Source organism: Schistocerca americana, chromosome 5 (genome assembly GCF_021461395.2).
Source record: "Schistocerca americana isolate TAMUIC-IGC-003095 chromosome 5, iqSchAmer2.1, whole genome shotgun sequence".
NCBI lineage: Eukaryota > Metazoa > Arthropoda > Insecta > Orthoptera > Acrididae > Schistocerca > Schistocerca americana.
The window spans coordinates 650,381,842-650,453,930 of record NC_060123.1 but is presented as its reverse complement, the minus strand read 5'-3'; positions in this window follow the sequence as shown (position 1 = coordinate 650,453,930).

Below are 72,089 nucleotides of genomic sequence, written 5' to 3'. Positions count from 1 at the left end.
AAAAGCAAAGAGAAACTCTTTGTCTTCAAAATGTTACCTATCTTGTTTGATGTTTTCCCTATAAGAGGTAATTGCAAAATTTCTTTCCCAGTTTGTTTTTTTCTTTCATTGGGGCAACAGGGACCTGGCTACCTTCTTCATCTTATTACCTGTTGTCAATGACACTGGGGACAAAGTCATTATTTGTGGACGTTGTTTTTATTGTATTAAGTTCCTGGTCAACGTCTTCTTGGGGCATAGGGAGAGAAGGGAGACAGTGGATCATTTGGTGGAATGCTGCATGTTTATAGGCCTACGGTGTTGGAAAGAAGCTGGTATGAATGTGTCAGTGAAGGAGTCTTTTCAATAAATTTTAAATTTATGGAGAAAAATAAAAATAGTCATTGAACTAACTTTACATTAAACCAAGGATCGATACATTAAGAAGTTGAGGTGATTATCTTTGTCTTATCATCATGTCTATCACTGCATTATCGTCTTTGGAATCAGTAATGTACTTGAAAATGGGTTTGTAACTCGAAACCTAGGTTGTACAGTAATCATAATAAAATTTGTGAAACAAGGCAAAAAGCAGTCTCTGTTTAGTTAATTTACGTTGTTTCACTAAGAACCCGCAGGGGATTCAATTAAAATAAATTAAAATGGATGCAGTAATGACGTTCAGACTGTGAGCTGCAGTATTTGCGTTGTCGGTAGTATTAGTGTCACGAATGCCCGTTAGGCGCCGACACTAGTCGGCGACGTACGGTTGAAACACGAGCATCAGTGTGCTTTACATTGCAGACAGTCAACAAGTGTGGGGGCAAGGTGGGCAGAGCATTGCTAGTAAAACTGTTTTATCGAAACAGCGGCAATAGTGCTTCTGGTGTTCGCGAATGTCGACGCATTAAAGTGATAGAGAAAGGTTGAAGAACATAATTCAGGAATTCGAATTAACCGGCCACAGAAATTATTAGATTTGAACGTGTTTCGGGCAGCAATAGTGCAATTTATCGTCCAGTTCCAGGCTGTGATGGATCCAAATGGTGGTCACACTGAGCGCATTTGTAATCTGGAACTTAAACATGGTGCGCAATGAATAAATGTTACCCTCCCAAGTAGAAATTAAACTGTGTTTCTTTCAGTGTTTTATTCGTTATTTCTCCTCCGTATCTCCGTGCAGGTATTTCTACAAAGTTTCGTTGCCCTTCGATCACTTGTTGTTCACCCGGGTCCTCTCAAACAGTGATAGTTTTTGTCATCCTATACTGTACAGTGGAGCGAATGACGTTTTCCAAATACTGCTATGATATTGGTAACAGGCTTTGTTCATTATGTCAAAGTATGCGCTATCTAACTTTTAGCGCCGGCCGGAGTGGCCGAGCGGTTCTAGGCGTTACAGTCTGGAACCGCGCGACCACTACGGTCGCAGGTTCGAATCCTGCCTCGGGCATGGATGTGTGTGATGTCCTTAGTTAGGTTTAATTAGTTCTAAGTTCTAGGGGACTGATGACGTCAGCAGTTAAGTCCCATAGTGCTCAGAGCCAGTTGAACCATAACTTTTAGCTTAGGACCGATACATCTTTGCTTTGAACATTTTCATGTTACGATTCACAAATGCAGTGTAAACGAATCAAACACATGAGCGTGTCATTAAAGAAATGGAAGAGCGCTATTTCATTATTAACACTACTGGTGTGCGTTATTTTCTTTCGATTTTAAAGCTGGCACTGTTAAAGTACAAATGCAGCAGATGGGCTATAATTTAAGGTGATTGGCATGATGAAATTGAAAATCTAAAATAATTAACTTCATTTAATACTAATCCTCAGTTGCTTAGGTTCACTCATTTTCGTTTTGAGTTGTAAATATAGCTGCAGAATGTCAATACGAGAATATTATTAGATAATATTGAACGTGTATGTTGGCGAGACTGAAATACACTGGTAGGGAAAAAAGACGCACGACGAAGGAATTATCCGAATGGGCCAAAAATCGGTAGATGTGGTGCATCCGTATAAAAAAACTACTTATTACGATTTCAGAAAAAAATGTTGATTTGATCAAGAGAATGAGCTTCACAAATTGAGGAAATCAATAACACTTTGGTAGAAAAAAATGATTCAAATGGCTCTGAGCACTAAGGAACTTAACATCTGAGGTCATCTGTCCCCTAGAACTTAGAACCCGCGACCGTAGTGGTCGCGCGGTTGCAGACTGAAGCGCCTAGAAACGCTCGGCCACATCGGCAGGTCACGTTGGTAGACCTATGTCTCTCATGCTAGACGTTATTCGGCTTGGCATTGTTTGCTAGAGAGGCAACGACCTTGCCACAGTGGATACACCGGTTTCCGTGAGATCACCGAAGTTAAGCGCTGTCGGGCGTGGCCGGCACTCGGATTGGGGGACCCTCCACGCCGCCATGCGCTGTTGCCATTTTTTCGGGGTGTACTCAGTCACGTAATGCCACTTGAGGAGCTACTCGACCGAATAGTAGCGGCTTCGGTCAAGAATACCATCGTAATGACCGGGAGAGCGGTATGCTGACCACACGCTCCTCCTATCCGCATACTCCACTGGTGATGACACGGCGGTCGGATGGTCCCGATGGACCAGTTGTGGCCTGGACGGAGTTTTTTTTATTGTTTGCTAGAGTTTTTGGATGTCCTCCTGAGGGCCGAATTCTGTCCAATTGGCGCATCAAATGGTCAAATTTCCCTGATAGTCGGAGAGCCCTGCAGATAAAGTTCTAAGCGTTCTCAGTTTTGGATAGCTCCGTCGATCTTACTGGCTCAGATATGATTTAGCTGGCACGAAGACAAGCAGTAGAAACTGTCGTCGATTGCATGTGGGCATTATCTTGCTGAAACGTGAGAGCAGGAAGGCCTGCCATGAAGGGGCAACAAAACGAGAGGTGCAATATCGTCGACGTACCGCTATGTTGTAACTGTGCTGTGTATTACAACCAAATGGTTCCTGTATCCCAGGTCACCGCTCCAGGTTGTTGGGCCGAATGGCGGGTGACAGACACGTTGGTACCCCAACTCCGTCCGGGGCGTCCCTAGACACACCTTCGCTGGTCATTGGGGATCAGTTAGAAGCAGGACTCATCACTGATGAGCGGAGCGAGTGACAAACAGCTGGTGTCTGCGAAATTTGAAAACTGCACATTCAGAAGATTAGGAGATTAGATGGGTAGATCACATAACTAATGAGGAGGTATTGAATAGAATTGGGGAGAAGAGGGGTTTGTGGCACAACTTGACTAGAAGAAGGGGTCGGTTGGCAGGACATGTTCTGAGGCATCAAGGGATCACCAATTTAGTATTGGAGGGCAGCGTGGAGGGTAAAAATCGTAGAGGGAGACCAAGAGATGAATACACTAAGCAGATTCAGAAGGATGTCGGCTGCAGTATGTACTGGGAGATGAAGCAGCTTGCACAGGAAGGAATAGCATAGAGAGTTGCGTCAAACCAGTCTCAGGACTGAAGACCGCAACAACAACAACAACATTCAGAAGGTCATAACTGCCTAGTGTCAGAATTGTGGCCAACATTTTCGCGCCGAATGTATCGCTGGAGCTGATAGGAGATTAGATGGGTAGATCACATCACTAATGAGGAGGTATTGAATAGAATTGGAGAGAAGAGGGGTTTGTGGCACAACTTGACTAGAAGAAGGGATCAGTTGGTAGGATATGTTCTGAGGCATCAAGGGATCACCAATTTAGTATTGGAGGGCAACATGGAGGGTTAAAATCGCAGAGGGAGACCAAAAGATGAATATACTAAGCAGATTCAGAAGGATGTAGGCTGCAGCATGTAATGGGAGATGAAGCAGCTTGCACAGGATGGAGTAGCATGGAGAGCTGCGTCATACCAGTCTCAGGACTGAAGACCGCAACAACGACAACAACAACAACAAAAACATTCAGAAGGTCATAACTGCCTAGTGTCAGAATTATGGTCAACATTTTCCGCCGGAATCTATCGCTGGAGCTGATATCTTATAAATGTACTTTTTTCTCTTTAAAATATGAGGCCAAGTTGATGATGTTTCCTTGTGAGACGATGGTTGTCTCTGGACAGAGGAAGGGGAAACAGGGGTATGCGTGCTATCAGCCGAGCCCGCAACAGACGATATCGAAATGTTGACGCAGACAGCTGCTTTTGAATCGAATAAATACTATGAACAAAGATTTCCCATCTGAACTCGCATGCTGATATGACGTCTTGTTTCTCGCCACTGATGTATATCAGTTTCCACTTTGATGGTTCTTCACCAACCAACATGGACTTTTCCATCCACGAAAGAGAGAACTTTGATCTGTCTGTTTTTTTCATCACCCGTCTGCAACCTTAATCCCTCGCAATACCAAGTGATGGGGGAGGGGTACTTTTCACCCACCTTTTTACAATATTGTAATGTAGTCATAGAATTATTGTTTAAAAATTCTGAAAAAATATTTATTGTTATTGATTTTTTATAGCAAATTCCGTAAATGTTTTGAATTTTTCAGTTATACATAATCCAAAAAATTTAAGTCTTAATAGCAATAATGAGTTTTCAGAACCAATGTCACGTTCATATTTTTAAATTGTGGACTCCTCTTACACATCTACACATCTTTATAAAGTATGTTGTGAACGAAACTTTACGACAGTTAACGGAATCTGTATTTTTTGTCTGTGTACACAGGAAAAGAATCGGTGTTGCTAATATTGTGCTAAAAGATATTTTCAGGTTCTGAAGCCGAGTTGTATATCAGTATTTATTTGAAATGGATGTTTTTAATAAAAGTTAACAATAGTTGACTACAAACTTTTGTAGTGGGCACAAATTACCCCCTTCCGTTCCCTTGGTAATACACGTTATTGAAAATACATTTTTTTGTCTTATCGCTAGCACTCTGGTTTTATACACTCACAGATTTTGGTTTCATCGGCGCCCATTCTTGGCGGATGTAGTTTTTACAAATTTTATTTCATTAGTCTAGATACAAAGTACGATTAAGAACTGGCTCAATAGAATAACATTAGTGTAATCGGAGTTCTGATTCAGTAGATACTAAGTGCATATGAACAGACCCAAACTGTTCAATAACTTACAGGAAAAGTTAAATTCCGACCCTCTAACCACAGAAATTGTTATGGTGTGTCTAGTTAGCTGTCATTCTCTTCGTATTGCGTCACTGTTCTGCATAGAATCGTAAAATAAACTCAGTTCTTACTAACCTTCTTTATAGGAAACAGTTATTTTAGTAAATGGCCTGCGTAAAAATGAGGCACCTCTAAGAAAATTATCTAGTTAATGGAACGATTAAGAAATTTCCATTACCAACCGCCTACAGTCTCGTAAATGTACACCTTTCTGCAATTACCGTAATACCTCACCGATCTCGGAAGAAAATATCGTTCCAGTCACTATTTTTTTGCTGGATAGAGTGAGAACTTCTTGTGTGCCGTATGCAAAATAGTAATTGCAGCAAATTCCTTGGGCTCGAGCAAACCAGTAAAACTGGAAGAGCACGGGGATGAAATTATGTTCGAAGTCTTAAGAGACTGCTTGGCAGAGAGGTTTACGTTTTAGTACGCAGTTCTCCCTCCTCACAATGGCTCGAAACTTGAATACACTTGCAGATGGGCTTTTTGTCTTATCTTACGCAACAGGTTTCCGCGGGCACAAGCCGAGCCAGGCAGTAAACTCAAGAGCAGTAACGCTCAAAGAGCGCCAAGTAAATGGAATGAAACTAGGAACCTTGTGACAACTTTTGCTCTCCCATTCTTGAACACCACATCCACCGCGCAAGTTTAACACAGAAAAATTCCTTTCTCTTACCTTCCGCCTTCTTACTGAGTGTGTATGCCTGTAAATGAGACTAAAGAGCAGGAATACCGATGCACGGCATCCGAAAATACTGCCACCCGATTTGCAATCCACAAAGCGTACAACGGTTTCAGCAGTAAAGTGTCCGCCATCAAATCGGAGTTAGGAAAGACTGTCAAACTATTGGCAAAGTGTTACAGGCTGACATTATAGTTTCATTGTTTCTTCTCGGCTCACTGGCTTTCCTTGAAACGAGAACCAGCATCGTCGATTCAGTTAGGACGCGCAGTTGTGGGACATCGTCCAAGGACACTGTTTACAAGGTACAGCTCATTCATCTTGCAGGAATTCAATTACTAGCTCGTAGCAGAGTTTTTGTTGAGGTCAGAGAGGTTCTCTGGCAATATTCCCGCTTGATTTCGGGGTCGGCAACTCGCATCGTCTTAGCCGTTTACTGCGGCTGGGACGACACCGCCTTCTCCTCCGTCATTACTGCCATCTGCACCATCTGCAAGGCCCAAATCCATCGCACTGTCGACCTCACATCGCGAATTTGTTGTGACTGTTATTTCAAGAATGACATATCTTCTGCACAAGCGACATGGAATAGTCTTACACTGGTCTGCTGATCATTAAAATTCCAGCATCATGATGGCAGCATATAACGAACTTCAGTCTGACATGAAGTGTATTATTGTTGTAGTAGTAGTAGTTGTTGTTGTTGTTGTTGCTGTTTTCTTCAGACCAAAGACTCGTCTAATCAAGCTCTCCGTTCTAATCTCGCCTGTGCAGCCCACTTCGTCTCCGAATAACTTCTGCAACGTTATGTCTATATTCGATATTAACAGATTTCTCGTCTTCAGAAACGCTTTCCTTATCATTTCCAGTATACATTTTATATTCTTCCTACTTCGGCCACCATCAGTTATTTTTCTGTACAAATAGTAAAACTCATCGAGTGCTTTTAGTGTCTCCCTTCCTATCTAATTCCCTCAGCATGGCCTTATTCAGTTTGATACATTCCATTACCCTTGTTTTGATTTTATTAATGTTCATCTTATGTCCTCCTTTTCAGGCGCTGTCCATTCCACGTAGCTGCCCTTCCAAGTCTATTGTTGTCTCTGTTAGAACTACAGTGTCATCGGTAAATTTGACGGTTTTTACTTCATCTCCCTGAACATTAATTTCTTCTCCAAATCTTTCTTCAGTTTCCATTACTGCTTGCTCAATGTATGGAATGAATAACATCTTCATTTACGTCTTTTTTCCTTACTGTATTATTTCCTTCAAATTCGTTTCCCTTGTGTAGTCCCTCTATAAACTTGTTCCACCTTTCATCTTTTCTTAGTACTAGTTTTCCACCTGAGCTCTTGATATTCATATAGCTTTTTTTTTCTCCAGACGTCTCTTTAATTTTCCTATAGGCTGCATACATCTTTTTCCCTAGTACTATGTGCTTCTATATGTTCATACTCGTACCGAGCGAGGTGGCGCAGTGGTTAGCACACTGGACTCGTATTCGGAAGGACAACAGTACAAATTACCGTCCAGCTGTTCAGATTTAGGTTTTCCGTGGTTTCCCTAAATCGCTCTAGGCGTATTCTGGAATGGTTTCTTTGAAATAGTACAGCCGATTTCCTTCCACATCCATGCCTAACCCGAGATTGTGCTCCGTCTCTAATGACCCAGCTGTCGACGGGACGTTAACTACCAATCTTCCTTCTTCCTTACATTTGTCTTCTATCCATTCCAGCTTAGCCAATTTGCACTTTCTGCTAATCTCATTTTTTAGATTATTTTCTTTCCCCTGCTTCATTCGACGCATTTTTATATTTTCTCCTTTCATCGATTAAATTCAATGTCTCCTGTGATATCCAAGAATTTATACTAGGGCCTGCTTTTTTACCTATTTGTTCCTGCCTTCCTTCACTATTTCATCTTATTCTTGTACTGTACTACTTTCCCGTGTTGCAGTCAATCGTTACCTAATAACCCCTCAGAAACTCTCGATAACCTCTTGTTCTTTCATGTTATCCAGATCCCATCTCCTTAATTTCATACTTTTTTGAAATTTGTTCATACATGAAACTCATAACTGATAAGTTCTGGTCAGATTCCACTTCTGCTCCTGGAAATGTCTTACAGTTTAAAATCTCGTTCCGAAATCTCTGTCTCATCTTCGTACACTGAGTTGACAAAAGTAATTTGGTACCTCCAAATATCATATCGAACTTCCGTTTTCCTGGCGTAGCGCACAAACTCGACGTGGCGTGGACACAACATATCACTGGAAGTCCGCTGCAGAAGTACTGAGCCACGCTGTCTCTACAGCCGTCCATAGCTGCGAAAGTGTTGACGGTGCAGGATTTTGTGCCCGAACTGTCCTTTCTATTGCATCCCATAAATTTTCGAAGGGATTAATGTTGGACGATCTGAATGGCCAAGTCATTCGTTCAGATTGTCCAGAGTATTCTTCAATCCAATCGCGAACAACTGTGGTCCCATGAGATGGCACATTGTCACTCATATAAATTCCACCGTTGTTTGGGAGCATGATGTCCATGAATGGCAGCAGGTGGTAACCAAATAGCCGAACACAACCATTTCCTTTCAATTATCGGTTCAGTTGCACCAGAGGACCAGTGCATTCCATGTAAACATAGGAATCATGGTATCATCAACAGGTTGCACAGTTCCTTGTTGACAACTTGTGTCCATGGCTTCGTGGGATCTGCGCCACACTCTAACCCTACCATTAACTCATACCAACGAAAATCGGGACTCATCTGACCAGGTCACGGTTTTCCAGTCGGCTAGGGTCCAACCGATATATCGTCTGCTGCCATAGCCCATTAACGCCAAATTTCGCCGCACTGTCCTAACGGATAAATTCATCATAAGTCCCAAATGGATTTCTACGGTTATTTCATGGTGTTTCCTTCTCTGTTAGCACTGGCAACTCTACAAAAACGTCGTTGCTCTAGGTCGTTAAGTGAGCGCCGTCCGCCACTTTTACGTGCGTTGTTAGAGGTAATGCCTGAAATGAGGCATTCTCGGCACATTCTTGACACTTTGAATCTCGAAAAACTGAATTTCCTAACGATTCATGATATGGAATGTCCCATGCGTCTTTTTCCAATTGCCATTCCGTGTTCAGCGTCTCTTTATTCTCTTTGTGCGGCCATAATAACGCCGTAAACGTTGCATATGAGTTACCGGAGTATAACTGATAGCTTCCCCAATGCACTGCCGTTTTGTACCTTTTGTAAGCGATACTACCGCCTTCCCTGTATGTGCATATCGCTATTCCATGAATTCTGTCACCTTAGTCTATAACTAGTCTGAAACCTTCCTGTGTCTCTATGACCCTTTTACACATACGACCTTCTATCATGATTCTTAAACTAAGTGTCAGCGATGATTAAATTATGCTTCGTGCTAAACTCTACTTTTTAGCTTCCTCTTTCGCTCCTTTTCCCCAGTCCATGCTTATCTGCTATTTTAGCTTCTTTCCTCGTCCTGCTATCGAATTCCAGTCCCCACCACGATTAGGTTTTCCTCTCCGTTAACTGTCTGAATAATTTCTTCTTATGTTCATTCATTCTTTCAGTCTCTTCATCTGCAGAGCTAGTTACCACATAAGAGTGTACTACTACAGTGGATCTTTGCGTTGTATCTATCTTGGTCAAGAAGTTACGTTCACCATGCTATGCATAGTCTTACCTGCATTCCTTATTCATTATTAGAAGCACTCATTAATGATCCCTACTTCATTTTGTGTTTGTAACTCTGTGCTTACCCCACTAGAAGTCCTGTTCATCGTGCAACGAAACTTCTATAATGCCCGCAATATTTAACTTCAACCTATCCATTTCCATCTTTCAATTTTCTAACCTGCCTGCTAAATTAAAGGATCTGATATTTATTGCATTTATGACATGCTGGGCTGTGCAAATGATAATCGTTTCAGTAGAGTAGTGCAAAGTAGGTAACAGTAACCCCATCTCCATTCTGGGTATAAGGAAACATTATGTAATGTTTTTCAAATTCAATAACCGCATTTGAAATTTTTGTTGTTGTGTCTTGTGTGAGGAGGAGAAAGATCTGCCAGAGGTTGAAATTCAGCAGATGCAGAGCTGTGGCCAACCGTGACTGCTATTGCACCTCACGTTGGTAGGGACACCAAATCTGTCATACGGAATCGGTGAGTTCAGGTGGGCTGTACCCAGCGTCATAAAAGGTTTCACCGGTCCCACGTGACTAGAGCTGGAGAGGACAGTCGCATACTTCATCCGATCGTGAAGGTTCATACACCCATCGGCACGTTTGCAGCAAAACATATTTCCAGGCGGACAGTGCAACAGCCCAGGAACATCTCGGACCGTCAGGACTGCGTACTCCACTGCGGCGGCCGATGACGCAGCAACAGAAAGATGTGCGTCGGCAATGGTTCACACATCGATAAGACTGGACTCTGGCGTCGCACCACGTTTCCTTTAAAGTCCTCGCCTTGCGTACAACATCCCGATGGACGTATCCGTCTTAGCAGGCACCGAATGAATCTAACATTGCCAAATTTCATACTTCTTTGTGATAAGGAACCACCACCACGCGCGAGGGATTGTACGGAATGCCATAAGGCTGTCAACATGACCACTTTTGCCTCGCATAGCTCGAAATTTGGCGTGATAAGGTCGGAATCTGTGTCGTGTCGTCGAGGGCTCCATGACCTTATCATTACAGGAGACAACGCAAGAGAGTGTATTGACCGAGTTGTCCAGACGTGCTTCGATAGGGAGGGTTTCTATGGTTGTCCAGGACAGCTCGTTCTCCAGATCTCTCGCCCACAGAATACATCTGGTCATTTTTTGCGAAGGCACTGCCATGCCACCACTCTACGGACGCAAATACTGATTTAATCTGGCGTGTATTTCAGTTATAATGAAATGACGTACATGTATCTGTCATCTAAACTCAGTGCAACTCCAGCCGGGGTAGAGCCGTTGTTGCTAGCCAGAGTTGTCAGAAATGTGTACTAAATTTCGCACCCTGTAGGCTATACCCCAAAATCAGATGCAAATGTACTGATCATTATCCCTACTACACTGTATATGCATAATAAATAAAATTTCGCTGTTTGCTATCATCCCCAGTGTTGCATATTTAATAGCTAGTATTGCATTACGAAATACTAAACTCGTATAATGAATATGCACCAAAGGAACTAAAGGCGAAATTTGTGAAGAAAATTAAAGTTCAGGAAGAAGGACTTTAAGATTTGGTGATGACAATGCTTCCCTGTTAGAGACTGAAAAGGATTTGAAGGCTCGGTTGAACGGAATCGACGTTGTCTTAAAAAGACATGATAAGATAAACGTTTATAAAAGCAAAACAATGGTAATGGAGTGTAGTAAAATAAGTAAGGGGATGCTTCTGAACTTACGTTAGAAAATTTGACATTAAAGCGGTAGACAAGTTGGTTATGAAAGGCAGAGCGCTCTGCACAGTCGGCTATTTTCTTCTCAACCCGAGGTATTAAATAACCACACAGCAAGGTGGCTGGTACAGTCAGTCTCCAGAACGTGTAATCCTACCGTTTAGGCGCCATACTGAGACACTTTAACTGAGTGCTACAGGTACCACAAAGGTGATAAAAGATTGCCACACAACTCTTAATCACGATCGCACCCGCACCACCGACGCCCACATGTCACCGCTTAGGTAATTTGCCAGGTTCTGCTATCACGTACCATCATCAGATAGTATCCCTCTCGATCGCTCTCATCATGCATTTCATTTCTTCATTTGTACGTGACCCTTCATTTCTTATGTGTGTGTTTCCCTTGATTGACTGAGCATTGACCTCTGGCCCAGTAATAATTATCTCGTTTACAGTAACTCTTGCCTCATGTTTCTAGTCTGTTTTCTTGTTCAATCATGTGATCATCGTTATTAATATATTTGCGGTTCTTCATCGAAATATACACTCCTGGAAATGGAAAAAAGAGCACATTGACACCGGTGTGTCAGACCCACCATACTTGCTCCGGACACTACGAGAGGGCTGTACAAGCAATGATCACACGCACGGGACAGCGGACACACCAGGAACCGCGGTGTTGGCCGTCGAATGGCGCTAGCTGCGCAGCATTTGTGCACCGCCGCCGTCAGTGTCAGCCAGTTTGCCGTGGCATACGGAGCTCCATCGCAGTCTTTAACACTGGTAGCATGCCGCGACAGCGTGGACGTGAACCGTATGTGCAGTTGACGGACTTTGAGCGAGGGCGTATAGTGGGCATGCGGGAGGCCGGGTGGACGTACCGCCGAATTGCTCAACACGTGGGGCGTGAGGTCTCCACAGTACATCGATGTTGTCGCCAGTGGCCGGCGGAAGGTGCACGTGCCCGTCGACCTGGGACCGGACCGCAGCGATGCACGGATGCACGCCAAGACCGTAGGATCCTACGCAGTGCCGTAGGGCACCGCACCGCCACTTCCCAGCAAATTAGGGACACTGTTGCTCCTGGGGTATCGGCGAGGACCATTCGCAACCGTCTGCATGAAGCTGGGCTACGGTCCCGCACACCGTTAGGCCGTCTTCCGCTCACGCCCCAACATCGTGCAGCCCGCCTCCAGTGGTGTCGCGACAGGCGTGAATGGAGGGACGAATGGAGACGTGTCGTCTTCAGCGATGAGAGTCGCTTCTGCCTTGGTGCCAATGATGGTCGTATGCGTGTTTGGCGCCGTGCAGGTGAGCGCCACAATCAGGACTGCATACGACCGAGGCACACAGGGCCAACACCCGGCATCATGGTGTGGGGAGCGATCTCCTACACTGGCCGTACACCACTGGTGATCGTCGAGGGGACACTGAATAGTGCACGGTACATCCAAACCGTCATCGAACCCATCGTTCTACCATTCCTAGACCGGCAAGGGAACTTGCTGTTCCAACAGGACAATGCATGTCCGCATGTATCCCGTGCCACCCAACGTGCTCTAGAAGGTGTAAGTCAACTACCTTGGCCAGCAAGATCTCCGGATCTGTCCCCCATTGAGCATGTTTGGGACTGGATGAAGCGTCGTCTCACGCGGTCTGCACGTCCAGCACGAACGCTGGTCCAACTGAGGCGCCAGGTGGAAATGGCATGGCAAGCCGTTCCACAGGACTACATCCAGCATCTCTACGATCGTCTCCATGGGAGAATAGCAGCCTGCATTGCTGCGAAAGGTGGATATACACTGTACTAGTGCCGACATTGTGCATGCTCTGTTGCCTGTGTCTATGTGCCTGTGGTTCTGTCAGTGTGATCATGTGATGTATCTGACCCCAGGAATGTGTCAATAAAGTTTCCCCTTCCTGGGACAATGAATTCACGGTGTTCTTATTTCAATTTCCAGGAGTGTACATATTTAATAGAGTCTGTTAAGTTGTGCTACCCCTTTCCTTATTCATAATCTTACCAAGGCTCTTCTGCTGCACTGTGACTGTAAGGGATAATAGAATTCTTCTTGTACCAGAACATGAGTTCGATGCTTTCGGCACAATCAAGGCAGCAAGCAGGTTACTGGGTGTTCGTTTCCAAGCCACACAGCTGTAAACGAGGTCATAACTCTTCGTAATGCCTAGTAGCGATGTGCAGCCGATAGGACGTGGTGTCTTTCAAGATGATATCTGCAGTGCAGAAAACCAAATGGCTCAGACCATTCTCGCCGATTTCTTTACATTATTTTAAAAATTTCCGTGCAATTTTTAGATGCTAACGGTACCACGTAGCTTATGATCTGCAATGTTAAAAGAATATTAGGGAAAATATCAGGCAGGTAAATTAAATGAGTCACTTCCAAAAAGTAACTGTATGCAGAATGTTCCAAATTTTTGGGTCTACATAATAATGAAAACTTGCACTGGAAGTAGCATATTACTCAACTTCTCAAACTATTAATTTCAGCAGCTTTCATCTCTAGGTAGTTGTTAGTGTTGGAAGCAAACGAATCTGCCTCCACACAAAATTTGCATATTTCCCCTTAATAATATCTTGTGCAACAATTTTCTGGGGTAACTCATCACTAAGAAAGAAAGTGCTGATTGCAAAATAGCGTGAAGTAAGAATAATCTGTGGTGTTCATCCATGGTCCGCATGAGGGTACATGTTCAAGTAGTTACGCAGTTTAGCCGGCCGAAGTGGCCGTGCGGTTAAAGGTGCTGCAGTCTGGAACCGCAAGCCCGCTACGGTCGCAGGTTCGAATCCTGCCTCGGACATGGATGTTTGTGATGTCCTTAGGTTAGTTAGGTTTAACTAGTTCTAAGTTCTAGGGGACTAATGACCTCAGCAGTTGAGTCCCATAGTGCTCAGAGCCATTTTTACGCAGTTTAACTGCACCATCACAGTACTTATATTCGCTAATTAATTTGGTCATAAATAATCTTTAAATAGCTGTCAGTATCAGAAAGCAGTTCAATATGCAACAGCAAAAGCTTTTGATCATTTGTCCAATAATATGACATATCTGGCGGGTAGTAAAGCAAGTTTTGAATCTAACCTAATATCGTTTCTCCTGGAAAACCCCCTCTATCGGTGGACATTTTTGAATTTAAAAACTGATAGCTATGAAAAACCTAGTTTTTATGTGTAGTTGCATGAGCAGCGTTAATAAGTAAAGTTTTCATTGATGTTGCCGCTAAACGTGTATACATATCCCGTGAACTGACTCGTTCCACGCCATTTCCATAAAATAATTGTTCAAATGATAGCATATACTGAAAATGTAACTAATTAAATTTGAATAAGCTTTCAGGAATAATGAGGGAAAAGCGAGCGAACTGGTAAGCAAGAAGTCTTAAAAATTCATTACATTTCAATTAAAAAGTGTTGCTGAAAGCGAGGGGAAGAAAATATCAAGTGGACAGAGCTAAGAAAAGGAGGAAGGGAAAGCTGCCGTCGGTTTCCCTTTTGAATCTGTCATTAGAAAAAATAATCGGCCATTGCCCACTGGACGACAAGGATGTAAAAACTGTAAGAAGCAGAATATGGTGTCTGAGGTTTGCAGACGACATGGTCCCTCCATCACTGGATACAAAATCAGTTACTGGATATGGTGGATACCACTGAAGCTAAAGAAAAAATGTACGAAATGAAAACCAGTGACAAGTAAACAAAAGTAATGGCACTAGGAGACAATAATGCTGAACGGAGAAATATTAGAACACGTACAAAGCAATAAATACCTGGGAAACAGTATATAAATCTATTGGAAGAGCAACATAGAAATTAAAACAGGGACAGCACTGGCGAAAGAAGTATTTTTTAAGAAAAGGAATGTTTTCTACAGCAGTATGGACAAAGTTTTGACGTTAAGACTAACAGAATTTTTTTTTTTTTTATGGAGCGTTCCACTGTATGGTGCTGATTAAGAAAGACAGAGCAAGTCTGGAGGCTTTTGAAATATGCACATGGCGGAAGATTGAAAGAAAAAGTTGGATGGATAGAGTGGAAAAAGTAGAGATGCTTAGAAGATTGGGGGAGGAAAGACAGTTAATGATATTAGTAAAAAGAAGAGGAAACAGGATATATTTTAAGGAAGAAGGAGGGACCTGTAGAAACATTCTTTGAGAGGTATGTGCGCGTCAGACGCAAAGGACGTCAGAACATAGCAGACAATTGAAGATGGTGATGATACATAAAAGCGGCAAAGACTCTCGAAACGTAATCAATAGCTGGAGCCAAGACAAAAAACAGTTGCTGATTCTGTTCACAGGGTTAGCAATGCGACTTCACTCATTAGGAATTATCCAGCTCATTCAAAGTCTACAAACGCTGATGTGCCATAATTTTCTATAACTTGTCACTTCGTACCTTTTGCACAACACGTGTTAATGAGGTGGGTCCCATAAAGGTTTTTCGAGCATTAATTTTCTTGGAAAACACTATTAAATATTTTTTCCTTGAACTATTTGCATGCCCTTCCACACCAAGAATTCGCGGACACTCATAATTCGTATTATCTACACTTCAAAAATATTATGAATGTGTTGATAACCTCACTTCAACGTACATATGAAATCGGAACAGCTGATTTATTGACATCGTTCAAGTAAAGCAAACGCCACTCAAAAATCGGTAATTGATGAGGCTAATAAAATTGATTCAGCCCAAACAAGCACCTATGACGCAGTATAGCAATTTCCTAAATTCGATTCTTATGTTCCACAAGTTGTGTCAGACGTAAACATGGGCACCTGAGGTGTTTTTGAGAGCAGCCAGAGAGAAAAAAACGTAGCAGAGAAGCAGGAACGCATTAACTGTGTCTCACTTGCTGACGACCCTGGGTGAAACCAGTTGCCATACACAGCGGTGACGGAGGAAGGTTCTTTCGGTAAAATACTTCCACAGATGTTCGTCGCATAGTTTGACAGCGTAGAGGAATCATACGCTGTCGGATATCGTGACCATCTCACGGAGTCTTCAGCCAGAGCTTCACCAAGCGGACGAAAGAAGTATTTCGAGTAGGGCTAGTGATGAACGTGACACGTCCAATTCCCAGTTTCACTACTTCTCTCAGGAAGAGTGCATTAGGAAACTGCAATAGGCTCAACGTTACTAACGAGCGAAACGTGTGTGAATTCACGTGTAGGGAAAGTCGAACAGCGGAGTCCGAGCTGCTCTTGAGTGCGGCCGCTAATAGACTGCTGTTTTTTGTGTGTGTGTGTTGGACGAGGCGTCGCCCACCCGCCACGGTAGCGGCCGCCCTTTGTGCTGCTCTTGGGACAGCTGGTCACGTAGCGCGGCCCCCGGGATCAGCGAGCCGCCACGCGCAGCTCCCCATTATCTCGACAGGCCGTGGAGCTCCCCGTGTTGTCTGGAGCTGTAGCCACGGCGGTCGACTTGCTCCTCCTTCCTCCCTACAAAGGCCAACCGTCTACCGTGACTAGAACTATAAACGGCATCCTCATTTACACTTAGTTAGTACGGGGTTTGGAACTCTAATAGTGGCAACTATTTATTTACAGCTCGTACAAAACAGATATGTGTTTCAAAGTTTTACTGACCTTCAAGGTAGTCACCACAATTGTGTATAACCCGTTGCCAGCGATGTGGAAGTCGTAGGATACTCTTAGCAGTGCCAGTTGTGTTGACAGTTCGAGCGACGCAGTCTATTTCCCGACTAATTTGTAGCAGTTCTGAAGCGAATGCCGTGAGGTATTTCCTTCAGTTTAGAAATCGAGTTGAACTCTCGAGGGCTTCAGTCAAGGGGGTGCAGTAGGTGGCATAGCACTTAGCAGCCCCATCAGTCAAACAAATCACTAACAGTTTGTACTGTACGTGCTTGAACATTGTCATGCAAAATGAGGGCGAGGTCCTGCAGAAAGTGTCATCACTTCCGTCTCTATGCTTTCATTTTTGGAACACAACCTGCGACCATCTTAGAGACAGAAGTGATGACACTTTCTGCAGGACCTGACCATCATTTTGCAGGGCAATGCTCAAGCACGTACAGTACAAACTATTACTGATTTGTTTGGCTGATGGGGCTGCTAAGTACTATACCACACTGCACTCTCCTGACTTACGCCATCGTAAGTTCGACTCGATTTCTAAACTGAAGAAAGCACTTCACGACCTTCGCTTCAGAACTGCTACAAATTCGTCTGGCAATAGACCGCGCCGCTCGAACTGTCAACACGACACTAAGAGTATCGTAAGACTTCCACATTGCTGGCAACAGGTTATACACAATACTGGTGACTACTTTGAAGGTTTTAAAACTTTGAAAGACGTATCTATTTTGTACGAGCTGTAAATAAATAGTTGTCACTATTAAAGTTCCAACCCTCGTATTTCGATCTCAACCAGTGTAAACGCTGTTTTTAGTAAAGCCTGTAGCTGTCACAGTAATGATTAATATAAAAGAATTACTGCACCTGTTATGGTCTTTCATGTTGGGACTAAGGATTCCCAGATTTTGTTCTATTTTTGAGTACAGTAGAAGCTTATATAATTTTGGGATATGGTGTCTGCGACGGTATTGTTCTCCTTCCACCCCTCTGCCTTCGTCTTATTCGTTTCATTTTAATCAGAAAAATGGAAAACATAAATCTCGGAATTTAGACGCTGATAGAGGATTGTGCTTCTTTTGTATCTACTGATAGGTATTATCATTCCTTCAACACTCAGAAAATCACAGTGTTTGTTTAAACACCATTAAGTCAAAGATGGTCTACCTTAGCGGCTTACATTAGTAGTCCATCAGTACCAGTTCTACTTCAGTGGGTCCATTGTTCTTATCCCAAGATAAGAACCCTCTCCCCTCACCCCTCACAACATGTGCTGACCCTCTGGGTCAATCAATCAAGTTCCCCTCCCTATATTTTTTCTATCGTAGTTGTGTGAGCTGTGGCTTACATTAGTAGTTCATCAGTACGAGTTCAACCTTAATGATCCCATTGTTCTTACTCCAGATAAGTTAAGACCCCCTCCTCCCACCCAACATGTGGCGACCCCCTGTGTCAATAAGAATCAAGATCCCTTCCTCTATTTTTAATCACCCCACTTGTGTAACTTTTGTCATTCATTCAAGGTTTCAGCTCCATAGTGCAACAATTCACCATGAAACGCTATCAGCATCATCACCAGAAGAGATAAGCCAATAAGAAGAAGAGTAATTAATTGTCCATCCTTTAATAGCATTATTAAGATTATTATTAATATCATGTGCATTAAACTAATGCATTGTTATTTTTTCCAACAGCACAATGGTTGCTTGATGCGATAGTAGTCGAAGTATTGTAACCAGATGACACAGGTGTTCGACTCAGTAATGCCAATGCCACAACAGCGACCCATACATGGCTTTCTATATTTACCACATCTGCCATTACAGTACTCTGTACCAACACAGCAGAAGCAGCCATCAGAAGTAACACAATCCACCAAACCTCAGCTGAGGAGCTCCAGAACACTACTATCTTCAGTATCCACAATTTTCTCGTTAGTGGACCTGAACATATGAACACAGGCCTGGAACCTGATGATGGCTTTGACGTATCAGTTGTTGGGGAGAATGTCCAGCAGCTAGGCACTAGAATACACTATACCTGTGCAGTATGTTGGAATGCATTGAGAGTATGATCTGTCATACATTCTATTAACATCCACATGTTTGGAAGGAAGGTGTCCATAGTCGATTGTATGGAGGGACAAATCTTACCTTGAGATAAGGAGAACAACTAATCAATTGAGATAGAACTAGTACTGACCCATTACACACATTTGTCATTTACATTAAACTGTTACTTACAGCTGCTGGCGATAACAAGCATTACTTAAAATAACTTATTATTTACATTAAGTTTTAGTACTATTGTTGTATAGTACTATTGTTGTTTGAAATACTCTTCTTGTCACCGATAGCAGCTGTAAGTAATAGTTTCATGTAAACGATAAATGTAATTCACTAAAGCAGACCATCTTTGAATATCTCCTAACATGAAGTACTCGTGGAGCTTGTAATGATTTGCGTCACCCCTTTGTGGATGAAGCAAAACATTTGCACGTCTGTACTAAAAGACAGACGTCAGACAGACAGTATTCGATAGCACAATATACAGATTTTGATAAAAGTTAGGAAACACCAGAAACACAACATTTTACATAATAAGGTGCAGGAAACCCACTGGCGTTTGAAACAACTTCCAGGCGTCTCGGAATGGATAAAAACAAGTCCCGTATGCTTTTCAAAGGAATGTTATACCATTCCTCCTGCAACATAGTGTACACTTCAGGTAATGATGATGGTGGTGGATAATGATGATTCACCCTTCTCTCCAAAGTACACCTCAAAGGCTCAACATTTTTGAAAGCTGGTGGCTGAGGTGGCCAGAGAAGATGCAATAATTCATCCTCTCGCTCAGAAGACAACTACTGGACGACGCCAGTTGTGTGAACAGGGGCCATGTCGTCTTAGAACAGACATCACCACTGTACCATGGTATATACCTGATCAGCCAAAACGGTCACAGTATCCTTCGCTGTAATGCGACCTAGCAGAATAACCATGGGGCCCATGGACTATCACAGTACGGCTGTCAAAGTCATCACTGAGCCCTTGCCATGGTTCACTCTTTGTACTTAAGCTAGTCCAGTAGTTGGGAACAGTGTGAAAAAGTACTCATCCGTCCAAATTACTTTAGTTGGTCCTTTCCGGATTTCAGAAGAGCGATGACTTCAGTCACTTTCCACGGCTATTGGTGAGAAGTGATGCCACTAGGTATGAGACGCTTGAGATGCACTGGTGCAAAGCGTCCAGCCCAGGTGCCTTCCTGTTGACTGATGGTCTAATCGGCTGGCGTGATCTGCAGAAAGGAAGATGTGATACAGGTCCAGAGTGCAGCGTATCGCCGTTTCCTCATGGTCATCACTTTCTGAAATCCCAGTATTTGGAGCCATAAGCGAATGTTTACCAACAGGTCATTCGCTGTCGGCCGTCTCTTAGAGGTCATAGACAAGGCCATTTGACGAGAAGAGGCCGAGCACAAACTGTGGTCAATTCAGAGATCTTATAAGACGCCAGAATTTATCCGAATTGTGTTCAGCAACACAGAGCGCGTTCTCCTATTACTGTTCTCTGTGCTGTTGGGGAACGTAACGGACAAGTGAGTTGAGACTGTCCACCTTGCGGCAGTCTGCTGGGCCCTATTTGAGGGTTAACAGCGTCAGTAGCATATTTTTTTTCCAGCAGACAAGTCCTGAAGATGTTGTGGCAATAAGTGGTGTCCAGAGTGATGGACTATGGTGTACAGGGTTTACGGAAATTCCAGCTACAAACTACTAGGACTTACAGAGGGGAATGAGTACATAATATTTTGAATAGGAATCCATGCCTGAAAACGTAGCGTTTCCGTTCTACGATAATTTCAGTTTATATGTGAAGGCACCCACGTCTGATGAGGGAAAAGAATGTCTCACATTTGCTTGTCTTGGTATGCAACAGGGTAGACAGGATGGCGTGTATAACGTGAAACGGTCACCTGATGTCACTTAACGTCTGCCTTGCTACGAGACTCCTGTAGACACAGCGGAAGATCTACTGGCACGAGTTCTGACCGCTGCACTAGAAGTTGAAGAGACACCAGGTGGGATGAAAAGCGTGTAACAGAACATGCTTCGTAGGTACAGTGTCTGTAACAATGTGGGTGGTCGCCACATTGAGCCGCTGTTGTTATATATCAGTACTGTTCTGTACGTGCAGTATGCTGGGTCTCTTTTTGTTTTAGAACAATGTAAACATCTAATGTTTAAGTGTTAATACAAATAACTGTGCTTAAGTGGTAAATGGATGTTTCGTTATGTTTCATTCCGAATTATTACCTAGTTATTGTACTGCTTGACGCCTAAATCAATTTCTCAGCAGGAATGGTTGGGTTAAAGATCTGAATTGAAAACGTCATAGAATCGAAACGGTACGTTTCTGGACATAGGTTCCTGTTCAAAATATTATGCACGCGCTCTCCTCTACAAGTCTTAGAAGTTTTGTAATGGGTATTTCCGAGCATCCCTTATACGGCAGCAATACTGCTGTCAGTGATGCCATCAGTAACAGTGCTGACGACATAGTCATCAGAGGCCTCAGAAGGTGTAAATTTATTGTTGGCGTGTGTGTTGTATCACATACAGTTCGTATGGGAATTTTTCTTGATTCTGCCCCAGTAGAGTCAGAGGACGTTCTCCTCGAGGGGAAGGACTACGTGATTGTGGTCAGAGTTGTTGACTACTTCCACCACCATTTGCCTCACAATATTCTTAAGAAGAAAAATGTCAAGGATGTCTGGAGTGGTGTGAGGACTGAAGCTAAAATGGGCAGCTATGTGGGGGCATGGGATTGTGACAGTCCAGCAGGCATCTAGAACCGAATGGAGCAGTTTTTCCTGGCGTGGCAATGTCGGGATATGTGTTTGGAACTGAAGCCCCCATGAACGAAGACTGTGTCTCTGAAGCTCGTAAGGTCTCTGAAGTCACTCTTCAGAAGAGGAGGCTTCAGCCGAAGGTCTGAATGAGGCCACTAGAGTAATGTGCCGTCCACTGGAATAAAGTTCGAAAGCCATCTCTTCGGCTCTGGAGAGGACTGGGATGAGAATTTACTTCATGTGAGACACTGCTTGGCGGTTATAGCAGTGCCACTTCTCAGCTGGTTGATTTGATTGGTGTGGTAGACAGTGTAGTTCAAAAATTTTGAGGCTGATTGGGTAGAAGGTATGTTCAGTTAGCAGGGCCATGTCAACGTGGTGTGTGCCCAGACTATCTTCCAATAGATGACGTAGAAGAACGCCATTGGCATGCCAAATCAAGATGACAAGCGCCCTATTAGCTACTCCATAGAAGACTGCACTGTGAATAACTGAAATGCAGGCAAAGGTGTCCATGGTACATTATAGTTTTGTCACAGTGTCCTGGATGGCCGTGGAAATCTTGGGGAGCTTCAGTCTCGAAAACACGTCCAGGATAAACTGAATATCTGGCGTAATGTTGAAGGAAAAGGTTGGAGGAAAGGTCAGAACGATTGCACGGCTGCTGGTGTGAGGGGATAGAAGGCAATGACTGTCGGCCAGGTGAGCGATAGCAGGATTGCGAACAGAGAGGGTGGTAGAACAAGTGGGTCGCGAGGGGGATACAGTCGAGTCCCTGGTTTGAAGCGTCGGGAACTGTCGCGGGTAACAAGGGTCAGGAGCTGGAATTTTTCAGTCTGTTCTGAGCATGAGATTTGTTGGACTTGGAGTATCTTGCTTTGTATGAGCACCACCACAGTCTGAACAGGTTTCTGGAACTTCCTGGCAGATTAAAACTGTTCACAGGGGAGCTTCTGTGAAGTTTGGAAAGTAGGAGACGAGATACTGGCGGAAGTAAGACTGTGAGGACGGGGCGGGGATCGTGCTTGGGGAGCTTAGATGGTAGAGCACCTGCCCACGAAAGGCAAAGGTCCCAAGTTCGAGTCTCGGTCCGGCACACAGTTTTAATCTGCCAGGAAGTTTCATATTAGCGCACACTTCGCTGCAGAGTAAAAATCTCACTCAGGCTTCTGTAAGTCTGCAGTCTTGTCGTCATTACCACACCTGTCGCGTTATGGGGAAGATTACAGTTGCGAGATCCATGGTAGAACTGTTGGCATTGCGTCTGACCCTTAGGAGCGCTGCACTGTTCAACTGTGACCCAAACGCAGAGTAGGGTATGCAGGTTATAGACCTGTTCGCCAGCATCATTATTGTCCAGGCCGAGTTTTCTTGCCACAGACGTGGTCACTTTGGTGCGATATTTGTGTAACCTGATTAACCAGCAACAGGAGTCCAAGTAGGCAGTCTTTGATGACTTGTAGTGTCCATGTCGACCAAGAACTTCTTCATGACGACCTTCATTTTCTTGGTAGGATTAAAGTCGTGTGTATAACACGGAATTTGTTCCTTCGTGGGTAAAGCACAATGGGAGTCGAAATTTTGAGGATTAGTGAACTGGTAGGATATGCTATCACTGCCGGTCTTGTTGTGAGGCAGCCCACCAGGGATCGATTAGCGACGTACAGGATGTCAAGACATTTCTTAGTATCGACTTCATAAATGGTGATACGCGGAGACGCTTATCGGAAGCAGACGCATTCTGTTGATCAGCGTGGGCAGCATAAGGGCGAGGCAGCCTGGGATCTCTAGAATCGGACAAGACGTTGGACCCGTTTGAAGTCGGAAAGTTTGGAACAATTTCCAGCCTCCATCGTCGACCCCTATTTGCGCGCCGTATACAGGAGGAGCGGCAGTTGCCTTCCTTTTCGATGTGGATGTAGTAAAACCATCTGAATGTGCATTTGCACCTTTGCACGTGTATCTTGTGGCTTGTATCTGTAGCAGTTGTTAGAGCCCTATTTTGGCGCCGCCAATGGCGAAACTGGCTCCGGCGGTCTCGCTGGAGTCTTCCTCAATCCAGCATTTAAACATATAGTTATTTACATGCGGTTGGCGTCTGCCGGGTTATGAAACCCAGCGGACCTGCCTACACCCCATTAGCGCCTATCCATAGGATGCATATACGTGTCATGGATAATGTAGGTTTGATTCAAACATTTCAAAGTAAGCAGTAAGTAACGTTATAGAGGCTGCTAGTATTCAATTTAAGTGTGGTCCAAAACAGATCAGTTTAGTGGCAAGTAAGCAGTTACGACCTTCTTTCATTACATTCACCTGGCTGACAAGTCTTAACACTTTTGTTTTTATTCATGGAGGTGCTGTTCTCCAGATAAATAAATTAAAAATAGTCCTAATAACCCAGTTCTGATTCACATTTTTGAGGATTTTCCCTTGATTGTAAGGGTAAAAGCCAGAATTAGGAGTTCCCTCCCATTTATTAGCCATCAATAAACCATTCTACCTGGAGAAGTTGAATTTACACTACTGGCCTTTAAAAGTGCTACACCAAGAAGAAATGCAAATGATAAACGGGTATTTATTGGACAAATATATTATAACAGAACTGACATGTGATTACATTTTCACGCAATTTGGGTGCATAGATCCTGAGAAATCAGTACTCAGAACAACCACCTCTGGCCGTAATAACGGCCTTCATACGCCTGGGCATTGAGTCAAACAGACCTTGGATGGCGTGTACAGGTACAGCTGCCCTTGCAGCTTCAACACGATACCACAGTTCATCAAGAGTAGTGACTGGCATATTGTGACGAGCCAGTTGCTAGGCCGCCATTGACCAGACGTTTTCAATTGGTGAGAGATCTGGAGAAAGTGCTGGCCAGGGCAGCAGTCGAACATTTTCAGTATCCAGAAAGGCCCGTAAAGGGCGTGCAACATGCGGTCGTGCATTATCCTGCTGAAATGTAGGGTATCGCAGGGATCGAACGAAGGGTAGAGTCACGGGTCGTAATTCATCTGAAATGTAACGTCCACTGTTCAGAGTGCCGTCATTGCGAACAAGAGGTAACCGAGACGTGTAACCAATGGCACCCCATACCATCACGCCGGGTGATACGCGAGTATGGCGATGACGAATACACGCTTCGAATGTGCGTTCACCGTGATGTCGCCAAACACGGATGCGACCATCATGATGCTGTAAACAGAACCTGCATTCATCCGAAAAAGTGACGTTTTGCCATTCGCGAACCCAGAATCGTTGTTGAGTACACCATCGCTGGCGCTCCTGTCTGAGATGAGTCAAGGGTAACCGCAGCCATGGTCTCCGAGCTGATAGTCCATGCTGCTGCAAACGTCGTCGAACTGTTCCTGCCTCGGGCATGGATGTTTGTGATGTCCTTAGGTTAGTTAGGTTTAAGTAGTTCTAAGTTCTAGGGGACTGATGACCTCAGAAGTTAAGTCCCATAGTGCTCAGAGCCATTTGAACCATTTGCAGATGGTCCCCATCTGTTGACTCAGGGATCGAGACGTGGCTGCACGATCCGTTGAGCCATGCGGATAAAATGCCTGTCATCTCGACTGCTAGAGATGCGAGGCCGATGGGATCCAGCACGGCGATCCGTATTACCCTCCTGAACCCACAGATTCCATAATCTGCTAACAGTCATTGGGTCTCGACCAATGCGAGCAGCAATGTCGCGATATGATAAACCGCAATTGCGATAGGCTACAATCCAATCTTTATCAAAGTCGGAAACGTGATGGTACGCATTTCTCCTCCTTACACGGGGCATCAAAACAACGTTTCACCAGACAACGCCGGTCAACTGCTGTTTGTGTATCGGATGGAAACTTTCCTCATGTCAGCACGTTGTAGGTGTCGCCACCAACGCTAACCTTGTGCGAATGCTCTGAAAAGCTAATCATTTGCATATCACCTCATCTTCTTCCTGTCGGTTAAATTTCACGTCTGTAGCACGTCATCTTCGTGGTGTAGCAATTTTAATGGCCAGTAGTATATATTAATGCGGGTCTGTTAATCATGGTTTCACACACATGCCTGTACGGCACATATGTTGCATAAATCTCATCTTCTCCTCTCTCTCTCTCTCTCTCTCTCTCGCTCTCTCTCTCTCTCTCTCTCTGCCCATTTTCTCCACTTCTCTGTCTCTCTCTTTTCATTTCCATCCGTCTTTCCCTTCATCCTTTCTCTCTCTATCACCTCCTCCCACCTCTCTCTGGCCATCTCCTTCTCTCCCTCTCTGTCCACCTTTGCCTCCGCCTGGCTATATACATCTCCTCCTGCCTCTCTCACAGTCTATTATATCCTCTCTCCATCTCTTTGTCCATCTCAATCTCCTCGTCTCCCTTCTCTTTGTCCAGCTTCTTCTCCTTCTCTTCCAGTCCATCACATCCTCCACTATTTCCCTATGTCCATCTTCCTCCTGCCACCCATCTCTTTGTCCATCTCCATAAAATTGAATGTTACGCAACGTTCATCATCATCTCAAAGCAACTCTGAGGTGCTATTCCTTTTATCTGGTACAGATTTCAAGTAAGATTTTCTCGTGGTAGGTGGCTTCCTTAGTTCGAAATTTTGTTCATTTTCCAACTGCTTGTGAACCAAATGGCGTGTTATATTTTTCACACCAAACATTATTGAGTACTTGTACTTGAGTAGTCTGCCTTCACCGCCACCACTTTCTTAGTAAGTTTTCCAAGATATTATTACATCCAGACGATCTAGCAGATATCTGCGTCAACTCTTCCCAACTAAACAAAGTGGAAAGCAATGTTATAAGAAATAAGTGTGAAAACACGTCTATCTGTGGGAAGTCCATTTAGTTTGTCATCTGCTGCCACCTGTGGGTAATTAATTTGATACTAAAGGCAGTAGTAGAGAGAGAAATCTGTGGGAACATTATAAAGCATTGTGAAGGACGCTGGGTGTAGTAGTTATGTAAAGGATAGAGCTTCAGAACGACATGAAAGCAATTTGGAGGTCGTTGAAACAAAAGATGATGAGCATTGGCACTTAGGGGTGACAAGGTAGCCTAACGGTGGCGGTTTACGGATGCGAATCGCGTAACTGAGCGCTAGTTGGTCGTGGTTAAATTCCACACCTCTTCACGTATGTAGCGCAAATGTTGCAGTTCAGTAAATGCAGAAAAACAAACAAGAACACTCCGAACGCAACGAAAAGTCTTTTATCTTCAAGGCTCACTTCTTTATTAGCAGGCAGCGACAGAAATTGTGTTTTACACTTGTCCATCGCGCGAAATTCCGACCTTGTATTTCACAGTTACGCTGTTTTTAGCCCTGCTATAACGTTTGCTAATGTGCGATTAATACAAATTAATGGGCCCGCATTCAGAGTATATTACAGTATAATGATCAGTCGAAGAAGCGAGCAAGTGGCGGCTACACGTTATTCCACTCCGCGTGCGTCGCTAATTGCTAGCCACACACTTTAGGCTAAATCACTGTGGAAATAAGCACTGCACGTAAAGCTTGTTTTTAGACACTTTTATCAGTCTTTATCACTGGATGTTTTTCACTTATTCTGTGCTGATTAATCACTTTTTCTCCTTCCAGTGTCGTTTCGTTTCGCATCACAAATAACAAACGTATTGCTCGCACTGCATACCTACGTTGTAACGTATATCCTTTTCTGGACTTTAGTTCAAATGGCCGACATTGAGACTACTGGGCGTCATTAATTACCTTAGGGCTGTGTTATATTGCCCAGGGATCGTGTTCTGTTAATGCAGTTAATACAGAGATGGAATCAATTACCAAAACTGCTGTAAATAATCGACTTTCGTCTTTTTGGATCCGTGTTATATGAAAAAAATGGCAAAATTTCAACTACATTTGGAAGCAAGGAAGTCTGCGCTGTAGCACCACTGGAAATATGAGGATGTAACCAGAGCTCAAAGACAGTTTAACTACTTTTCTAAAAGCACACTAAAATGACGCTCCATTACTCGTATCTTAGATGAGACTGAAGCAACTGAAGGCGTGCAAGTCATCCACCAAAAATATCCCAAAATATCACCCTAGTTATCCATAAATTTTGCCAGTGAAACTTGGATAATTGCACAAGAAAATGCAAACTTTTCAAGTTAATAGTTTAGAACGATGCGCCTGCTTTGAAATTATGTGGGTAATTACTCAGGTGTTGCTAGCCCCTAAGAATCTGTGTAATCTATACATTGTTACAGAATGGAGTTTTAATGTGGTCGTCCTACATGTGGGATAATCTCAGTAGTTGCTCTGCTGAAGACACCAGATGGTTCAAGCCTGGAAGAGGTTTGTGGCAATGTAAAGATTGCTTCCTCCGTGGAGCACCTCCTCAACACGATAATGAAGCACTTGCTGATCCGGATGCGATAGTACTGGACAGATAAAATGGGCAAGAAAGGAACTGAAATGCCCTCGTTTTTGTTGGCTTTCCCAAGCACCGATTTCAGCTGAAGGCGCTACCTAAGCGAAACGGTTATGCAACAAATCTAGAAAAAGTTCATGATTATAGGCAATAAATTAAAAGAAAGTGTCCTCAAATTCTAATTGAATTGACAACCGTCAGTCTGAACATTTATGAAGTCGAAACGTGTAAGAACTTATCTTCTGTCACACAAATCATTACAGATATTGAAGAGGACATTGAATGTTGGAGTCGTATTTACAAGAACCTTTAGAGAAGATTTTTACGAAGAGTCGAAGAATGAGGACATTTTCGTTTAGGTATTCTGTACAAGCTCCTGTGAATGAAATACCAAGGTAGATACTAGTTGTTCAACACATTAATTATATTATGCAAGATAATAAAGCTGTTTATCATCTAAAAGAGTCGTAAAATATCTAATAGTCATTTGTACACAATAATTAACGAGTTAAATCATAATTTTATGGCACACGAAAGAATGAACGACTCTGACATGCTGTAGTTCCCAAACAGTTGTATTAGAAGTAGCTACTGGAAACAAGGAAGAAGAAGATGTAACTGTAACAAAAAAGATACCTTTTTCTGCTCTTGTAATGAACAGTGTCGATCATGTAATGCCCACGTTCAGTGCTGGTTCTATCACAATGTAACACACATAATATCTGTTTAGATAATTGACACCAACAAACTTTTCATTATATGTTTTCAGGAGGTGGTGCACCACACGGCTTATGTATTTTAAAAATACCACATTACCACCTCGAACTGATGGTAAAATTCTTTACTTACACAACCAGCTTCAGTCGGCTGCGCCGCCCGTTGTGGTCGAGCGGTTCTAGGCACTTCAGTCTGGAACCGCGCGACCGCTACGGTCCCAGGTTCGAATCCCGCCTCGGGCATGGATGTGTGTGATGTCCTTAGGTTAGTCAGGTTTAAGTAGTTCTGAGTTCCAGGGGACTGATGACCTCAGATGTTAAGTCCCATAGTGCTCAGAGCCATTAGAAACATCAGTCGGCTGCCCATCATCGGGTTCATAAAGTACGGTATTAACAGCATAATGTTAGGAGAAATATAAAGTCGTGACCGTCGCGTAATAAGTCACTGCAAAACACTGTTTGTATAGATTCAATACGTAATTTATATTACATGATAACACTCTGTAATTCATGGTTTTATCACCTGGAGATAATGATTTTGTATTTCGCTTAACGTGATGCTGTGAATAATTTTATGAACCTGATGATGGTCGGACGACTGAATCTGGCTGTGTAAATAAAGAATTCTACCAGCTGCTCAACGCGGTAATAAGGCATTTTTCAAATCTTTCATTGCATATAATATTTGTTTGTGTAATTTGAGTTTACATTTTATATAAGTCTTAGCCATCCAACAGAATGCTATATTGTAATTTATTTTATATAACTTTACTTTCTCTTTTCGATCTTTAACTTAATTTCATAACACTACCAATAAATTATTTTACTGTATCCATATGCTCTATACAGCCTTCCGTAATTGTGAAAGTTTTGCCGGTGCTGGATTTTGTGTACGAAATAACCTCTCGATTGTGTCCCATACATGTTCGGTGAAATTCATGTCGGACAATCCGTATGACCAAACCATTCACTCGAAATGTCCACAATGCTCTTCAAATCATTCGCGAAGAGTTATGGCCCAGTGAAATGACGTATTATCATCCGTAAAAGTTAAATCGTTGTTTGGGGGACATGAAGTACATGAATGGCTGCAAATAGTCTCCAAGTAGCCGAGCAGATCAGGAGACCCAATTCATTCCATGTATACAGATGCCACAGCATTAGGGAGTCACCACCAGCTTGCGCAGTGCCTCGTTGGCAACTTGTGTCAAAGGCTCCGTGGGGTCTGCGCCGCACTCCAAACCAACCCTCAGCTCTTATCAACTGAAATCGGGACTCATCTGACCAGGCCACGATTTTCCAGTCATCTAGGGCCCAACCGATATGATCTCGAGCCTAATAGAAGCGCTGCAGCAAAGCCACCGTAATGGTTCGTCTGCTGACACAGCCCATAAACACCAAATGTCACTACACTACCCTAATGGATACGCTACTCGTTCGTCCACATTGATTCCTGCGGTTATTTCAAGCAGTGCAGCTTGTCTGTTATCACTGACAACCTAAGCAAACGCCGCTACTCTCTGTCGTTAAGTGAAGCCCGTCGGCCACTGTGCTGTCCGTGGTGAAAGGTGGTGCCTGAAATTTGGTATTCTCGCCACAAGCTAGACACTATGGATTTCGGAATATTGAATTCAATAACGATTTACTAAATGGGAAGCCCCACGCGTCTAGCTCCGACTAGGATTCCTCGTCCAAAGTCTATTAATTCCATTCGTACGGCCATAATCACGTCAGAAATATTTTCACGTGAATCACTTGAGCACAAGTGATGGCTCTGCCAATACACTGCCCTTTTACACACTACTGGCCATTAAAATTGCTACACCAAGAAGAAACGCAGATGATAAACGGATATTCATTGGACAGATATATTATACTAGAACTGACATGTCATTACATTTTCGCGCTATTTGGGTGCATAGATCCTGAGAAATCAGTACTCAGAACAACCACCTCTGGCCGTAATAACGGCCTTCATACGCCTGGGCATTGAGTAAAACAGAGCTTGGATGGCGCGTACAGGTACAGCTCCCCATGCAGCTTCATCACGATACCACAGTTCTTGAAGAGTAGTGACTGGCGTCTTGTGAGGAGCCACTTGCTCGGCCACCATTGACCAGACATTTTTAATTGGTCAGAGACCTGGAGAATGTGCTGGCCAGGGCAGCAGTCGAACATTTTCTGTATCAAGAAACGCCCCTACATGACCTGCAACATGCGGTCGTGCATTATCCTGCTGAAATGTAGGGTTTCGCAGGGATCGAATGAAGGGTAGAGCCACGGGTCGTAATTCATCTGAAATGTAACGTCCACTGTTCAGAGTGCCATCAATGCGAACAAGAGGTAACCGAGACGTGTAACCAATGGCACCCCATACCATCACGCCGGGTGGTACGCCAATATGGCGATGACGAATACACGCTCCGAATGTGCGTTCACCGCGATGTCGCCAAACATGGATGCGACCATCATGATGCTGTAAACAGAACCTACATTCATCCGAAAAAATGACATTTTGCCATTCGTGCACTCAGGTTCGTCGTTGAATACACCATCACAGGCGCTCCTGTCTACCATGCAGCGTCAAGGGTAACCGAGGGCCATGGTCTCCGAGCTGGTAGTCCATGCTGTTGCAAACGCCGTCGAACTGTACGTGCAGATGGTTGTTGTCCTGCAAATGTCCTCATCTGTTAACTCAGGGATCGAGGCGTAGCTGCAAGATCCGTTACAGCCATACAGATAAGATGCCCGTCATCTCGACTGCTAGTGATACGAGGCCATTGGGATCCAGCATGACGTTCCGTATTACACTCCTGAACCTTGCGATTCCAGTCACTGGATCTCGACCACCGCGAGCAGCAATGTCGCCATACGATAAACCGCAATCGCGATAGGCTACAATCCGACGTTTATCCTAGTCGGAAACGTGATGGTACGCATTTCCCCTCCTTATACGAGGCGTCACAACAACGTTTCACCACGCATCGCCGGTCAACTGCTGTTTTGTATGAGAAATCGGATGGAAACTTTCCTCATGTCATCACGTTGTAGGTGTCGCCACCGGCGCCAGCCTTGTGTGAATACTCCGAAAAGCTAATCATTTGCCTATCACAGCATCTTCCTCCTGTCGGTTAAATTTCGCGCCTGTAGCACGTCATCTTCATGGTGTAGCAATTTTAATGGCCACTGTACTTTGTGTACGCGATACTACCGCCATCTGCAAATGATCATATAGCTATCCCCTGACTTTTGTCACCTCAGTGTAAGTAAAATTCTTCATTAATCTGTATGTGTGGACCAGATCATAAATGAAGCGTTGAAATTAGGACCGTTGCTTAACAGGGGTTTCTGACGAATCTACAGAATAGTAGAACAACAACAACAAAAATGACACCAACGAAGCAATGATAATCTTTATCGGGAGTATCACACACGAAAAATAACAAAGAAAAGGAGTGCTACTGTGTTCGTCATAAGAATAGTCTCTTCAGTCATTGACTAATGTGTCGAAGCTTCCTTATTTTCACGCTATTAAGGCGTCCCATGGTATATTAGTTTGGGGCAACTTCGCGCCTGCAAAAAGAAAATTCTTAGTCTAGAAAATGACAATCAGTAGGATTAGTTGTGCCAGGCTGCGAACGTTACGTTGGCCGCATCACTAACAAAGAAACATTCAGAAAGAACTGCACCATTAACTCAGAGAGTGTTAGACAGAAAAACCATTTGCACTTGATTGGCGACTCCATGGAGTGCTGTGTGCACAACGACCATATGTGTTAAATTAAAAGGAAGGTCAGCGTTGGCCATAGTATTGATGTTTTATTGATAGCAGAATCGATTTTCGATCACATAGTGATCATCTTCAGTGCTGGAAGCTGTGGTGTACAAATTAAACACAGACACTGGTATCAAGTTATCAACTCAGCCAGCCACCGAAAGGATCTCGGTACCCAAGAGGCAGGTGTCATTCGTGCCGTCATGTGCCATTACATGCAGCCGGTTGCACCCTGTGCGCTCGATAGCCGTCGGCATGGCCCCCTCCACATCACCGACGTGACCTCCCGGCAAACATACCGAATGCACACTGGAATGCTTTCTAGCCTTGCCTGCTATCTCCCTGAGGGGCTCTATCAGCCACCTAACGTTGGAGCTCCCAATGACAAGCATACCCACCGTTTGTACCTGTCCGCACTGTGCAGGAAAATCGACCGCTGGCGCAACATGAGAGGTATCCAGTGCTGGTTCAGAGTTGTCATCAACAGTGGGTAGCACTTCGTACCTGTTGCTAAGACGTAGGGAGCCAGCCTCACGGCCTGCTTCCTCTTTCGCCTTCCGCCCAGTGACACGCGAACCCACCACTGTGTGGCACCCATTCGGAAGGAGGCGGACGGGTCAAATGTTATGTATCAGAAGCTGCAGCTACGTTCGGGTCACCAGGGCATTCCAGTAGCAGAAAAGGTGTCGCAGGTCTCGTCACTGGCGCCCCGACGTCACCGCAACTTTGAGCATCAGCTAGAAGCTTGTCGACGGTAGCCAACGTAGCTGCCAGCTGTTTACGGACAGCAGCCAACTCTCCTTCTGCCAACTCACAACAAGCACAGTTCCTAGCCATATCGTACGGTGTATAAAATAGATATAAGGTCTCAAGTGGCACTACTGAGTTTGAAAATATACCAAAGGAGAAGAAAGTAACACTAAAAGTTGCTGTGCAGATTTCTCACTTACTCTGAGACCGCAAGCTATTAAACAGAAATAAATTTCTCTAGTGAAGTTGATGTATTTACAGATACCTGTTATTAGAAATCCTGTTTGAGAAAAGTTACTTCACGAGATAAATATTCAAACTAGAATGCCAGAATACACTGATCTAAACTGTGTGCTGTCTACTAACACAAAACTGAAACTTAATGCCGTGACGGAGTTCCTGGTAACGGGAAAATTTACACTAGAAAGCCGCCCTACCCAAGGGTATTCATACGACTTACACAAAAACAAAAACTACGATTAATTTTCAAACCACTAGTTTGCACATAAAATACACATGTAGGCCTATAGTTCACTTCTTTGCAGAAGCACGTAAAGAGGAACAGAGACTAAACTAATTTACAGTTTATCAGACAAGTGCTGCTGCCGCTGTGCTGAGCGTCTTCTCGTTTCGGCGTTAAAACTGGTTTCCTTTCCCCAGGTGGAAAACTGGAGTGGGTTGCGGAAAACGAGTGGTCGAAGTGGCCTCCAATTGAAAGGCTTGCTACTGGCCACTAAGCCGCACGAAATTATTATCATTATCATTAATTACTATTCTCAAAGATCAATTTCCAGTACGCTTCCAGAGTACTAAACTTGTGAGTGAGGACATGCAGATTTTCACATATAACTATGAAATGCCCTCTATAATCTTACCTACGTTAGAAATATTTTCCGACTTTTAACACCCAACAGTCTTTTTATCTCATTTTATTACTTGGTATGGCGTCATAGTCGACAGGCAGGTGTCCTTAACCCTTTTATACTGCAATGTAAATCTGCATATAGTAAACTGCAGTGGGAATATTAAATACTGCCATGAAATAATGTTGGCGAGTCCGAAATGTTTTGTCAGCTCATTTTTTTTTTACTTTGTTCTTCTCAGATATTTCATAAATTTAATTTTATTCATTATAATCAATGTGCTTCGAAAGCTTGTGGCTGTGTCCACATCTGTTTAAATAGTGAACTACACTGCTGGCCACCGTAAATGCAACACCCTGAAGGAAGCATCCGAATCAAGTGAAATTTACACCACGGGTTTGCAGCGATGAGATATGCAACTGATTAGAACTTCAGCGCAGGCGCACATCACGCGCGCCTGTGGCGCCACCTCATAGCGCCATTTAAGGCTTGGCGATTTCGACGAGTGTACGTTCTGCACGTGTGTTTACCTTGTGGTTGTTTCACAAGACGATCAGTTATGCTTCGTAGACAACAGCGAACATCGTTTGATCAAGTATCCGAGTTCGACAGAGGAAGGATAGTGGCTTACCGAGATTTTGGATTATCATATAGAGAAATCGCTAGTCGTGTTGGACGAAACCAAACAACTGTAATGCGGATATGTGACCGTTGGATGCAGGAGGGTACGACGGACCGACGTGATCGATCGCATTCACCTCGGTGCACCACTGCACGTGCTGATGGGCAAATTGTGCGCATGGCAGTGACGGATCGCTCAGTGACATCCCGAACCATAGCACAGCACATTGCGTCTGTAACGCATCATCCAGTGTCTGCGCGTACCATTCGACGCCGTTTACAGCAGAGTGGTCTGTCCGCAAGACGTCCATTGCTTCTTCTACCATTGACGCAGAACCACAGACGTCTCCGTCGCCAATGGTGTGATGACAGACGGATGTGGACGGCAGAATGGAATGACGTTGTCTTTACTGACGAGGCACGCTTCTGTCTGCAGCACCACGATGGTCGGATTCGAGTGTGGAGACACCGTGGAGAGAGGATGCTGGACAGCTGCATTATGCACCGCCACACTGGTCTTGCACCGGGTATTATGGTATGGGGCGGTATTGGATATTACTCTCGCACGCCTCTAGTGCGCATTGCCGGTACTTTAAATAGCCGGCGCTACATATCCGAGGTGCTGGAGCCAGTTGTCCTTCCTTACCTTCAGGGCTCGGCCACAGCCATATTTCAACAGGATAATGCGCGACCACACGTGGCACGCATTGTCCAAAGGTTCTTCGTCAATAACCAGATTGAATTGCTTCCCTGGCCGGCTCGCTCTCCAGATCTTTCGCCGATAGAAAACATGTGGTCCATGGTTGCTCAACGAGTGACCCAGATTACATCCCCAGCTGCCACACCAGATGATCTTTGGCAACGTGTGGAAGCTGCTTGGGCTGCTCTACCCCAGGAACACATCCAACGTCTCTTTGACTCAATGCCGAGACGTGTGGCAGCGGTGATCTCCAACAATGGCGGCTACTCTGGCTACTGATTCTAGCAGGAACCACATGTCACAAACGTCTGTAAACGTAATCATTTGATACTTGGTCAACATGTTATCTACAAAATAAATTTTGTTGTGCTAACTCTTGTCTTTCTTGGTGTTGCATTTACGGTGGCCAGCAGTGTACTTCACCAGTTACTTGATAGTGCAATTTCAATAGTGGATTATTGAAATAATAGTTTAAATCAGCCGTGTAGTTCAGGAAACTCTAGATATTTAATAATGCGAAAGCCTAACTTTCGGCACAGTTTACATGTCGACTGGCACTCGTCATCACTGCCTGAGAGTAGAAATCTCTCACATACAACCCAGCCCTCAGTAAAGAAGGCAGTTACTCCGTCTTATAAAAAGATAGGGGAAAGGGCGTTGCGAATTGCAGACATACATTCAACGGGATGATGACTTAATTATTCCCAGCACCCGTCTGTTACAGGATGCTAGAATGTATTCCAGTCTCAAGCATTACTATATTTCTGGGTGAGAGAAAATTTTGCTCAAATGAGAAGGACATGTTCAGCTTATTAATTCACACAAAATATTTTACAAATGGGTGAGGATGAAGAGTCGGACGTTCATTGCCGTGATGTTTCCGCAAAGGACACGACATTGCACCTCACTATCGTTTGACAACTAAGAATCGATATCATACAGCCTATATTCCCACATATGTAACTAGTTCACCTTCTTTTCTGATGAAATCCTGTACCTTTTTCCGAGCTGCGCATGCTTATTAGGAGTACCATCGGCTATGCTTCAAGGGCGCGTAAAAACACCGCTTAAAAAGAAAGGGAATAGTACACTTTAACGTAGCTTCGACGACGGAGTCAGTAGAGATAGGCATGAAGCTCTAACTGAGGAAGAACAAGAAAAGAGAACAGTAACATCCTTTCAGAAGAATCGCCTAATGTGATTTAGGAAAATCTACATACGCCCCACACAGCGCTCGCCATACGGTCCGACCACCAGCAGTGATAGCCTGGGGTTTCATTTCTTTTCAAAGCAGAACCTCTTTGGTTGTCATCCGCCGTACCCTTCCAGCATTGCCGTTCGTCTTCGATGTTATATGTCCAGTTTTGTCGCCGTTCATGGCAAGCCATCCTGAGTGTACTTTTTTCTAAGGTAGTGCCTCTGCGGGTACGGCGAGAGTTTCTGCTGCTCGTCTTCGTGCATGCCAAACTCTACCTTCACCAGCAAGTTTGACGAATCTCTCCCACACTGAGAAAGTTTGAAGTATTAGGGGCCGGGCCCTCCAACCAGTTCGAGATGTCGACGATCTAGGGTAGCAGTTGGACAGAATCTGGCACCTTATCCCTCAGGCTGATATCCGATAACTCTATCAGTCAATTCCAAGCCAAATAACTGCTTGCGTAATGGTCAGATATGAACCGACGTATTATTGACTTGCTCAGTTTGTGAAACTCTTTCTCTCGAACAAATCATCGAAATTTTCTGAATTTGTAATCAATCGTCTATCTGTTCATCTACATCACATCTACCGATTTCCGTCCCATTCGGATAATTCCTTTGTGGTGAGGCCAATTTTTTCCCTTTCAGTGTACTTTCATCTCCTATTCGCGCTGCCACACCTATCACTATCTCACCCTAACGGTGATGTAAGGTAAAGGGGATAGTGCACCCCTGTGTTTCAGCCTATTTTTTTTTTTCAAACCAGTCTATCTGCCGGCCGGTGTGGCCAAGCGGTTCTAGGCGCTTCAGTCTGGAACCGCGCGACAGCTACGGTCACAGGTTCGAATCCTGCTTCGGGCATAGATGTGTGTGATATCCTTAGGTTAGTTGGGATAAAATAGTTCTAAGTTCTAGGGGACTGATGACCTCCGATGTTAAGTCCCATAGTGCTCAGAGCCATATGAACCATTTGAACCACTCTATCTTCTCCATTCTTCCTTTTATGCAACTCACACTTCCTTGAAAAACTATCTTTATTTATGACATTGTCAGCCTTCGAATTTCCGTTTTCTGAGGGCTTTCCAGATCTTACTTCTTTTTCCACTATATTACGCCTTCCCAGTGGCCACGAACACCGTTATTATATCCTTACCACATTCATAGTGTTTCTCTTGGAGCTGCCTTACACTGAAAACTAGATCCACTTTCTACTTTCCTGGTCTAAGCCCATTCCGTTCCTCTCTCAGTCGTCCACCTTCAGTCTTTTTTTCTGTCTTTTCCAGAATCATCTGAAGTACCTTGGCAGCATGATACATCAGAGTAAGACTCCTGTGATTAAGACATAGTTTGCTGCAACTCTTCTGAAGACTTGGCATTATGGTTCCCTTTTTTCAGTCTTCAGGTGTTCTTTCTATCCACATTATACTGTTGGCGCCTGTGTACAAAAGCAAAAGTATTGTGATGCAGATACCGTCGTTGCTGGTACAGGTCTACATAGCATCGAAAACTCTTCGATAGCATTTGTTGAAACGATATAGAAGGTGCTTCTTGACCAACTGTTCATCAATTTACCCAAAGATACTGTTCTGCATCACTGTTAGCGCACAACTAACAAACGCAAGACAGAACCGAGTAGTAGGTCAAAGCAAACTCGAGGGGAAGAGTAAGCTGGGCGTAATTACTGTTTTCAACAGCAAATTGTTACGCGATTGCTTTTCTGGAAACAGTCACGCGAATCCATAATGAAAGACCCATTTGATCGGAATATTTAATTGGCACCGAGGAACATGATACAGAGGAGTACTGCTGATTGTCAGTGTCTAACTAATGCAACCTTACTCTTCTTGTACTCTCGACTCGGATTTGCATGCCTTGTAGAACACTGAACATTAAGAGCATTCTGAGCAGCCGGGGAAAGTGGAGTTGGCCGCTGCCCCTAGAGATAATTTGCAGAAGGCCTGCCGAGGGAGAGCCGGGCGTCAACAGCCGACTAGCCACTGGCTATGCGTTTGTAGTGCCATACCGGGACGTCCAGCTTTGGCTAAATCATTTCACAACCTGGGAGGGCAGTGAGACGATTTCCTTTTTAGTAGAATGCACTATTGTCTCAAAATGTACAAAGTTGACAGTTCCTCCCAAGAGCACCAGACGCTAGAGATAAACCTCTTGAAGACATACCGGGGCCCTAAAGCTTAGGCCCTTTCGAAGCGTGACTCTGCGAAAAACAAATGCTGATGCAATGTAAAAACTGCCAGCATTGTCTAACATAAAAAACTACAGGTTAAGGGGAAAAACGGGATGATGACGATGAAGTTCACCTCATTGTTCACACGTAGAAACAGAGAGAGACAGAGAGTAAAGGGACCTTTTTCTGTGGAATATGGTAAGTTAAACACTATTGGTGAACCAGTTAGAGGAAGGGGACTAGTGTTTTCTAAGGAACATTTTTATCGGTTGGCACTCAGAAGATCCAGAACCCAGCCAATCTGCATTTAGGAAGACATGCAAAATGTGGCAATGTAAGGTTTCCTCTTAGTAAAATTCTGATCAGAAATCACTTTTTGATTTGAACCTCCGTCACCAAACGTTCATGCTGACAGCAACTGTCTTCGGCGTGAGCCGATGTGCTGGGAACTTAGAAAAAAATTTGGGCTGATCTGCTCTTAGCCACTGGCGAAGGTCAATATCATTGTGCACTTTTAATTTGTAAGAGGTGATCCCGATTTCATGTCCGCCTTCCTTTGAATTAACCTGCGTTCGAGTAATTTACAGTTCAACAATCGCAGCAGCCGATGCAGCCAACGACGCCATTACATGGCGATATTAACTTATGAAAAAATTAGCGGAAGCGGAAAACTCGCACGCTATTAACATAATATTCATTTTTCTCCACAGCCGCCCGACGTTGCAGAAAATACGTAGCTTTAAGATTCTTATTTTCAGTACCACAGCCGAGAGCCAGAACCAGGACTCCGACTACAATGCAATGGTCAACGTAGGTAAGAAAAAATACTCTCGCGCGTGTGTGGGCCGCAATTGTAATTAATAACTAAAGATTTTTTGCTTTAAAGTGAGCTGACTAGCCGAGGAAATTAATAGGAAAAGTTTATTCCATTGTTCAACTTATATGCTCATGTTTTAAGATTCAGCCAGTCTAACATTCATTAACGTAACAAATAATTTAAGATTAATATTGTTAAAAAGGAGAACTTCACGAAAGCATTTAATCGTAAATCAAAATTAAATGAAATATCAGTTTCATTAAGGCCTGCCACGTAAGTTGGCAAAAATCAAAATAAAAATAACAATAACAATAATAATATATTAAATTACGACGGACGAGAGAAATCGAGCCGCAACCACAAGATGATGTGTAGCGATATGAAAGTCATTTCACACTAATTTGGTTACTTCAAGCCTCGCTCTGAGGATTTGTATGTTATCGCCACCGAACAGTCTGCTTTCAGCTCCAACCACAAGGTGTTACGCATTCCCTCTTTCAATTAACGTCACAATAATAGCTGGGCATTTTGTGATTACAATTAATTCACTTGAGCGATTATTAGCATCTTTCTTTGTTGACTCCTGTGTCAGATGTACCAGGGCCTTGTTATATTAGTGTTGCCATTGCTTGTCATTTGTTTTGCAAATTTTCTCAGAATAAATCAACACAGTTGTGATTCATTTCTCATTTAGCAGTCATTAGTTTCCCCAGTCATTATTTTGGAGGAAACCCTTATATTACTGCGACATTTATTTCCAAATAAAACACAATGTATGGTGTCAATATCTGTATTGTTGTGCAGTTACTTTCAGTACAACACAGATACAATTTTAAATGGCTGCAAAATGTCAAACGAACTATAATTATCATGTAATGAGCCAGCGGAGACCACTGGACTGTTATGCGAAAATAGAAAATATCCCTGAATCAGCTCCGAACTTTTGTGGGTGGGGTTCGGGTTCATGTTATACATGAGCGTTCGGTTACTGGAATCTACTACGCCCCCTGCAGACAATTCTCTTTTTCTTTTATCTTGTAGGGCGCGCAAAACATCTAACGTGACGCCTGGCTGATTGAGCTGAGACAAGCGGTATTCGAGGATGGCATTAGTGCCGCCTCCGTCGTAAGCAGCAGGACAAAAAGTTAGCCGCTCATGTTAATATAGTGCACGAAAACCACTAGCCTTGGTAATGAACCGAATTCAGTGGGGATGAGTGTGCATCATCTTTTCGGGTGTGTTATATCCGCTTGAAACCACTCACTGATCGTTGGGTCCCGTAGCGTTAACAGTTTGTGGGGGGGGGGGGGGGATGTTGGCTGCCACGTTCCAATCGCTGATCCAAACACTGCCAGACATTTACTTTGCCGTTAAGACCTGGTGATTTAGCGAGCCAGTCGAGGATCGATACGGCTCCTTTGTGCTCGTTGAACCAGGAACGTACCCATCCAGCCCTGTGTACAAGGCTGTGATCTTGGAAGGAAGGAATGTGATCCACATGAAGATGTAGAAGGAGGACAAATTTTCGTGATTGAGATTGTTGAAATAAACATCTTGGTCCATATTCGCGATAATTTTCAAGGATGGATCCAAGTCACGGTTGGAAAAATACCCGGGGAACATCATAGAACGATCCTCCGTTTTGAACTACACCCTACGAATACTGTGAGTTAAACGCATCAGTATGCTGCCGGTGCACTGTACGTCTAGTATCATTTCACACAAGACAACATAGTTACTCGTCGGATTACACTACACGCCCCCATTTGGCTACTGTCTAGTTTCTGTACTGTTTGGTACACTGAAGACATGCACTTTTACTTGGCACTGTGAGCAATAGTCTTCTGCGAGGTTCTCGGATCTAAACGTCCTTTGCATGCAAATGCCTGTACAATGTTCCCATGGAAACTCGTTTCGTTGGGCCTGCATTCAGTGCCAGCAATAATTTCTGACCATCATACACTGTGAGCTTACACTGCCGGAATTTGCGTCCTTGATTTTTTCGCTTTATAGCCATTACACTATGGTCCAAGGCATATTTCTGAGCTTTTTTATCTATGAAACTCCTGTCTGCAGCCGTATAAACTCTGATGAAGGCTACAGCATTAGGAGACGGAACATCAGGTACAAAAACATGATTTTTAGACCATGAGACAATGCTCTCACCGAAGATGCTGTTTTTGTTTGCTTAAAAACTGATATTCATTGGCAAGGCGTGACAATTCTGTCCCGTCCCTGTCTGTTACAATCTTTTTAAGACCACTGTTCTTAGGCGTCTTACTAGGCTGGTGTATAACTTCGTAGACTTTTTGTTTTCTGTAATGATATTCCTGTTACAGTGGGTAGTTTTTTATTTGTAGTTCATAGTTGCTACCTGAGTTTACAAATTGGCATTTTGTCATTTGGAGATAGTGACTGGAGCTGTGGGTGCTAGAAAATAAAGGGCCAAGTGGAGAAATCGAAACATTTCCGATATACTCCTCTGTCTGAATTAATTACGGGGATAGCAGCAGCGTAGGCAGCCAGAACCATAATGGCATTGGACAAAGCACTAGAGAAAAACGGCTTTCTCGTTTTAAGGGGGATCTTTTTGACATTAGTGACTCTCCAAGTTTAGGAAGACCTTCGGGATTTGATGAAGATCATTTAAACGTATTAATCCACAATGATCCGCCTCATTGTACTCGAGAACTGATAAATGTGATAAACTGTCGTCATTCCACCATTGTTAGACATTTGTATGCAATGGGGAAGGTTCAAAAATGGGGTGTGCGTGTACCGCAAGCTTTAAACCAAAATCACAAAAATAAGCTGGTGGCCATATGTCCATCTCAGCTTCCTCGTCACTTGTGAACAACATGGACCATAACTAACCCGCATCGTTACTTGTGACGAGAAAAGGTGCCTTCATGCTAACATTAGGAAAGAAAGGAATGGCTGAGCCCAAACAAGGCAGGGTCGCCGTGCGGTTCTAGGCGCTACACTCTGGAACCGCGTGACCGCTACGGTCGCAGGTTCGAATCCTGCCTCGGGCATGGTTGTGTGTGATGTTCTTAGGTTAGTTGGGTTTAAGTAGTTGTAAGTTCTAGGGGACTGATGACCTTAGAAGTTAAGTCCCATAGTGCTCAGAGCCATTTGAACCATTTTTTTGAACTCCTCGTACAGACCTACGCTCATCCATAAAAGATAATGTTTTGTATCTCGCGGAAAACTGACGATGTGATGTGCTATGAATTGCTTCCCCGAGATATAACGATCACTGTTATTAAAGACGCTATCCGAGAACAACGATCAAGAAGACTGCGTGAAGTGATGCTACTTCACGACAAGGCGTGCCCACATTGACGAAAAATACTATACAGGAGTTGGGTTCAGAAGTCTTCTCGCACCCATCTTTTTCACATGATCTTGAGCTCTCAGGTTTTCGCTGGTTTCGTTCTCTGTCGAGAGATTTTCAAGGAACTTCCTTTCCGTATGAAAATGTGCTCCGAACATGTTCTTTCGTCCCAGTACCACGTGATTTCCACAGCTTCGGAATGTTCGCTATTTCTGCCTGGTTAAAAACCTACTGTCATTGACTAGGCTTGAAAACTGTTTCCTGTCCATGTACATTAGGATCTTCTTACCACCACTATTCATACGTGTCTTACACGGTTGAGCGTGGTATACCATTCGTTGTAGACACGTCAGACTGTCCCCGTTGGTACACTAACAAATCGGGAAACTTCATTCACGGCGTGGGTCATGGGCACGTCTAAATGCCATTGTTCGTCATTGCCCTTCTGTCACGTCTGCACGACGATACATCTTACAGCGCCGACTCCACAAAACCGACTTTATATACACGCTATTTCACTGATATGACGTAACGGCGGTTGGGTAATCACCTGGTACCAGTTCTACAATTTCTACAGCGCTCCGAAGCAGCCAGCGTGCTCTTTTAACGCTGTGACTATTATTTTATAGGGTGAGCCTATACTGTGTGTAGGTGTTGTGTTGGCAGAAGAGCCAACATAGTGTTACTAGTGGAGGCCGAAATGCACGCGTTTTAGCTCACGCAGGCTGGCGTGAGGAGGGAAGAACTACTGACGTGAGGTCTGGAACATGACAAGGAATGAGAATTCAGAAAGCGGACGTAATTAGTTTGATACTTAACTTTAATCCATTAATGATGAACGTCGCTCTTGACAGTACATGAGTCACAATATTATCTGTTCAGAATACATTCTTGAAGAATAGGGCGCCTTGCTAGGTCGTAGCAGTTGACGTAGCTGAAGGCTATGCTAAACTGTCGCGTCTGCAAATGAGAGCGTATGTAGACAGTGAACCAACGCTAGAAAAGTCGGCTGTACAACTGGGGCGAGTGCTAGGGAGTCTCTCTAGACTAGACCCGCCGTGTGGCGGCGCTCGGTCTGCAATCACTGATAGTGGCGACACGCGGGTCCGACGTATACTAACGGACCGCGGCTGATTTAAAGGCTACCACCCAGCAAGTGTGGTGTCTGGCGGTGACACCACAGTAGGTATCACAGGTTAAGAGGAGAGAGGTTTGGGTATGTACCGAGACTCATACGTCGACCGGAAATCCGTGAACATTTCGTCAATCAAACACCATAGAAAAAAATCGTTGATCACAGGTAGTCCGTTACTCGTGTAGATACTGGTTACTGACTATCCAAACTCGATTTGTCTCACCTTGCTGAGTTTTTCTAGCAACACATAACGGCCGCATCAGATAGGGATCAGCGACGAGCAAGGCAGGAAGAATTTATGTACCACTTCAGACCGCTATAAGTGTAACGGAGCTATCGTTAAGTGCACGCCGAGCAACCAGTCTGACTTGTATGATTATCCACGACCTTCCGCAATTTTTTCCTCGCGGCTTTTTTATTGCCGAGCCAGATTAATCATGGGCAGATGGCTGAAAACCAGTAGGAGCTGTTCGGCTAACCGCAGACTCGTGGAACACGCAGCGCATCTGATTTCGTCGAGAAATTTTTTGTTCTTTAAGTGAACTGTAATACTCCCTTCACCCAATGCAAACAACCCAACAGAAAAATAACCGCAAGTGTTTTGGACAAGCTGGTTTAGAACCACAGAGATGGGTATTGATGGATTGTTTCCCTTTCAGTCCGGTCTGAGTGATGACGACACGTACAAAGGATAGCACCGTTACTTTCCGAACCTCATACATACGATAGTTTACACAAAGGCAGAATGACATTCTAGCGTCATAGAAGTCTTCATTATCTGAAGTTAATCAAGAAACATTTTTGGAATATGTAAAGAAAATGTTGGGCCACATTTTGATGGGCAAATCACAATCGAATAAGCTAAACTGAGAATTTGATAAAGATAGGAAGAATCTCATTAATACTGATATAGTTAAGGGGTGTTGCTGACTGGTCAGCTAACTCTGGCAATGGAAAAATAAACTGCCAATCTCTCTGAAAGTAGCTGCGATGAATTCTATGAAACTTTCTGAAATGCCTTGGGATGTTTCTTATCTTTGATGGCCGTAATTGGGACGCGACTATTCTAAGAATGTAAATGATAATATATTCATTTGTGTTCTTTCAAAAAATAAAAAAGATATTTCGTTCACTTTTGTACTTTATCCTTAATCTATGTCTAAACTATAATATTGCACCTTGGGCAGAGTAATTTGAGAGGATAAGACGAGTCGTCCTTCATTCATCACTAACAAAAACGCGTCCGTTTTATAGGTACAGGGGAAACTGATCTACGCATTTGAAAAACTTCATAAAATTGTGCGCAGTATTGGAATCCACATCTCTCACATAATTACGCAATATATTGCAGGTATTCCTCGATATCCCTATAGTCAAGCTTCTGTAGTTCATTTCGAAAAATTAGTCCAGGTACACAAATTAAAATATCTGGTAGAAATCACTGTATAGCTAATAAAAGAGAATTCATATAAATTATATAAGGGCTGTTGATTCGTTGCGAACAGACATAATAAACAATAAAAGACTCATCATATAACACTAAAATACTATGACATCATAATTAAGTTCGATGCATGATATGTGTCGGATGCTTTGATTACTTCAAGCAGACTGCTGATTAAGGATATGGTAAAGTAAGAAAAATATTTCCAAGCAAAGCGATGAGGGATTGACAGTTCTAGGGTTCTATACTGACTCTTGGTTTCTTGAAACTGAAGCTGACCCTTAGAACACAGGTATAGGCTTCAAGGTGTCATGGAACGGAACAAATCGACATTTAAAACTCAAAGTGACAGTTTTTAATTTTTGGGAAAGGAAACACTAGATCCAATAAAACAAACAGAAAATATGGAAAAAATCTTCAGAACAAGATGGAGAGATTTTGGTTGAATGAATTAATTCACAGTCGTAGGCTGATCTTAATGACGTACAAAAAATGCTCCCCAACTTGCTTTCTATTATCTGACTGCGCACATCTACAACGAACTAAATACGTAAGTCTTGAATAAAAAGCTCTCCGGTTACCATTCACTCAGAATGATTAAAAATACACGAGCTTTCGTCCAAGTACTCGTTGGCCATTGTCAAGTTGTATGACTGCCAGTGGGCTCCTGGTACGCCCCTTATATACATTAGCTTCTAGCTGCGACGTCACGCATGCCTCTGGCATCGGCCACTTGGGCATACGCTGACTCGGCACACTTCAGCCAAGCGACCGCTGGATCCCATGCCGTGCTGACTTATAGGAAACCGTCTCTATTTAAGGTGATATTGGCGATTTTTATTTCAGTGGCTTTTTTAATTACACAATCCCAGAAGACGTTAGTGAGAACCACGACGGATGTTTCGTCAAATTTTATGCGGTATCCATTTTCTAAGGCATGCTCAGCTAAAGCAGGTTTCTCGGGGTTGAGTGAGGGATGAAACCACTCACAATCCTTCCTGCGCTATTCCACAGGGCGTACTGTTTGTCCGTTCTAAGACTGGCCACACCCTCGAGGTATCATGTAAACCCGCTGTGGTCTGAGACCTGCGCGTCTTTAACTGGCTTCAGTAATTGACGGATTGTCGGTGATCTGAAGGTCAATTTAATCTTGTGTCGTTTCAGGAAGTGGCTTAACTTACCTGATACGGTTCAACAGGACGGCAAAAAAAGGAAGTTTCTTTTCCTGTACCTCGTCGGTTGTCTTATTGTGGGTCTTGCTTTCAATCACTTCATTTACTTGATGGACGTTATAGCCATTTTTCCTGAAAAACCTTACGTAGGTGGCTCAGCTCATGGGGCGAGATATCAGCGTCTGATATTATTCTTGGACCATGGGCCAATGTTTGTAAAACGGTGCCCTTCTGTGCTGTATGATGATGACTGCTGGCATGCAAATACAGATCGGTGTGGTGGGTTTTGTATAGACCAAGGCATGCATTTCTTTTGCGGAGGACGAAGACGTCGAGGAAGGGCAGTGCATCGTCTTTTTCTACCTCGACGGTAAACTGAATGTAACTTATAATGCTGTTGAGCTGTTCCCAAAACTCTTCAAATTTCTCACGTCCGTGGGGCTAAATGACGAACGTGTCGTCAACGTATCGGAAGCAACAAGTAGACGTACACTATGTGATCAAAAGTACCCGGACACCTGGCTCAAAATAACTTACAAGTACGTGGCGTCCTCCATCGGTAATGTTGCAATTCGATATGGTGTTGGCCCACCCTTAGCCTCGATGACAGCTTCTACTCTCGCAGGCATACTTTCAATCAGGTTTCTTGGGGAATGGCAGCCCATTCTTCACAGAGTGCTGCACTGAGGAGCGGTATCGACGTCGGTCGGTGAGGCCTGGCACGAAATCGGCGGCCCACAGCATCCCAAAGGTGTGCTATAGGATTCAGGTCAGGACTCTGTGCGGGCCAGCCCATTACAGGGATGTTTTTGTCGTGTAACCACTCCCCCACAGGCCGTGCATTATGAACAGGTGCTCGATCGTGTTGAAAGATGCGATCGCCATCCCCGAATTGCTCTTCAACAGTGGGAAGCAAGAAGGTGCTTAAAACATTAATGTAGGCCCGTGCTGTGATAGTGCCCCGCAAAAAAACGAGGGGTGCAATCCCCCTCCATGAAACACACGACCAGACCATAACACCACCGCCTCCCAATTTTACCGTTGGCACTATACACGCTGGCAGATGACGTTCACAGGGCAATCGCCATATCCACAACCTGCCATCGGATCACCGTATTGTGTACCGTGATTCGTGACTCCACACAGCGTTTTTACACTGTTCAATGTTTACGCTCCTAACACCAAGCGAGGCGTCGTTTGGCATTTACCGGCGCGATGCGTGGCTTATGAGCAGCCGTTTGGCCATTAAATCCAAGGATTCTCACCTCCCTCCAGCTGTCGTAGTACTTGCAGTGGATCCTGTTTGGAATTCCTGCCGAAATTTTTACAAAGGTACAGACGGTGTTTAGAAAGGGTAGATGGCATGCAACCGGTGGTGGAGTGTTCGCCGCTGTTAGTAGTAGTTTATCCTGTAGTGAGGTAGAAGTGGATAGTTCCTGTGAATTATTATGGGTGGAGGTTACACTAAACAACCGAACTAGGTTAATAATTGGCTCCTTTTACCGACCTCCCGACTCAGCAGCATTAGTGGCAGAACAACTGAGAGAAAATTTGGAATACATTTCACATAAATTTTCTCAGCATGTTATAGTCTTAGGTGGAGATTTCAATTTACCAGATATAGACTGGGACACTCAGATGTTTAGGACGGGTGGTAGGGACAGAGCATCGAGTGACATTATACTGAGTGCACTATCCGAAAATTACCTCGAGCAATTAAACAGAGAACCGACTCGTGGAGATAACATCTTGGACCTACTGATAACAAACAGACCCGAACTTTTCGACTCTGTATGTACAGAACAGGGAATCAGTGATCATAAGGCCGTTGCAGCATCCCTGAATATGGAAGTTAATAGGAATATAAAAAAAGGGAGGAAGGTTTATCTGTTTAGCAAGAGTAATAGAAGGCAGATTTCAGACTACCTAACAGATCAAAACGAAAATTTCTGTTCCGACACTGACAATGTTGAGTGTTTATGGAAAAAGTTCAAGGCAATCGTAAAATGCGTTTTAGACAGGTACGTGCCGAGTAAAACTGTGAGGGACGGGAAAAACCCACCGTGGTACAACAACAAAGTTAGGAAACTACTGCGAAAGCAAAGAGAGCTCCACTCCAAGTTTAAACGCAGCCAAAACCTCTCAGACAAACAGAAGCTAAACGATGTCAAAGTTAGCGTAAGGAGGGCTATGTGTGAAGCGTTCATTGAATTCGAAAGTGAAATTCTATGTACCGACTTGACAGAAAATCCTAGGAAGTTCTGGTCTTACGTTAAATCAGTAAGTGGCTCGAAACAGCATATCCAGACACTACGGGATGATGATGGCATTGAAACAGAGGATGACACGCGTAAAGTTGAAATACTAAAAACCTTTTTCCAAAGCTGTTTCACAGAGGAAGACCGCACTGCAGTTCCTTCTCTAAATCCTCGCACAAACGAAAAAATGGCTGACATCGAAATAAGTGTCCAGGGAATAGAAAAGCAACTGGAATCACTCAATAGAGGAAAGTCCACTGGACCTGACGGGATACCAATTCGATTCTACACAGAGTAAGCGAAAGAACTTGCCCCCCTTCTAACAGCCGTGTACCGCAAGTCTCTAGAGGAACGGAGGGTTCCAAATGATTGTAAAAGAGCACAGATAGTCCCAGTCTTCAAGAAGGGTCGTCGAGTAGATGCGCAAAACTATAGACCTATATCTCTTACGTCGATCTCTTGTAGAATTTTAGAACATGTTTTTTGCTCGCGTATCATGTCATTTCTGGAAACCCAGAATCTACTATGTAGGAATCAACATGGATTCCGGAAACAGCGATCGTGTGAGACCCAACTCGCCTTATTTGTTCATGAGACCCAGAAAATATTAGATACAGGCTCCCAGGTAGATGCTATTTTTCTTGACTTCCGGAAGGCGTTCGATACAGTTCCGCACTGTCGCGTGATAAACAAAGTAAGAGCCTACGGAATATCAGACCAGCTGTGTGGCTGGATTGAAGAGTTTTTAGCAAACAGAACACAGCATGTTGTTATCAATGGAGAGACGTCTACAGACGTTAAAGTAACCTCTGGCGTGCCACAGGGGAGTGTTATGGGACCATTGCTTTTCACAATATATATAAATGACTTAGTAGATAGTGTCGGAAGTTCCATGCAGCTTTTCGCGGATGATGCTGTAGTATACAGAGAAGTTGCAGCATTAGAAAATTGTAGCGAAATGCAGGAAGATCTGCAGCGGATAGGCACTTGGTGCAGGGAGTGGCAACTGACCCTTAATATACACTCCTGGAAATGGAAAAAAGAACACATTGACACCGGTGTGTCAGACCCACCATACTTGCTCCGGACACTGCGAGAGGGCTGTACAAGCAATGATCACACGCACGGCACAGCGGACACACCAGGAACCGCGGTGTTGGCCGTCGAATGGCGCTACCTGCGCAGCATTTGTGCACCGCCGCCGTCAGTGTCAGCCAGTTTGCCGTGGCATACGGAGCTCCATCGCAGTCTTTAACACTGGTAGCATGCCGCGACAGCGTGGACGTGAACCGTATGTGCAGTTGACGGACTTTGAGCGAGGGCGTATAGTGGGCATGCGGGAGGCCGGGTGGACGTACCGCCGAATTGCTCAACACGTGGGGCGTGAGGTCTCCACAGTACATCGATGTTGTCGCCAGTGGTCGGCGGAAGGTGCACGTGCCCGTCGACCTGGGACCGGACCGCAGCGATGCACGGATGCACGTCAAGACCGTAGGATCCTACGCAGTGCCGTAGGGGACCTCACCGCCACTTCCCAGCAAATTAGGGACACTGTTGCTCCTGGGGTATCGGCGAGGACCATTCGCAACCGTCTCCATGAAGCTGGGCTACGGTCCCGCACACCGTTAGGCCGTCTTCCGCTCACGCCCCAACATCGTGCAGCCACCTCCAGTGGTGTCGCGACAGGCGTGAATGGAGGGAGGAATGGAGACGTGTCGTCTTCAGCGATGAGAGTCGCTTCTGCCTTGGTGCCAATGATGGTCGTATGCGTGTTTGGCGCCGTGCAGGTGAGCGCCACAATCAGGACTGCATACGACCGAGGCACACAGGGCCAACACCCGGCATCATGGTGTGGGGAGCGATCTCCTACACTGGCCGTACACCACTGGTGATCGTCGAGGGGACACTGAATAGTGCACGGTACATCCAAACCGTCATCGAACCCATCGTTCTACCATTCCTAGACCGGCAAGGGAACTTGCTGTTCCAACAGGACAATGCACGTCCGCATGTATCCCGTGCCACCCAACGTGCTCTAGAAGGTGTAAGTCAACTACCCTGGCCAGCAAGATCTCCGGATCTGTCCCCCATTGAGCATGTTTGGGACTGGATGAAGCGTCGTCTCACGCGGTCTGCACGTCCAGCACGAACGCTGGTCCAACTGAGGCGCCAGGTGGAAATGGCATGGCAAGCCGTTCCACAGGACTACATCCAGCATCTCTACGATCGTCTCCATGGGAGAATAGCAGCCTGCATTGCTGCGAATGGTGGATATACACTGTACTAGTGCCGACATTGTGCATGCTCTGTTGCCTGTGTCTATGTGCCTGTGGTTCTGTCAGTGTGATCATGTGATGTATCTGACCCCAGGAATGTGTCAATAAAGTTTCCCCTTCCTGGGGCAATGAATTCACGGTGTTCTTATTTCAATTTCCAGGAGTGTAGACAAATGTAATGTATTGCGAATACATAGAAAGAAGGATCCTTTATTGTATGATTATATGATAGCGGAACAAACACTGGTAGCAGTTACTTCTGTAAAATATCTGGGAGTATGCGTGCGGAACGATTTGAAGTGGAATGATCATATAAAATTAATTGTTGGTAAGGCGGGTACCAGGTTGAGATTCATTGGGAGAGTGCTTAGAAAATGTAGTCCATCAACAAAGGAGGTGGCTTACAAAACACTCGTTCGACCTATACTTGAGTATTGCTCATCAGTGTGGGATCCGTACCAGATCGGTCTGACGGAGGAGATAGAGAAGAACCAAAGAAGAGCGGCGCGTTTCGTCACAGGGTTATTTGGTAACCGTGATAGCGTTTCGGAGATGTTTAATAAACTCAAGTGGCAGACTCTGCAAGAGAGGCGCTCTGCATCGCGGTGTAGCTTGCTCGCCAGGTTTCGAGAGGGTGCGTTTCTGGATGAGGTATCGAATATATTACTTCCCCCTACTTATACCTCCCGAGGAGATCACGAATGTAAAATTAGAGAGATTAGAGCGAGCACGGAGGCTTTCAGACAGTCGTTCTTCCCGCGAACCATACGCGACTGGAACAGGAAAGGGAGGTAATGACAGTGGCGCGTAAAGTGCCCTCCGCCACACACCGTTGGGTGGCTTGCGGAGTATCAATGTAGATGTAGATGTAGAAGATCTGGATAGATGTCTGCCTATTACACATTACAACCCTCTTCAACTGTCAGCGGTCTCTCTCAGTCAACAGACGAGTCCGGTCTGTACGCCTTTGTGCTGTACTTGTCCCTTCACGTTTCCACTTCACTATCACATCGGAAATAGTGGACCTAGGAATCTTTAGGAGTGTGGAAATCTCGCGTACAAACGTATGACACAAGTGACACCGAATCACCTGACCATGTTCTAAGTCCGTGAGTTCCGCGGAGCGCCCCATTGTGCCCTCTGACGATGTCTAATGACTACTGAGGTCGCTGATATTGATTATCTGGCAGCAGGTGGCAGCACAATCCACCTAATATGAAAAACGTATGTTTTTAGGGTGTCCGGATACTTTGGTCACATAGTGTAAGTGTGTATCTACATAGCTTGAAGCGGCTGGAAACCCCAGGATACTTTGTTCAGTGTTACCGCTACTAAACTCTGCATTCTTACACTACGTAAGTCTTAGTTGCCTGTACTTAATGAAATACTCGGAAGCGTACTAAAGGATTGAATTCTTGATGGATGAAATTGTTTCATATTTGGGCCAAACAGTCCCCTTTCAGCAAGTTTGACTGTTTGGAGGTTTCCTCAAGGGCCGGAATTTCGGTCAGAACAGTTATCGGGCGGCCAGCATCAAGGTCGCGGCGGCGCATTGCGTCGGGTAATTAGTGTTCCAGCGGGAGCAGGTGTCGCCACTGCTGTGATGGACTGTGGGTCCGAAATGAGGGCCGTGGCTCGAGGTCACAGCGCAGTCGGTCGAGTATCGTGTAAAGCCAAACCACGCAACGAGTTTAAAAATAAATCCGCCCTTGTGGGCTGTCACCTGCATTCGTACCGAAGGCTGTTCTAATTTTATACAAGCAAAACGCGAATTCATTTTTCTTTGTAACACCAACGACAAAATTTCCAAAATGTATTGTACTGATTGGTGTACTTCCTTTTCCCTGTTTCGTAGATCTTTTCAGGTTTCCTTAGTGTTCTTGTTAGACTATAACTAGACGTAGCACGTGTTTTTTTTCCCAACTTGATGATTGTCAACTGGAATTTTGATTTTTTCCTGTTCCGCTCAATGTTCTGCGTAATACTTATTTCCCATCGCTTTCCTTTCCAAGCAACCATTTATTCTTACCTTTGATTAAGAAGGAAGTTTTGCGAATTATTTTAGGCAGCCTATAAGTTTTCATTTTGGCAATGTCACTTCTTCTAAACACATCATAGGTTTCCAGAATGAAGTTTGGAAGGTAGGAGACAAGATACTGGCAGAAGTAAAGCTGTGAGTACCGGGCCTGAGTCGTGCTTCGGTAGCTCAGATGGTAGAGCACTTGCCCGCGAAAGGCAAAGGTCCCGAGTTCGAGTCTCGGTCGGGCACACAGTTTTAATCTGCCAGGAAGTTTCACATCATAGGTTTTTTCACAATCTTTGATCATCCTGCGCAAACTAGACACAAATACGAAACTTCCTGAAAGTTTAAAACTGTGTTGACGGACCGGGACTCGAACTCGGGACCTTTGCCTTTCGCGGGCAAGTACTCTACCAACTGAGCTACTCAAGCACGACTCACAACTCGTTCCTCACAGCTTCAATTCTGCCAGTACCTCGTCTCATTCTGGACACAAATATTTTGTTTGGATTTTTTATTCTTTCTTTTCTACTTATATCTTTCGATTTAATTAAGGTTTACTTGTGTTTTATTAGATTTAGGCCTTAGCCCTAAGCATTGTTTTATTACTACAAGTGAGCTGTATTCACGTTCTTAAAATAACACATCGAATTACTGAGCTATGGTCAAGTTGTTATAGTGTAATTATCGAGATATCGTGGAGGTTCTTGCATGCAACGATATATACGAGATCGTTACTTATACGTAAAAACGGTGTAAGTGGGCTGCTTCTGTGTTGGCAGCGCTGTGTAGCGCTTTGCATTTGATCTCTGACTGCGCTTTCTTTGTAAGAGACTCTGTGGCAGGTTGGACTCGTTTCTGGAAGTTAATCGCCAGTAATTTTGGGCAATTGGAAGCTCGTCGCCAGCAGTGATGGAAGTACTGTTGGGCAGTTGGAGGTGAACAGCCAACAGTGATGGATGTGAGAAGATAGCATTGATGGAGGGTAGGGGTCTGAACGGTTAGCGTAGGCTAACGATCTGTACGTGTTCGACCTGGAGATTGAATATTATTCATGATTATAGCCTTTGTACTAGATGTTAATGACGATTTATGTTTGTATCTGAATTGGATGTCACATTATTAAGGTAAAAAATACATTACTTGGTTTGCAACAAAATCTTTCCTTTGCTAACCACATGCCTATTAGTAGTTAGTGCCTTAGTAGTTAGTACCTTTTATTTAGCTGGCACTACTGACGTTCGCTGTATCGCAGTAGTTCGCGTATTGAAGATTTTTGTGAGGTAAGTGCTTAATGAAATGTATAGGTTATTGTTAAGATTTCTTTTTAGTCAGGACCATTATTTTGAATTAATTATTTGAAGTCAGGTCATCCTTTTTTTGAGCAGTCCAATTGCGTTGCGCTAGCATATTGTGAGTCTGCGTTGACGTGATAAGAATAAGTAAAGGGAAAGTACGTTCACTTGCATTCAGTTTCACTCAGCAGTTTAAGTAAAATTTTTAAGAAAGAAGTTTCAGTTGTATCGCTAATGATATGACAGCTGATTTTGAAATATATCCATTTGCTAATTATACCAGGTTGGTATTGAAACATGTTGAGTACGGCATAGGCGATGAATCGAACAGTGCAGTTCAAAACATAAGATCATGGCTTGCAGAAAATCAATTGATGTCAAGTCACTGTAAGACTCGGCTTTTACAGTTTCTAACACACATTTCAACTAAAACTGAGATTTTGATTATACAGAATGGTAATAAGATTAGTGAACCTGGACAATCGAAATTTCTAGATATTCAGATAGATGGAAAGCTGTCATGTTCACGATCTTTTTCAAAAACTAAATACTGATCTGTGTACCATTAGAACAGTATCTGCTACGGGTGATACAGCAATACGAAAACTAATCCTTTCTTTTCTTGTTTTCCTTAGCTTGCGCGTTTGTTCCGCAATTTTCGCAGGGTCGGCGTGGTTAGAAACGGATTTGGCATGGTTAATCTGTGGGGGTAGCCGGACGTCCTTCCTGCCACCACCCTGTATCCCCCTGTGACGAAATCAGTATACCCCAGCTGTCTGTGTCTGGGGTAAATCATGGAATAGTGCGAACCTGTTTCAAATGTCTGTGAGCCGTGTAACTGAGGTGGGTCGTCGTGACCAGCACGGTATTCACCTAGTTGGATGTATAAAACCGCCTGAAAACCACATCCAGACTGGCCGGCACACTGGCCCGCGTCGTTAACCTACCGAGCGGATTCGATCCGTGGTCGGCACGCCTACCCGAGTCCAGGAAGCAGCGCATTAGCGCTCTCGGCTAATCTGCAATACGAAGATTAATTTACTTTACATATTTTCATTCGCTTATGACATACGCCATTGCATTTTGGGGCACTCCTGCCACTGGCAAAGGGTATTTTTAGCTGAGATACGGACAGTCCGAGCATTATGCGGTGTAAGTTCGCGAGCCCCTTGCCGATGCCTGTTCAGTAGTCTGGGAATACTGACATCGGCCTCTCAATATTCATTTTGTTTAATGCCGTTTGTTACTTAACAATCTGAAAAATGAGCAGCTTTCAGTCAATTAATGCTAGGCAGAAATCCAGTCTGCGTATGGATCACACCTCCTCGACTATCGTACAGAAAGAAGTGCAGCATTCTGCTGCATTCATTTTCAACAAGCTACGACCAGAAATAAAAATGATCTTAGCAGTAATCCATGCAATTTTAAATCCAAACTGTAGAATTTCATCATGGCTCACTCCTGCTATTCTGCTGGAGAGTTTCTCCCGAAAACATCAAGCAATTTCCGGCTTTTTATTATGCTAGTATATCTTCAGCAGTTCGCCGTCTGCATATGATTCGTGTAGATTTTGTTCAATTTATTATTAACATTCATGATGTTAATTTCATGTCCTGACCGGTTTCGTGACTGTGGATATTTGCTCCTCAGTTTGTTGCAACACAAATAAACGTGTAAAATAAAATAAAAATATTTCAGTTTTGTCGGGAGTTTCATGGGACTGATTCTGTTTGTGTCCATTGTGGAAAACGAATGTATATCGTTTAGGAAAGCGTTTATTATTTCCGTTAAGTAATGGTTTACTATAAATTGCTGACTTCCAAACATAAAACGTTAGTATTTCTTTCCATTATGAATTATTCGTCTTCCTCAGTTTATGCTCAAAAACCACAAGTCGGACACTTTACCTTAAGAAAGATGATTCTTCAACTGAATCGTTTCTTCCCGATTTAACTGTACAGACAAATCACTTCTACACAGGTACTCTAACTGCTAAATGGATGCACAGTATTTCGCAAAAGTTCTGGTTCTAAGATTGATTTCTCCTATTCGGCCTGATTTACGTGCAATTTATTCCATCTGTTCGGCCTCTGTGTATAAGCGGTCGGCGTATCAGTTACACGCAGTGCCTACGTCCGATTCTCACCAGCGGCAAGTATACGTAATTCAGAGATATCTGGAACGGAAGCTACGAAGCTTTCTTAGGGCATCTGAGGGGCTACCTCGAAAAGAATCGGTTTCTAAATACATTAGCGTTGAGAAAAGCGTTCTGCTGGTCACATATATCTCACATACCCCTGGCTAATGCTGTCCTTGACAAGGAATAAGATAGACGACGGGTTGGTGAATACCCTGTGGGATGTTAATGCCCCCAGTGTCATCTCAGTGTGGCTAGCAGTTCAGAAACGTTCAGCAAGAGATAAACGGTCAACATTGAGTTAATGACCTAGCTTGGAAGCCTTAAATTATGCTTAAAGCAGTAATTTCATTTAAGTTGTTGTAAGTGATCGTTGTTAAAAGAGCGGCTGTAGTGACATTATATTCGAAATTAAAAGACGCCCAAGGTGTTCAGTACAGTCTCTAGCCCTCCGCTATCTTCACAGATAGTATTTGGTCGGCATGGGAAGGAGGTGTTTAAAGTTTACTGATCACCGGATCACGCTCCAGTGCTATGGAATAAATGCCAGACGTCTCCAGAAGTCAGGTCACGTGACACGTGATGGTGATCCGTCCCCCGGTGCGGCGGCGGGAAGGGGGGAGGGGAGGGGGGGGGCGTTAAGCTCGGCGACCCCCTTTTGTTGCTATTTCGAGTGCGTTGTGTATCAGTACAGAGTTTCACTCTCTCCTTTCCCCCGTCATCATGCAACATACGAGTAAACATGACATCACACTACACTCGAGAGCACCCGCAGATACACATACACACACACATACACACACACAATTCACAGTTGGCGAAACCTAACACATGCGCTTAACCACGACTGTCACGTATCGCGTGGGAAGGACCATGGTGCTCGGAGGAAGAAAACTTTTCCCAATTAGTAGGCTGAACCTACCCCATGTGGTTTCCCAGATATGTGTCATACAACTCGTATTCTTTTATTTGGTGCAAGAATACCAGCAGGACTTTGAACTTCACAAATGAGCTTCGATACGGCAATTAAATCCATAACTTTTAAACATCTTATAAGGAAACACAAAATATGATCAGCTGGGAGAGGTTCAGGTTGATTGTGTGGTTGATCTCAAGACATTCAGGCGAAAATATTCAAAGTGTTAATGTAACAAGGGATGCAAATTTGCATTCAGATCACTTTCTCTATACAATTAAGGTCGAATTTCTCACAAGATCCTAGCAAATAAGGAACGCTACAACGTTTAAGTTCGATACAGAGATCCATAGAAGCAGTAAAGACCTTAAATGAACTTCAGTCAGCAAAGGTATCGAGCATGGGAACAATTAAAAGTTGCACTGATTGTTATCGTTTTTCATTATGTTCAGCGTGCATTAACTAGCGTTTGTAGATTATGACTAATTTTTATTTTATTTTTTATTATTGCCACGTCTGGAGATGGCGCTCTGAGGGATCATATCAGTAGTCACTTCGGTACTCATAACGGCCCTATAGTGATGGTGAGGCTTGCTGGCGCCATGCGGTCTCTTTCAAGATGAGGGAACAGTTGGGTGCGAATGAGCTGAGCGGCCTTCGACGACGAGGCTCCAACCGAAAGTAATATCGCTGTTAGTGGATTAAGAAAGATGTAGTACAAAACTTCCTGGCAGATTAAAACTATGTGCCCGACCGAGACTCGAACTCGGGACCTTTGCCTTTCGCGGGCAAGTGCTCTACCATCTGAGCTACCGAAGCACGACTCAGGCCCGGTACTCACAGCTTTACTTCTGCCAGTATCTCGTCTCCTACCTTCCAAACTTTACAGAAGCTCTCCTGCGAACCTTGCAGTAGTACAGATGTAGTACAGTTCTCATATACAGCAGTTTGGGGTACCTTCATGTAATCGCGAAAATCGCAATAGTTAGGATATTTTAGAGGGGAAAATGGAGCCTCCTGATTGGTCTAGCTGGCCGTAGTGACCGACCGGTTCTAGGCGCTTCAGTCCGGAACCGCGCCATTGCTACGGTCGCAGGTTCGAATCCTGCCTCGGGCATGGATGTGTGTGATGTCCATAGGTTAGTTACATTTAAGTAGTTCTACGTTCTAGGGGATTGATAACCTCAGATGCTAAGTCCCATAATGCTCAGAGCCATTTGAACCATTTGATTGGTCGATTTAAACGCATTTGTTGGGAGACGAAGACTGTCAGTTTCGAGTGGCAAGAACTAATACTTGCGTTGATCTGTAGGGAGGAGAACGTGTTTCATATTGAGGACGCAAGTGTAAAACGTAGGTTGTAACTGAGTCATTTTTACAGTAAGAACTGATAGGTCTGCACATTTATACGTGGCTTCAAAGAGGAACTTTGGCTACTACATTAATGTTCGCAATAATACTAATCCACCCGTAACCATTTAACACACTGCGGCTTTGTGTATAATGTTCATTTGAAGAGCATCGAGGTAATACATAGTGTTGAAGCATGAAACCGGAATTTTCGTATACTTTGTGCTACTCGCCAGTGTAGGGCCCGTGAGACCGCGTCTGCAGCGCCATCTGCTTCCTGTAACGGCCGGCGACGAATGTCAGCACAAAGTAACCCAAGTTCCATACTTTTTGGTATATGTTTCAAACCCGTAAACATGTCGAGTTTTGTGCCTACGAACTACGATTTGCGGACAGCTTTGGTTGTCTGTTATCAGTTGAAGAAAACTGCTGCAGAAGCGCACCGAAAGCTTCTGGAAGCTTTCAGCAAACATGCTTCTTGGGAAAACTTAGTGTTTCGGGTGGTTCAAAAAATTCAAAAGTGGTGGTTTTGACGTGAGAATCGACGAGCGCGGGAAACCACCAAAAAAGTTCGAAGACAACGAATTGCAGACCTTATTGGATGAAGATGATAAGTCAGACTCAAGAGGAACTTGCACAACGATTCAACGTGACGCAGAAAGCCGTTTCTCTTCAGTTTAAAGCTATGGAAAAGGTGCAGAAATTGTGAAAATTAGTTCCGCATGAACTGAATGAAAGACCATTTGTAAAATGCTGCTCGCCAGATACAAAATAAAGTCGTTTCTCCATTGAGTAGTGACAGGTGATGAAAATTGGATGTATTTTGAGAATCCTAGGCATCGTAAATCATGGGTGAATCCAGGCAAACTATCGACATCTACTGCCAGGCTAAATCGCTTTGGGAAGAAGACAATGCTCATTGTTTGGTGGGATCAGAAGGGTGTCCTCTATTATGAGCTGCTAAAACCTGGTGAAGCCCTCAACACTGATTGCTGCAAACAGCAAATGATCGATTTAAGTGGAGCATTAAGTGAAAAACGACCGGAATATGGAAAAAGACAACACAAAATCATACTGAACTATGACAGCGCCCCACAGCAAGAACGGGTCGCGGGAACGATCGAGAAGAATAAACCGCATGCTCTAGTGTTTGCCAACTGAACTGTTGGGAAACACTAGGGCATGCGGTTTATTCTCCAGACTTGGCTCCGTCCGATTATCATCTATTTGCATCCTTGGGTCACGCTATCGTACGAAAATGGCTCGCTGACTGGTTCACTTCAAAAGAAGAACTGTTTTTTTGGTGTGACATTCATAGATTGCCATAGAGGTGGGATAAATGTATAAACAGAGGTGGATATTATTTTGAATGAAATATTGTTTGTCAGTTTCAAACAACAGACGAGTAATTATTGCAACCAAATTCCGGTTTCATACCTCTACACCTGGTAAAGTAACTTTGTTTAGGCGACGGTCTTTTTCTGGGATGCATAACGACGAAGAACTCGAAAAGGATAAAACAATAGTCTTATAATGGCTTCTGCGGCACTGTCAAGAATCGGACAGTACAGTCTATTCCGTTCAAATAAGTATGACTGTCATAAAACGCCACAGAATTGCGAAGAGGAGTCGAGCTCTGAGCATTCCGTACAAACTTAATTACGTACACACACACATTTCATCCACAGGTTTTCAAGACTGAATTCGCGAGTATCAAAATATGTCACATAAACCGCCGCATATTTCCGCTGCATTTACTTAGAAACTTAATTTTTTACCCCGACAAGGGATAGTAGACCTTAGTATCTGATATAAATTTCAAATACTGAAAAAATGGAGTCTTAACAGACAACCGTATCTTTGATTGCACTGACTTAGAAATTTATATTTTTTACTTCACCAAGAAACAGTAGGCCTCAGTATTAAACATAAATTTTACCTTCGAACTTCTCCCCATTCCTAAGATAAAAGAGTCTTAACAGACGGACGGACAGACAGACGGACAAAAAAAATGGCAAAGAAATATTTTTGTATGATACTATTACAAATTAACATTATTTTAATTTTTTTCCTTTATTTGTGCCATGAAAACTTGCTTTCCGCCAAATTTCAAATTTCGTGATTCTAGTTAATAGAAACCTACAGGTTTTGATGAGAGTTTACCAGTATCATAATATGTGACATAAATGGGCGTAGCTGTTGATTTCATCGATTTAGGAGCTTAAATTTTTTAAACTGCCAAGGGACAACAGATAGCCGGCCGAAGTGGCCGTGCGGTTAAAGGCGCTGCAGTCTGGAGCCGCAAGACCGCTACGGTCGCAGGTTCTAATCCTGCCTCGGGCATGGATGTTTGTGATGTCCTTAGGTTAGTTAGGTTTAATTAGTTCTAAGTTCTAGGGGACTAATGACCTCAGCAGTTGAGTCCCATAGTGCTCAGAACCATTTGAACCATTTTGGACAACAGATATAAATTTCAGTTTGATACCTCTAACCGTTCCTGAGAAAATGTGGACTTAAAAAACGGCCGTACATTAGATTGCATTGACTTAAAAGTTTAAATTTTCTGCTTTGCCAAGGGACCATAGTCGTTAGTATTTGACATAAATCTCAACTTGATACTTGTACCCTTCCCTGAGAAAAAGGAGTCTTAATAGACGGACACACATACAGACCGACAACAGAGTTATCCTATAAGAACCCCATTTATACATATTTAGCTGCGGAACCCTAAAAAGAGAGGGAAATGAGGGTAATAAATGATAGACGGACGGAAAAATTTATTTGTGTGCATAGTCTACAGTGGCCAACTAGCTCGTTGTTTTTAAATCAGATTTAATAAGGATGGGACACTTTATGTCGAATGCTTACATCCACTAACAAAACTGCAGGATTTTTAAAATCAGAAATGGGTCATGTTCACGATCCTTGTTGGACGGCCTGAGGCACTGCATCGGGAAGCATGCTGCAGCCGGTTCTCAATGCGAGCGCATCACACTTCGTGTAACGCTCTGCACGGCACGTGAAACGGACAGCACAGACGGTAAACAGCAAGTTCCCTGTGTCACGTGTCGCATTTTCACCAGGGCATCTTTTAATACACACATTACAGCATTGCATAATGTGATTGCTAAACGTAGAACTAGAGGCATGAATATACGATGAACTTCTGTTATGAAGTAGAAATCGGGTTTCCTTCATTTCTCTTGTAGGAAATACTCTTAGCCATCATATCAAGTGTGTGTGTGTGTGTGTGTGTGTGTGTGTGTGTGTGTGTGTGTGTGTGAGTGCGTGTCTGTGTGAGGTGCAATATTGTTCGCCGCAAGCATTCATTTATTGCCTGCTATTATTGCGGTACAGATTAACATCATCTCCCGCGCAATTTGAAATCACGCGTGACGAACCTGTTCGGTAACACACGGCCTTTCTCTTGACCCTTTTGATCTCATCTGTCCATCAAGCTACTTCCTTCTCTGCGTTTGCTTTTTTTTCCATTACCGTAGTCGAGGGATCGCGCCACCAAAAGCCATTCTGTGAGTGATCGTCTGAAGCGGCTTATTTGAGACACGTTACTTCGTCTTCTCTGCTGCGGCAGCAGTATGTTTTCTCGTTTTCCTTTCTCCTTGCAATTACATAACTGTGAGGAGGAGGAAGAAGATGGTATTAGAGGCAGGAGGGTTGGTAAGTGCTGAGTGATTCTTATGCCATCGGTCCGTGTGAAGCTGCAGAGAATGCTTTCCCGTCGTACAAAGTGCTGCTGGTGCTTCATTTACATACAGAATTTACAGTTCCAGATCGTGGACGCTACAACAAGTCACGAAAGATAGCTGAGCTCATTTTTTCAAGAAAATGTTTACCGCGGCAAAGAATCCACAATGAAACGACTCAAGAAGCATAATACGTAGCTGTTGTTCCAGAAAAGCTTACATTTCTCCAGTGAATTGCCTACTAACTCTCCCATCTCCAAAATGAGAGAAATAAACTGACCGGGTTCATGCGTTGTTTCGCTGCAAGTGGACGTTTCACTAGGTAGCTGACCCTGGTGATATAGCACTGAGGCCCATACACATCACCGTAGTCGACAATGGTTGTATGTTTCATATTTGAAACAGCGAGATTCAGTCTTTTGTTCTTATTCTCATTATTATTATTATTTGTGCTTCCAATGACAATTTAGCGCGATGTTAATGAATGCGCGTTCGTGCGGGTTCCAACATCCAGCTTAATAAAGCAGGAGAACTGACTTACAGGTTGTCGTTTAAAGGATGAACACAGCTGGTACAGAACCATACCTTTCGTATTTCTGCTCTGTTAATGCCAGCGCTGAGACTGAACAGTGTCTATAAGAGGTTAACTTTCCGCCTGTTATTGAAGAGGTCCATGAAATAGGCGGCAATATTAAGGAAACATCTCCGAAGACTACGGCATTTTGTTAGAAGTACACTATGCTTTTTCTTAAAGCAAATTAAATAAATCAAAGCAACCACTGAGCGCTAAGAATAGTGGGCACAAAACCAACGAGAAAGATAGAGATATTGAGCGAAGCTGAAGGTAACAGTCTTGATAACTGACCAGAGAAACAAAAACTCGAATTCCGGAGAGAGACGTACAACTCCTTGTAATTATTTACACCATGCAGTACATATAGCTATTTTAACGCGTAAGCACGCTACTTTTCATTTTGAACTGGCAGAGAATTGTACTGTTTCATTCAGCTAGTATGTCAGCACTAAATGTGTATTTCTTTCTAACTTTTTACGCCATTCGGTGTATGTAGCTATTTTAGTGCTTACGTACGCTACTTTTAATTTGGAACAAGAAGAGAAATGTATTCTTCATGTTATTTGTTTTGCCATTGTTATCTGCAGCCAATCTTTTCATTTCACAGCGACTGTTGTCATTTTTCTACACATTATATTTGTATATACCACCAATTACCACTACGTCACTATATAGCGTCATATTTGAATGTGCAACGCCAACTGGCATCGAACAGTTGTACCCTCGTCAACAGTCACAGTGAAAATGCTGTGTATTATACAATGTAATTCTTTTACGTTACATTCATCTTCTGTAAACTTTTATTACTGCTGTTGTATATTGCATCGTATTCTCCTGGTTCAATGCTGTTTGCCCGCATCTCGTGGTCGTGCGGTAGCGTTCTCGCTTCCCACGCCCGGGTTCCCGGGTTCGGTTCCCGGCGGGGTCAGGGATTTTCTCTGCCTCGTGATGGCTGGGTGTTGTGTGCTGTCCTTAGATTAGTTAGGTTTAAGTAGTTCTAAGTTCTAGGGGACTGATGACCATAGCTGTTAAGTCCCATAGTGCTCAGAGGCAATGCTGTTTGTAAGCCGTTTGTAATTTCAAACGATGGCGTTGTGGAGTGCCACGCCTACTCTCGCGAAGCATCTGGTGTTAAAAATTTGTATCATTTTATAATGATCAGTAACTGTGTATCAGTCTGCTCATGTCTGTAATCACTATGACATGTAACTATTATGTCCACTGGCATTGTATTGTATTGTATTGTATGTTAACCGGGGACCTAGAAACGACGGAGGGGCTCCGTCCCCGCCGCAGCCGCAGTGGTCCACAACCCCACGACGACCACCGCAGTCCACTTCACCCCTCCGCCACCCCACACCGAACCCAGAGTTATTGTGCGGTTTGGCCCCCGGTGGACCCCCCAGGGAACGTCTCACACCAGATGTTTGCGTGGTAGAATAATGGTGGTATACGCGTACGTGGAGAACTTGTTTGCGCAGCAATCGCCGACATAGTGTAACTGAGGCGGAGTAAGGGGAACCAGCCCGCATTCGCCGAGGCAGATGGAAAACCGCCTAAAAATCATCCACAGACTGGCCGGTTCACCGGACTTCGACACAAATACGCCGGGCGGATTCGTGCCGGGGACCAGGCGCTACTTCCCGCCCGGAAAACCGATGTCCACTGGTAACTTGCAGTTCCACGGTACGTGTTTCTTATGATTGTAATGTTTTTAATTATTCTGTGTCTATGTTGGTTTTGTAATCCATTTTTATTTCGTATTTAGTGATGTGATTTACTGTATTTCAACAGATATCTCATGACGATAACGGCCTAAACACGTAATATTGGGTTAATAAAATCGTTACGCGTTTAGTCAATGACTTTTCTCTCAGCGAACTATTCACCAATTTCAAGAGAAAATAATTCCAGATACTGGTGCAGGACAGGGTTCATTAATTTCAGCAGTCACTAAAGACATCGAACTATAGATCTTTCGCTTTCTCTCGTTCAAGGCTGTCTGTGGAAAAATGGCGCCCTTTCAGGTATTTAGCGACGTACTTATACACTGTGAAAAAATACGCTGTAACTCACTATTGCAGACGATCTTTTACCACGTATCGTTCGCTGAAAAACAATATTCTCGCGTCCAAGCTGATATCCGTGTCTTGACGCTTGATGTGACAGAGATGCTTATGTGGCGCAAAACGATGCAGTTGTTCCAGACAGTATGGATGCTGCCTGATCATTGCAGTTCAGCACCGAATGAACGAGTAGTGCGCTCCTCTGTGGCGCACGTATCCGCTGTCACAGTGGTCGATAGTCGACGAGGAATCCCGTACCACAATTTTTACTGGGACTTGATCCTGTTCCTGGGTGACCTCATAGATGGAACGTTCTATGCGTCTGGCCGCGATGAAATGCGGTGATGTCGTGCGCCTTGCGAATCTTGCCATTCCCTGTCACTAGAGCGGACATAACACTCCCTGACGAAATCGCACCTGCGTCACATGCGGCACTATCCCAGACGCCGTGGCGACAACGCAACCGATACCTCTGATTCGACTGCACAAGAGCGTGCACTACCACCAACATAATCAACAGCAGTGTGGAATTAATGCGCAGAGGCGTTGACCAAATACTTTTGTGTATCTGGCGCCAAACCAGTGTGTGACCTGCGAGCACGTTGGCTTTTGCCTCCAACAATCGTAGTATTTGTGTAGGGACCGGCAGTTGACCCCGAACGTAGATAATGTAACATACTTCGCATAAATAGGTGAAGAGATATATTACTGTCGATTACTCTACTAGCTATAAATCACTGTGATGAGTAACAACTGCAAAATACCTAGGTTTATCACTATTAGAAGCGACCGAGAGTCGAAGGACCACATGAAACTCATTACAGCTGCACCTACAAGTTCAGCACTATTCTGTAATTCAAAGAATGTTCAAATGTGTGTGAATTCCTAAGAGACCAAACTGCTGAGGTCATCGGTCCCTAGACTTACACACTGCTTAATCTAACATATGCTAAGAACAATACACACACCCATTCCCGAGGGAGGACTCGCACCTCCGGCGGGAGGGGCCGCCCAATCCCTGACATGGCGCATCAAACCGAGCGGCCACTCCCCGTGGCTCTGTAATTCAAATCTAAGTGCTAGGCAAAGTGTTCCGGAAGCACTTTGAGACTATTTCTCGACCATACAATGTAGGCTTTCATCATACAATGTAGGCTAACACGCCGGTGTTGTCTTCAGTTGAAATTTCCGGGCTGAGAGGCCGTGGTCGATGTATAAAATTTCCACCTAACGTTTCGTCTCCATTTGCGAGAGACATCTTCTGAGGTCGTCCGGCTACTGCCACTGAGGCTCTTTTTTTTCCCTTTATTGTTATTTTAAGACCTGAACAATCAGGTAGGCTGTCAGCGGCATGTTACGCCGCTCTTCATCCATAGTGTTTACAATAACAGAACACAGAATGAAGAATCAGAATGAACATAGTGACGGGCAAAAGAATAGTGGTCACAGATACACAAAAAACACGGAGCCGTTCACACTCGACGATAACGACACTGAAAACACGTTGACACGGCGCGCATAACACTGATGAATCCGACGGCACAAGTGAACGTAGAAGCGTTACGGCGGGCACCAAAAACATAAAACGACGTCACACACACGAGACACAGATAGCGATGATCTCCGGCGCGCGAAAGTCCACGTAGCATGTGCGAGTCCGGGGACCTGCCAAGAGGGGAAGAAGAGTGGGGGGGGGGGGGGGGTGAAGAGGGTGGAGAGGGGAGAACAAAGATGCCAATGGCTGAGGAGATGGGAGGAGGATTAGAGGGACAGGGGAGGGGAGGCCCAGGGGAGGAGTGGGGAGAAAGGGAGGAGGGAGGGAGGGTGCCCAAAGGAACAGACACAGGAAGAGGGAGGGAGGATCAAAGTTGGTAGGAGGGGTAGATGGAGGGGAGGAGGACATCATCAGGGAGGGGGAGCTGGCGGAAGCCACCTTGGGAGAGGGTAAGGAGGGTGGAGAGATGGAGACCGGGTGGGACTTGGGAATACAAGCGCGGCAGTGGGCGGGGGTGGGAGAGGATTGGTGAGACAAGTGGATGAGGAGCATCGAGTTTGCGGGAGGTGTACAGGATCCGTATCCTTTCAAGGAAAGGGAGGAGGTGGGGGAAGGGGATGAGATCATGCAGGATCCGCGTGAGGGAGGGGAGACGGATGTGATAGGCAAGGCAGAGAGCATGGCGGTCAAGGATTTGTAGGGATTTATAAAAGGTAGGGGGGTGGAGATCCAGGCCAGATGGGCGTAACAAAGGATAGGGTGGATGAGTGATTTATAGGTGTGGAGGATGGTGGAGGGGTCCAGATCCCACGTACGGCCGGAAAGGAGCTTGAGGAGATGGAGTCGGGAGCGTGCCTTGGCTGGGAGTCCAGGAAAGGCGACGGTCGAGGGTGACGCCAAGGTACTTAAGGGTGGGAGTGAGGGCGATAGGACAGCCATAGATGGTGAGATAGAAATCAAGGAGGTGGAAGGAGGGGGTGGTTTTGCCTACAATGATCGCCTGGATTTTGGAGGGATTGAACTTGAGCATCCACTGGTTGCACGAAGCGGTGAACCGGTCAAGATGGGATTGGAGAAGGTCTTGGGGGCACTGCAGGGTGGGAGCAAGGGCAAGGAAGGCGGTGTCATTGGCAAACTGGAGAAGGCCGTTTACAAAAGTTACAGAAGGGGGGAGAGGACGGAACCTTGGGGCACACCGGCGGAGGGGAAAAAAGTGTAGGAATCCGTGTTATGGATGGTGACGTAGGAAGGACGGTGGGAGAGAAAGGAGCCAATTGGATGGACATAGTTAATGGGAAGGGCGAAGGTTTGGAGCTTGAAGAGGAGACCGGAATGCCATACGCGGTCATAAGCACGTTCGAGGTCCAGGGAGAGGAAGATTGTGGAGCGACGGGAATTAAGCTGGTCAGAAAGGAGATGAGTGAGGTGAGGGAGAAGGTCATCGGAAGAGAAGGACGGCCAAAAGCCACATTGGGTAATGGGAAGGAGGCGGTGCTGGCGGAGATGCTGGTGGATGCGTCGGGTGAGGGTAGATACCAGGACCTTGCTGAAGACCGAGGTAAGGCTGATGGGACGGTAGGAGGAGACGGTGGACGGCGGTTTTCCAGGTTTAAGGAACATCAGGATATGAGAAGTTTTCCACAGGTCAGGATAGTAACCGGTGGACAGGACTACATTGTAGAGCCTGGCCAAAGTGGGGAGGAAAGTGACAGGAGCTTCACGAAGGTGACGGTGGGTGACACGATTGTGCAGAGTGTAGTAATGAGATCCTGTGTAGTGATAGGGGCATTGAGTTCCGTGTGTGCAATGTTGTCCAAGTACTGGAAACCAGGTGCGAGGGGAGGGATGGAGGTGTCAGTTCGATCGCGGACATCCGGGAAGAGGGAATAATCGAACTGGGGATCATCGGGGATGGAAAACACATCGGAGAGGTAGGAGGCAAAGTGATTGACCTTACTAAGGGTGCCAGGGTAGGGGTGATCATCATGGAGAAGAGGATAGTAGGGGGAGGGTTTATTTCCGGTAAGGCGACGGAAGGCTGACCAGAACTTGGACGAGTTGATAGGTAGGGTAGCAGTTAAATGGGTGCATGTCTGTCGCCAGTCCCAGCGTTTCTTAGCCATGAGCAAATTACGAATGTGTCGCTGGAGTTGCCAGTGGCGTTGTAGTGTGTCCGGGTCACGAGTGCGGCGGAAGGCACAGTAGAGATGGCGCGATTCACGGAGGAGGAGGACGGCCTGTGGGGGTAAGGTAGGACGGTGGGGGTGGACAGCGACAGTAGGGACGTGGGCCTCCATGGCCTAAGACAAGGTCTGCTGGAGAAAGGAGGTGGCATGGGTTACATCGTCAGGGTGGTGGTAGGTGAAGGCGTGGCTATCGACCTGAGTGGAAAGGGTATCCCGGTAGGCATTCCAGTTGGCACGGGAATAGTCATGGATGTACTTAGGGGGAGGGTCATGGCGAGGGTAGGGGCGGGGGCGACGACCGTCTGAAATGGTGAGGAGGACAGGGAGATGGTCGCTACCAATAGGCTCCAGGACATCCACCGTTATGCGGCCAAGGAGGTTGGGGGAGGAAAGGATAACATCGGGAGTGGAGTTGGATTCTGGATGGGTGTGCTGGGGGACGGGGATGAGGTCGCCTTGAAGGGAGGAGAGGAACCGATGCCACCGCCATAACTGGGTGGCGGAACGACTATGGATGTTGAGGTCGGCGGCAATCACATAGGAGGAGAAGGTACGGTCAATGTGGGAGAGGAAGTCGAAGGGAATAGGGGCGTTAGGGCGGACATAGATGGTGGCGCAGGTAACGGTAAGGCCGGTGAAGAAGAGACTAAGGATCAGGTGTTTGGTGGGGTCGGGAAGGAGAGGTTGGAGCCGAACGGGGATCTGGCAGTGGTGACCAATGGCAACTCCACCACGCGCAATTGGGAGGGGATTATCGGAGCGGTGGAGGAGGTAGGGCGAAGTGTGGATGGTGTGGTGGGGTTGGAGGAAGGTTTCATTGAGGAGGAAGGCATCCACATGGTGGGTGGCAAGGGTGTGCAGGAAGAGGTTCCTGTTGGCGGGAAGGGAGCAGATATTGTTGAAAAGGATACGGTGCTGTCGCGCCATGTCAGGGATTTTGACGAGGGTGTCAAGACAGGAGAAGGTGAAATGGACCTGGTTGTTGGAGTAGGTGGCGTGCATTTTGAGTTGGCAAATGGAACGGGCAGTGAGGGATATCTGTTGGACAGTGTGGGGGCTCTGAAAAGGATGAACATTCTGAAGGACGATCGTGAGGAATCTGATGATGTCCTCAGCGGTAGGGGGTGGGTGAAGGGAATTGCCGGGAGGGGTGGGGGCATCCAGAGGACGGACAGGGATGGTGAGTTCAGGAGTGGTCGGAGGGGGTTGGGCTTCACACTTTTGGGAGTAGGTGGGATGGAGGAGATTGCAGGTATTGCAGGAGGGAGGGGATTGAAGGTTAGGGCACTGCCGGAGGAAGTGCGCCTGCCTACAATGCTGCAGGTGGGGGCCTCGCGGCACTCAGCTGTTGGGTGTTCGCGCAGGGATTGAGGAGGGGAATGGGAGGGGTCGACCTTGTAGCGCTGGCTGAAGAGGAGGGCACCCTCCTTCAGGAGATGGTCAATTGAGGGGGCATCCTCGGAGAAAACCCACATAAGGCAGGTGGGGCCGGCCGAGTTGAAAATGTGGCAGACTGCCTGCACCTCCAGCGTGGGATGCGCCTTGAGCTCCACCAACACCTCCTCCTCCATGATCGTTGGGCTAAGCCGAGTGATCACGGTGGTGAGGGTCGGCGGGTGACGTGGCGGTTGGGATTGGCGGGTAGGAGACGGAGAAGGAGCAGGGGTGAGGGAGGCGTTGGGGCGAAAACGGGTGATGGGGAGGTGGGAAAGGATGTCAGTATGGAGGGTTGGGCTGTGGGAGGAGATGAGAACGGAATCCCATCTGGGAGTGAGGGGAGAGATGGGGGCACCAGTGAAGTGTTGGCGGAGGAGGAGGGAGAGGTTCCGGGCCTCGAGAAGGGAAGGTTCGGGATGGGACAGGAGGTATTTGTATAAAGAGGGGGGGGGAGGAGAAGGAGGAGGAGGAGGAGGCGGCGGAGGGAGCATGGCCAGGCACGGAGACATCCATGGCATCCTGGGGGGGGGGGGGGGGGGGAAGGAAGATGGGGCGGGGCCTTTTTGGGAGCGGAGGAGGTGGTGGTGCCACTAGGGCGTTTAGCGGCGGCAGAAGGGTGGGTGGTGATATGAGGGACGGGAGCTACAGGGAGGTGGTGGGAAGGGGCAGGTCCCGGCGTGGATGCAGCATTCGGCGCCAGAGATGGTGACTGTGAAGGCGATGGCGACGGCAATGGTGGTGGCGGTGATGGCGAAGGCGATGGGGAGAGTTGGGCATGGGCAGTGGCCTGACGGGCCACAACCCTAGCTGGAGCTGCAGTGACAGGTTGAGGGAGTGTGGGGGAAAGGATCAGAGGGAGAGGAGCGGGAGGAAGAAGCTGGAGAGGGGGCGACTAAGAGCGAGGGCGAAGGGAGAGTGAGAAGAGGTGGGATGGAACGAGGGGGGTGTGATTGGGCACACCATGTTATGGTGGTGGTGGCGGCGGAGGGGGAAGTGTAAACTATGGCTGTGGTGGTAGTGGTGGTAGTGGTGGTGGGGGCTGACATGATGACAGGGAGAAACAAAAACGCACAGGACGAAAAAGAAAGGACAAAAACTGGGGACAGATGAAGACGGAGATGGAGACGGAGACCAAGGAAGATGAAGACGGACGAAGACCAGAGTCCCACGCTGGCGCTGGCGCTGGCGCTGGCGCTGACGGCGACGACGGCTGGCAGGAATGCCGCAGCTGCTGCTGCTGCTGCCGCTACCGCGGACGGGGCCGGGGCCGTGGCTGCTGCTGCTACTGCTGCTGCTGCTGCTCCTTAGCTGGCTGGTTGGATCGCTGCTGCTGCAGGAGGGCTGGCTGGCTGCTGCCGGCTGGACTGCTGCTGCTGCTGCTGCCGGGACCGGGGCCGTGGCCGCTGCTGCTGCTGCTGCTGCTTAGCTGGCTGGTTGGACTGCTGCTGCTGCTGCTGCTGCTGCAGGAGGGCTGGCTGGCTACTGCCGGCTGGACCGCTGCTGCTGCCAGGACCGGGGCCGTGGCCGCTGCTGCTGCTGCTTAGCTGGCTGGTTGGACCGCTG